Raw genomic sequence first — 68,604 nt, 5'->3', positions numbered from 1 at the left:
ATATCCCCAAACTATCAACGGTCAAATCAAATCATCAGTAAAATGGAAAAATAAACTGTGGCATGTTCTTAGGATGGCTTAGGATCCAGCCACGAAAGTGAGTGAACTACAGACACAGAAAACAACAGGGCTAAAATTTAGAGGTATCTCCTTGGATGAAAAAAAAAAACTGACGTATAGCAATCATGTTCTATAATTCCACTTATACGAAGTCCAAATAATACACACAGCCAAACTAAAATGTGTAGAGATACACGTGTAGGTGATAAAAGTGTAAATAAACACAAGAAAAGTGGTTTCAAATGAAGCCAGTGGAACCTTCCTGGGAGGGAGGGCAGTGATTGCGGAGGTGCCTGCAACGTTGTTCCTTGACTGGGTGGCAAGTATATAGATGCTCATTTATAAGTCATCAAGCTGTTACATTATAGAGTTTTTCTGTGGATCTATTACATTTCACAAGATAAAAGCATTTAAAATAATACATTCTCATGTCTTGCAGAACTCACTGGCTCTGGTTTTGTGAGAGTTTTTTGGATTAATCACCGCCTATGCAATGTTGGCACATAAATGCACACACTACGTCCATAAGTGAAGATCAGCATTGATTGTTCCTGGAAAAAGGGGACTGAGAAATAATAATAAAAGAAAAATTCTATTATTTAGCCAGTTAAAAAGATAAAGAATAAAAATACTGAAAAGCTAAATGACAAACAAATGCGAAAACAAGTAATTAGAATCAGCTAAGTTAACTGAAGTCAGTACTCTAGGAGACTGGATTTCAAATGTTAATAAATACTAAATATTAAAATGAAATTTAAAGCTAAAAGGGAAAATATTCTTCACTTCATACATGATTACCGTTATAATCGGTTTGAGCCTTTATCTCTGGGCTCTGGTTCCCTGTCTTCAGAATCCTAGCAGTGATGTGTCCCGCATGGAGGTGCTACACTGGTCCCTGAGAAAGTATGTGGCACATGGCGGGCTCTGTGATGTTCGAAGTCACTCCTCCTTCCCCAACAACCTGTCTAAAGTCATTGCTCACTGGAGTGTTGCTCCTTTCCAGTGTGGGTCCCCTGAGCAACCTCTGAGCACCCAAATCACCCCACTGTGGCCCACAGCTGCTCATCCCAGGGGGTGCCTCTGGCTGTGCCGCGTGGCTGGGAGGGAAGGGGCTTCACAGGTGACTCTGGCAGGGGTTGGGAGAAAGGATTCCACAGGAAAGCAACAGAGGCAGCTTTCAAAATGTGTGTGGGTCATTTCAGTTCACACCCCGGGTTATGGGTGTCAGAAACCACTTCAGGTGCAGAGAGGCCCTCCCCGTGAGAGAGGGATGGTTATGCGGTCACCCTAAAAGGAAGCTCTGTGTAACAGGGACCACAGAGGCGCCTGGGTGGCCCAGTTGGTTAAGCGTCTGCTTTCGGCTCAGGTCATGGTCCAAGGATCCAGGGGTCCTGGGACGGAGCCCAGCAGGGAGCCTGCTTCTCCCTCTCCCTTTGCCCCTTCCCACTGCTCATGCTCGCTTGCTCTCTCTCTCTCTCCCCCAGACAAATAAAATCTTAAAAAAAAAATAACAGGGACCACAGCCTGCTGCCCTTCCTTCCTGCAGATAGAGACGGAAGACAGGCGACTATGTGCTGAGCGCCAGGCAGCAAACAGGAGAGATTATAATACTTGCAATAACACCACGATGGGGTAGGACCCTTCTACCTGCACCCCAAGTGCTCCCGAACCCCCCACATGCCTTGTCTCCTCAACCCAGTCTTCACGGGGCAGTGTTCCTCCAAAATACACACCACAGTATCCTCCTGCCCTTCTAGGGTCTCCCAACCCTCAGGATGAATTCCAAACTGGCGCAGCTCAGGACCCTTTCTGGCAGGTCACCTGCTCTCTGCCCTCAACATTTTTGGAGGTGTAGACGGTCCAAGCTCCCTTCTGCTGTCTTTGCTTTTCCTCCTGCTGCCTGCCCCCACCTCCCTCCCAGCTCCTCCTGCCCTCCCTCCCTAGCACCCACCTACTCCTTCCCTCCCTCCGTCCCTCCCTCCCAGCTCCTCCCTCCCTGCCTGGCTCCCCCTTCCCGTCCCCCACCTCCCTCTCTCCCACCCTGCTCCCACCTCCCTCCTTCCCTAGTACCCATTCTCTCCCTCCCTCCCTCCCTAGCACCCACCCACCCCCACTCCCTCCCTTCCTCCCTCCCTCCCACCTCCCTCCTAGACAGCCTTCCCTTACCTCAACACCAGGTGGGTGCCTCCTCTGCCTGCTGGCCTGGTGCATTCTTCCAATGAGCAGAACCAGATACTTAGACTCTGTCACAGGACAGAGTGTCCCAGGGTCAGTGCTGGCCACCTATTCATTCATTCACTCACTCATTCCACGCAGCCAGGGCAGGATCACAGGACAGAGTGTCCCAGGGTCAGTGCTGGCCACCTATTCATTCATTCACTCACTCATTCCACGCAGCCAGGGCAGGACTGAATCCTGATGGGGAGGAGCGAGGGATCAGTTGGACCTGGAGCCTGCCTGCCCTGAGCAGCTAATCTGATGGGGAGGACAGACCTTTAGACCACCAGGAGTTCCCACCTGTTAGGGGGGGCCTCTGCGAGGGGCTGGGGGCAGGGAGGAGGGGAAGCAGGGAGGGAGGCTGGTGTCTGGTGAGGGGAGGGAGGTCAAGGGGAAAGGAGGTTGGGCACGGAGCCTGGGTTTGAACCCTGACTCCACAAGTCACTGGCTAATTCATAGAAAGCCTGTGTGAGAATTACAGGGCCACACGACTCAGGGTCTGGTGCAAGGACTACAAAAGAAAACCCATGCAAAGCACTCCACGGTGTCTGCAGGACAGCAGGCAGCCAACGAAAGTTGGTGAGGTGAAGCTAAGATCTGAGGAACAAGAAGGCAGGAGCCAGGTGAGGATGCGGCAAGGGACACCTGCAGCAGGAAGAGGGAACAGCACGTGCAAAGGCCCCGTGGCAGGAAGAGGTACGATCAGTTTAAGGAACAAGGTGGTGCTCAGGGGCATGGAAGTGTCTGGCCAGAGGTTGGTGGGGGCGGGGCACGAAGGAGAGCGGAGGCCAGATCTCAAACCAAAAACCTAAACCTAAACCGCAGCACCCGCCCCCCGGGCCTCCTCCCCAGGATCCGAGGATCCGGGGATCCGGGGATCCGGGCGGAGGAAGAGCCACCGTCGTCAGTTCACTTCCGCCCCCAGGCCTAATCAATCTGGCTGGCGCCCGCAGGGGAATGGAGAGGCTGCTCCCTCCTTCTCCACGGAGGTGGCTGCAAACCTCGTCTCCCTGGAAACCGGAATAATCATTGGAAGTAAGCTCATGGCAACTCCGCTCACGCGCGTGGGTGCCACGTTATTATACAAGCTGATTTACACACTGTCCTTTTAGAGCCTGTGCACCATGCGTGTGAAAGGAGGCTCACTATGCCCACTTTCCGGGCAAGTCATCCGCCGAGGAGCGGGACGGACGAGGAGGTTCGGCTGATGTTCTAAAATCTGCGCTCGGCGCTAAAAATACGGCGAGAGCCGCTGCTTCCCCGCCCGGCGCCCGCGGACGCGGCTCGGGTCGGTCCCACGCACATGTCCAGGGAGCCGCACCGAGGGCCTTCGAGTTGCGTTTACGGGGCCGGGGGTCCGTGGCTGCGGGGGCTCCTGCGCGCGGGCTCGCTGCCCCCCCCGGGGCGCCTCGGGGGCTCGCGTCCGCCTCGCCGGGCGCTCGGGCAGGAAGGGGCGCCGCCCGCGAGCTGGGGGAGCCGGGGTGGGCGGCGGGGCCGGCGGGGGCTGCGCGGCGCCCTGCGCCCCCGATGCGCCCCCCCCGGCCCCCGCGCCCCCCGCGCCCCCCGCGCCCGCCCCCCTGGATGCGGCGCCAGCTTGTTCAGCGCCGCGGCCGGCGGCTCCCGGCTCCCGGCTCCCGGGCTCCAGGCCGCAGCCGCAGCGGGGTGCGGGCGAGCCGCGGCGGCGCAGGCCCAGCCCCCCGGAGCCCCGCGCCGGGTCCACCCAGGGCCGGTCTCGGGCGGAGGCGGAGGGCCCGGGAGGCCGGGGAGGGCGCTGCCGCCCCCTGCCCCGCGCCGCCCCGCCCCGCCCCCAGGGCCTTCCGCGGCAGCCCCTGTCACGCGCCCGAGCCCCGGGAGGCCCGTCCTGACTGAGGTCCGCAGGGGCTCCGTGCGGGGCTGCGCCTGAGGCCGCCGCGGCTCCTCCCCGGCACCCCGCGCGCCCGGACTGCCCTCCCCGGCCCCCGCCCGGCCCGGCCTCCCGCACCGTCGCCCCCCCCCCGCAGGCCCAGCCCTTCCCCGGCTCCCCCCGCCCCCGCCCGCGCCCCACCCGGGCTCTCCCTTCCTGCGTCCTCCGCCTCCGCCTCCGCCGGCACCGGGCTCCCCCTCCTCTCCCGCGCCCGCAGGCTGAGTCCCTCCGGCTTCCAGGCCGCGGGCGGGCGGCGGGCGTGGGCCGCTCGCCGGGGAGGCGCAGGCTTAGGGGCCGGGGGGCGGGAGGGCCCGGGGGGCGCCCTGCGGGGGGGGGCGGGCGGCCGGGGCACGGGGCGCGGGGCGGGGAGACGCGGGGGGCGCTTCTCCCCGGGGGGGCGGCGGGCGGGCGTCCCGGGCCGCGGGGGCTGCGGCGGGGGAGGGCGGCGCCGGGCCGGGCGCGCGGGGCGGCGGGGAGGGGAGGGGCGGGGAGGGGCGGGGAGGGGCGCGGCGGGCTGGGGAGGGGGCGCGCGCCCCGCGGTCCTGCGCCGCAGCGGCTCCCGGCGCGGGAGGCGGAGGATGCGGACTCCGGCGGCGGCGGCGGCGGCGGCGGCGGCGCGGGCCGGGGAGGACGCGGGAGGATGAGGAGGAGGCCGGCGGTCCGGCCGCGCGGCGCCGGGAGGAGGCGCAGGCGGCGGGGGCGGCGGCGGGCGGCGGCGGGCGCGCGGGGCGCGGGCCGGCTCGGGCGCGGAGGATGAAGTGGAGCGTCCGCGGGGCCTGCGCCGCGCTCTCCTCCTGCCTGCTGCTCGCCTGCGCGCTCAGCGCCGCCGCCGTCGGCCTCAAGTGCTTCTCGCTGGGCTCGGAGCTGCGCGGGGAGCCGTTCCGGCTGGGGGCGGCCGCCGGCGCCTTCTACTCGGGGCTGCTGCTGGCCGCCGGCCTCTCGCTGCTCGGCGCCGCCCTGCTCTGCTGCGGGCCCCGGGACGCGCCGCTCGCGGGGCCGGCGCGGGGCCCGGGGCTCGGGGCGGCCGCGGCGCGCGCGGGGGCCGCGGAGGCCGCGCCCGGGGAGCCGGGGAACGGCGCGGGGCCCGCGGGGCCGGCGAAGAGCCACAACCTGCTCCTGCTCGGCGTCCTGGTCTTCATGCTCGGGGTCCTCAGCGCCTTCGCGGGCGCCGTGATCGACGGCGACACCGTGTCGCTCGTGGAACGCAAGTACTCGCACTACTGCCTGCCGCCCCGCGCGCCGCCCGCGCCCCCCGCGCCGCCCGCGCCGCCCGCGCCGCCCGCGCCCCCCGCGCCCCGCGCCCGCAGCGCCCTGGACAGCGCCACGTCCGCCAAGTGCCGCCAGCTCAAGGACTACCAGCGCGGCCTGGTGCTCTCCACCGTCTTCAACTCGCTCGAGTGCCTGCTCGGCCTGCTCAGCCTGCTGCTCGTCAAGAACTACCGCGCGTCGCAGGCTCGGCGCGGCCGGCGCGGCCGGAGGAGGGCGGCCCGGGCCCCGGCGCGGCCCCGCGGCGGCCCCGGGCTCCGCGCGCAGCCTGCGGCCTCCCGGGCGCGGCGGGGCCGGCGGGGGCGGCGGGGGCGGCGGCTGCAGCCGCGGCCGAGCGAGGCGTCCATCCTGGCGCCGGAGGAGTCGGACCTGGCCGCCCCCGGGGACTGCGCGGGCCTCGCGGCGCGCCACGCCGTGTCCTACATCAGCGTGGGCGTCCTGCACGCGCGGGACGAGGCGGGCGCGGAGGTGCGCTGCGGGGGGCACCCGTCGGTGGAGCTGCCGGGCTACGCGCCCTCGGACCCCGACCTCAACGCCTCCTACCCCTACTGCTGCCGGCCGCCGTGCGAGGAGGCGGGGCGCGCGTGGGAGCCGGGCCGGGCCTGCTGAGCGCCGGGCCACGCGGACCGCGGGCCGCGGGCCGCCGACCACGGGCCACGGGCCGCCGACCACGGGCCACCGGCCACCGGCCACCGACCACGGGCCACCGGCCACCGACCACCGACCACCGGCCTCGGCCCCCGCAGCGAGCAGGACCCGCGCGGCGCTGCACTCCCAGGGGCGCCCCGGCCCCGCTCGCGGACGCCCCCGCCGCCCGGCCCGCCCTCCGCTGTCACCATTTCTGTGTCTGGGAGGTTTCCCTTCTTTTCTGTGTCTGTTCGTACCCGGATTCCATTTTAAAGTTTACAATAAATGTCTCGGGGTTGCCTCGCCCCCAGCGCACTTCTCTGTGGCAAGTCCGGTCCAGGGTGAGAGCTCAGAGAGCCAGGGCGGCCTCCCGGGAGGAAGGGCCCAGGCTGCGCGGACGGACGGACGGACGGAGCAGCCGCTGCTTTAGGGACGGCTGACGCGAAACTGCGCCCAACAGCAACACTTTGTACACGGATGTGCCTGCTTTTGTTGATACTTTCTTACTGTAAAGCTCTCCATAAACGGTGAAAATGTTTGGTAAATTTATTGCGATTTAAAATTGGTTAGTTCCTTTATTAAATCAATTGCTATGTTATTGGAGATACTCATCCGGTTGGACTTAGCGGGTGTGTCGACACACAAATCGGTCTCCCGCGATTTGGTCAGACAAATGTTGAACTGGAGCAGTTGCGTGTAGCGCTGGGTGGTTGACTCCAACCAACCTCTTCCTAAAGCTAACTTTCAGACACTTCTTTTTTTGGAAGCTGGCGGTGGGGTTTCTACTGCAAAGCGGAGCTTATTTTTGGTTAATATATATGAACAAGCCAATCCTATTTTGGAAATTCACAGTCATAGTTTTTCTGGCAAAGACTATTTTCCTGTCGATTAATTCATTAATCCGGTGATTTTGCATATTACGGCATTTCATCTGAAACACACCCCTTAAATAGCCTTAATTGATGTGAAGGTCGTACTTTTACATCCTTGGGATATACATGTGTGTGCATACTTACACACACAATATGAAATGCATGCTAGGTGACAGCAAAATATGCTTCCATCCAGTCTGGTGGGCTGGCCGGGAGCCAGGCTGCCTCAGAGCCTTGGGGAGAAGGTAGTTCAACTGCATGTGCTGCAATCGTGGCACCAGACAGCAATGCTGGTAGTTCTTAAGGTGCTTGGAGCAGAGCCCCACCCTGGCTCGGCCTGAATAGTGTGCGCCTCCGGTGAAGGGAGATGAGGACACACCCGGTGCTCTGCCAGGAGTGAACACCACACAAAAACCTTTCAGGTGACAAAAGCTAAATAAGTTATGTGCAGTATCTTTATAGTGCATAGGGGTTCACTTCTAACTGTGGGAGGGTATCCGGATTTAGGGACGGAGGTGGAGTTTCCAGGTCTAGGCTCTGGGATGAGACTTCTTCTCAGCTCCCAGGCGTCTTGCACAAAGCCAGAGTTCCCAATTTCTTGACAGCCAAGGCCCCTATCCCAGCTGGGACCTGGCCAGCGGCCCGGCTGCACTGGGAGGCTACTAGAGAGAGGAGGTCCCACGTCCATGCAGAGGAGTGGAGACCTGTCACCGGTCAGCACTTGACCCACGGAGGTGGGTCAAAGGTGGCAAATCCATCGTGCCGATGCTTGGGCGATTACTGTGGAACATGGGGGATCTGATCAGAGGCAACGGGCCAGTGTTTCCTCCTTGTTATGTTGATGCTACCTGAGCAAAGAGGATGATTCATAGCCGGTTTAGTAGGCGCTCATCCACAGTGCTCTTCAGATATTGGCCCATATCTAGCCTCTGGACTCAGCCAGGCTGAGGGCGTGACCCAACTAGTCCCACCGCTGGTCCTCGCAGCCTGGCCCCTCTCATGCCCCTGCGCCACCAGCCCACTGGCCATCAACCTTATGCAGGAAATGTGATAAGCGGCAGTGAAAGTGGCTTTTTTTAAAAAAAAAATATTTTTTTTTTATTTATTCATGAGAGACAGAGAGAGGCAGAGGGAGAAGCAGACTCCACACAGGGAGCCCGATGTGGGACTTGATCCCGGGTCTCCAGGATCAGGCCCTGGGCTGAAGGCGGCCCTAAACCTCTGAGCCACCTGAGCTGCCCAAAAGTGGCTTTTAAGATGCTTTTCATCATCTACCTAAGTCAAATCAAGAAGGAATTGCCAGGTGTTTTCTGCTTCCTGAGCAGGGACGCTCTGCACTCCCGGAGCAGACATCTCATAGACAGCTGCGAGGCTGGACTCCCCCACCCCCACCCCCCACCGAACCTATACAGCAGAGGTGGCTAGGCCAGTGTACCCTGGGTGGGTGGGCACACGGCGGGAGGGCCACTGGGCAGGGACGACCTCCACAGAGCAAAATGCATGGACACAAGATGTCAGACTGTCCAGAATCCTTCTTGCTTTCTGAAATGTTCCATCTTACGTGATTTGCACAGCTTAAAATTTTATATGCCTTATGAATCTTTTAAATTTGCAATCAAAATCAGTGACCTCTCTAAAGTTTCAGAAATTTCTTGGGATAGAACAGAAGGCAAAAGGAGGAGGTGGTGGTGGGGAGAATGAGGTGGGGGGGTTAGGGTTAGGCTGGCGCAGGAGCCAGCCGGAGCATGGGGCCACCTGTGTGGTCATCCGGTCAGGGCAGCAGGGAGCATCTGGGGTGCGCAGACAGCTGCTTTTCCCCTGGCGAACTTCTATGTGACCAACAGACTAGGTGAGAGTTTTAAAGATGCAAGCATTTCTAAATCCACAAATATTGTTAACTCCACTTTAAAGAGGCTGATATAATAATGTGGGATACCAGGGTTTTATTTTTTAGAGTTTGTTAGAGGAAATAAAATCAAGTCTCCCTAAACTTCCATTGTTCCAAAGATCAGTACTCAGGGAAATGAGTGGGGAATTATGGAAGCTACTGAGCTTCCTTCAGAATAAGGGACCTCTCTTGCCCTGCTTGACGGGCACCTGCTTTGAGGCACTCACTTCTCATGCACTTCCTATAAGTTTTAGTTGTTTAAAGTTGATTCCTTGTGCTCCTTAGAAAATAATGTCAGTCCCTGGGACTTTCTTAAAATGGTCTTACTCTGCTTCTCAGAATAATAATGAACGCCTGGGCCTGGTGGAGGCCAGATGGGAGTTCGTGATTATGACAAAGTACCAGAATTAAACAAAACATGTTTTAGCGTTGTTACATGGCTCAATGCTGAGTTCGTAAGTTATGATTTTAAACATAAAGGTTGTTTATTTTTAAGGGAATATTTTAATTAAGATAACAAATGAGGTTGCCACCAAACCAGGCACGTTTACTTAGATGGATCAACAGGCCCTCCCAGGGTCTCAGATATCTTTCCTTTGTGAGAGGGAGTGGCAAATCTCAACCACACAGTTGAATTTTTGACTGAAATTCAATTAAGTAATCATTTCATTTAAAAAACCAGTCAGATAGCGTTTGTGATGAAGATCACACAGCTGGCGGTTAAACATTTTACTCCTGGCTGGTGTCATGACACAATACAGGCAGAGGCCTTGAACGTGCACACACACACACACACACACACACACACACGCATGAGTATAGGCACACGCACGCACACACAAACACAAATGCGTGTGCACACACCTGTATACGTGCATGCACACTATACATGTGTGCACATGTACGCACATACACGTGTGCACACACATGCACGGGCACACGTGCAAACGGGCAAACGGACACACATTGCCTCATGGGAAGTGTCTGAGGGTCAGGCCAGCAGCCCTGCCCGGGGTGTCCGGGGTTGTCTGAGTTGGAGAGGCCTGATTCTGTAGACCGGCAGGTCCCCTTGCAGTGTGGTAGGATTTGCACGTGGGGAGCATGTCTTGGAGGGCACCTGGCAGGTATGCACACTTTGTCACGTGCAGGGGGAGGAGACTGGGGTGGACCCTTGCCCTATGCGAGCACAGCACCGCAAGCCACGGGAGAACTGTGCTGGCACCGGTGCCTGTGGCGTGGGGCAGGCTGAGCCTTTAGGTGCTTGGGTGGGTCTGTGTGGTACAGATACTGCCACGGCTTGGTGGGTGCTGGCCTGTTTGGTCTCACCTTCGCGTCAACTCCACCGCTGAGCAAGGGCTGCCTGCATATTATTGCTCCAAAGCACTGATTTCTTATCAAGAAAGAAAATTAAATGACAGAGACCTTAAGAAAAGCGAATTCCATAAGAGTATGTATAAACCTCATATAGCTACAGTCCTCGTTCTTACATGAGATAGAGGCAGTAGTCTAATGCCAACTGGTTGACTTTCCAGATGATTCAATATCTGCTTGATTTGCCACTCTTTAACCCAGTGATTGACAGGAACAAAACACCCACAAAATGGGGAAAATTACCTTAGGAAAAGAGCATTCGTGAATTACTGTGTCCCCAGTCTGAATTCTTTAAGAACTTCCTGGGGTGGCAGGAGAAACCCCGGGGGTTCCCAGAGCTGTGTCTATAACAGTTGTCTGTTTAGGGGGAATCTATTTACACATGGAAGGTTCGTCTAGGGAAGGCCTGATGTCTGTTCTGCGTTTTTATCCGCCATTGATCCTCCACAGAATGTCAATAAAATGTCTTGTCACTTCAGGATCAATAAAATTTGTGTTCAAGCACAACACATTCCTTCAGACACACCAACAGCAGTGCTTTACTCCCAGTCTTGTCTTGGCCCTGAAGGCTGTGGCCGAGCAGGGCCAGATCTTGGGGGGATGCGAGAACCGTCCGGGGCCACCGAGACGCTGGCCCGCTCGGCCTCTGTCCCAGCGCTGCTGAGGGCGCCCGAGCCGTGACCAGCTCACCTGCCTTTGTCCCCGGCACACGGTCCCCGGATTCAGCCTTGAAGGCCTGGTGGCCCTTACCCTGACCCTAGCCACCGGCCAGTCCCCTGCGCGCGCTCCCGGGGCGGCCCTTCCCCAGAACACGGATGTCGCCGTCCTGCTCGGAAGCGCACTGCCAGGGCTGGTCTTTTCCCGAAGGGCAGCCAGATCTTGGGGAGGAGCCTTCAGGCCCTCCATGAGCCGCCGGGGCTGGCGACCCCGAGGAGAGGCTGCTAGCTGGGGGGCCTGTGACCAGGTGGTGCGGCAGACGCTGCCGGGTGCGGGCACAGCCCGAGAGCAGAGGGAGCGGCTGAAGCAGGGCGCGGGCTCCACGCTCCGGGCCGTCCCCGCGGCTCGAATTCGGTTCCCGTGGCTCCTGTCACAGAGCGCCGCAGACTGGATGGTTTCAAAGGGACAAATATTTACTCTCTCCCAGTCTGAGGCCAGAAGTCTGAGATCAAAGTGTTGGCAGGGTTGGTTCCTCCTGGAAACTCTGGGGAAGAGTCGAATCCAGACCCTTCCTCCGGCTTCTGGTGGCTGCCCGCGATCCTTGGTGTCCCTTGGCTTGTACACTCGATGTTCCAGTCACTGCTTCTCCTCTGCTCCGTGCGCCCTTCTCCGTGTCTTGCAAGGACGTTCTCATGGGATTTAGGTCCCACTGCAATCCAGCGTCTTCTGCTAATAAGGCCATGATCTGGGGGGACCGAAATTTGGGGGGACCATATTGAACCGGCGCAGAGCTCTGCTGAGGTTTGTGGTTTGCTCATTCTTTCCTGCAGGAAACATTTACGCCTCTCCGTAAGGGGTAGCTGCTGAGGACCTCAGAGGACGGGTACTCCCTCCCTGGGACGTGCTGTGCAAGGACGAAGCTGTTGGAGCCCTCATCAGACCACGGGTACTTACGGACCTAAATAGATCATCCAGATGAATATTCCAAAAAAAGCCGAAACATTAAAATTAATTGCCCAAGGGGAAAAACTTTCTGAAAATAAGTCATATTTGGTTTATTCGCAAATATTTTGAGATAACAGCTACAGCAACTGCATTATTTTGCAAATCCAGACGGGCATATGTCATTCTCCTCTCCGTGCAGGGTTGGGGCGGGAGGAGCCGCAGTGCCTGGGATGGGACGTTGGGGGGTGGGGGCTGCCAGTCCAGCTGGGAGACAAAGGTTTCAGGACTCCAGGAGGTTTTGGAAGTGACCTTATGTGACAGGGATTCCTCTAGGCCTCTGTGCCTCAGGCCACTTGCAGGACCTTGGGGCAGCCTCTGCTTATTCATCTTAGGAGCTTTCTTGCTGCCTACTGTCCCACCTCCCAGCCCTGGTCCACGCAGTTCTTTCTGTTCGTGCCCGTCCTCTGTCCCCTGACCCTGTGTCCCCTTGTTCTGGCTCAGCTAGGGCAGCTCTGCATTCCCACACTCGTCCTAGCAGACAGGTCCATGGGAGTCCCTCTCACCGTTTTGGTGTGACTTGGGTTATTTTTCCCTAAATGCACTTCTTTGGTTCTCCACTGTGGAGCTGCCCCAGCCATGAGCTGTGCTCGCCACTCACTGTGCTCCATCACTTCTCTCCCAACGCCATCCACTCCTGAGGCTGGGGAAGGAAGGCCCTAGCGGCTATCAGAGGCTTCGTCCTCAGTTGCCCAACCAGCAAGGGTTTCTGAAGACCGCAGGCCTGTCCCTGGGACTCCAAGAGGACCCTGGGGTGCACACTATCATCCTCGTCGGGGGCGTGGGCATCGCCTGATCACGGCCAACGCGTCTGGAGCACTGGTATGGGCCAGGCACTTTAGGTTCACTGCCCCGTTTAGTCCTGGAAACAATGACTTTACAGGTGCGGAAGCTGAGACTTCAGGAACTCAGTTCTGCCCAGGATGGAGCCGGTGTGAGAGCTGCCATCTGAACTCAGTCTCTCCTGGTGCCCGAGGCCCCTCCTTACTCCAGCCGCAAGGTTCTGTTTCCAAGCAGCATTTGTGGGAGTTCTTAAGCCCAGGTATGGGGTGGGCAGCATGACAGTCTCCATGTCCTTCCAGACCTCTGGGTGCTTACCACCAACCACGTGCTCACTGCCCCCTTCAGGATCCCTTAGGACCCTAACCTCAGCCTTTCCCCCAAATTCGGCATATTCCCTTCCTGGCTGAGCTGGCCTGCCTCCACCCCTATCACCCACCCCGGAATCCTGTCCACATGCCCTGCACACACCCATCTCTATGCTCTTCACCTCAGCAGCCTGCTAACTCAGCTCTTTGGGTGTTTCATTCAACAACTGTCAGCTGGGCCAGACGCCCGGAATTCCAGAGGGCGCCCCACACTCCCTAACCTGCCACTAGCCTGGATTCAAGTGTGCACGCTCACTCTTGGGAGAGCTAGAGGGTAAAGAGATTTTACATTCCTTCTTTCTTTTTTTTTTTTTTTTTTTTCACACTAAGTCAGGAAACATGGCTATATTTTACACATAGAGCGGATCTTAGTTTGGACCAACTGCATTTCAAATGCTCGATAGTTGCATGTGGAGAGTGGCTGCCTACTGGTCTTGGAATAGCCTCTTCTCGTACATGCTTCTTTTATTTTGATTAAACGTAAAGTATTGCCTAGAAATTACACACGGGAATCCACTATTTAGATTCAGTCTGCAGTTCCAAATTTTAAAAGTTTAAAATTCCCCATATTTGGTCCATATTTCTCTTTTATTATTTTTAAAAAGACTTTATTTATTCATGAGAAACACAGAGAGAAGCAGAGATACAGACAGAGGGAGAAGCAGGCTCCCTGCAGGGACCGGATATGGGACTCGATCCCAGGACCCCGGGGTCACAACCTGAGCCCAAGGCAGAGCTCAGCTGCTGAGCCACCCAGGCACTCTTTTTCTTTTACTTTTAAATATATAAAGTAGGGGCAGCCCCAGTGGCACAGCGGTTTAGCGCCGCCTGCAGCCCGGGGTGTGATCCTGGAGACCCTGGATCGAGTCCCACGTCAGGCTCCCTGCATGGAGCCTGCTTCTCCCTCTGCCTGTGTCTCTGCCTCTCTCTCTCTCTCTCTCTCTCTCTCTCTCTCTCTCCCTCTCTCTGTGTCTCTATGAATAAATTTTAAAAAATCTTAAAAAAATGTTTAAAAAATATATATATATATATATTACAGGAGCGGCCAGAGCTCCCTCCTTGTCCTCCGGGCTGCCCCTCATCTCAAGTTGGTTACGGATCATTCCCAGGGATATTTTTGTGCTTCTACTGCAAAAGTGTATGTCCATGCACCATGTATACAGTATTGCTTTTGCATGTTTTTGGACTTCACACAGTGGTGTTGTACCCTATTTGATCTTCATGCAATAGGCTGTTCTGCACTCGGCATGATGTTTTTGACACTGGTTTGTGCCGCTGCCTCTACCTCTGACGTATTTACCCTGACTGATGTATTCTGTGGTGTGGATAAACCGCAGCTTCTTTTTTTTTTTTAATTTTATTTTTATTTTATGATAGTCACAGAGAGAGAGAGAGAGAGAGGCAGAGACACAGGCAGAGGGAGAAGCAGGCTCCATGTACCGGGAGCCCGATGTGGGATTCGATCCTGGGTCTCCAGGATCGCGCCCTGGGTCAAAGGCAGGCGCCAAACCGCTGCGCCACCCAGGGATCCCTAAACCGCAGCTTCTTTAGCATTCTCCTACTGAGACGCTCCTGGATTACTTCCTTTTTCATTTTCATAATCCACACTGCGACAGAAATCCTCTACCTGTCTGCTTGGTTCTGTAGGTCCCCTACCCAGGTGTGATCATGGGGCATGTGCGTCTCAGCTCTGCCTGGAGCTGCTGGGTACTCCATACCGTGCAGCGTGGAGACGGGGCTTCCTAGAGCGACAGGGCCCCCAGCAGGAAACAGCCTGGCGCCCTGCTCCCAGCACCCCCTTTGTTCCTTGTTTGTTCGGAAATGGTATCTCGCTGTTCTCACCTACATTTCCGCTACTGCTAGGGGGGTGTCTGTGTCTGCTCGTCCAGTGTCGTCTTCATTGCTCTTGGGCCTGTCCACACGCATGTTAGGTAAGACTGCACGCGGCATGCAGAGCCCTGCCAGGACGTAGACTAACCTTGGGTTGGACTTGCGTGTTCGTTTGGGCAGAACGCCATCCTGACAGTCGTGAGCCCGCCCGTCCATCCTGACTAGGTCTATCTATGTCTTCACTTACGTGGGTCTTCCTTTATGTCTGTCAATACAGTTTCATATTTTTCTCTGTAAGGACCTTGTGTGACTTTTGTCAGATTTTCCCTGAGATGCACTTCAAGTTTTGTGGTTATTGTCAGTGCTGTTTGAAAATTACATTTTCTACCTGTTTGGCTTCAAGACGATGGCTGACCTGGTGTGCGGATCTTGTACCCGGCAAACATTTCTTCTCAGTTCTAATAACTCGTCTATTTCCAATATCATCTGTGACTATTGATGGTTTTGGTTCTTGCTCTCCCAGCCCTGTGCATGTTTTCTGGCCCAAGTTTCTTTCTAAGATCTCCCACACAAATCTGAGTAGAGTTGGGGACAACAGGACTGAAGTCACTTAGTATGGGGCTTGCCTGGGATCTTTTAATACATTAAGGATGTTTTCTTCTGTTTGTAGTTTGCTAAGAGGTTTTTGTTTTGTTTTGTTTTTGCATAAACGGGTGCTGAGTTCCGCCAGTGTCTTTGTCTCATCATCATAGTCATTTTTCCCCCTGGATTAATCTATTATTGTGGTAAATTACACTCATATGTATTTCAATTTTCAACCAACCATAATGCATCTCATTGCAGTCAGTTGTATTATTGTTTTGCCCTCCTATTCCATGTCTCCATATTTATAGAAAACAATGATTTATACTGAAATTCTAATTATTTCAACTTTGGGCATAATTACGGATTTCTTACTGTTGAACTTTGGGATTAGTTTCCTTACACACCCAAATTGACACACAAACTTTTCTCCCCACACTGCCAGCAGAGTTTTGGCTTTTTTCTTTCCCCCTTTTATTTGCCAAATTATTATTCTACTTTATTAAGTTCATAGACATTGTCCACAGGTGAACTACACAGTGTTCCATGACTACATTATCTTTCTTGTTTTCCTTGAAATTAACTGACTGATGTTTTCCACAAACCTATGGCCAACTCAGCCCCAACTTTTGATAAAAGTAAAAGCATTATTTCCATGTATTGAAACTAGCCAAGTAATCCATGTTGAAAGAATCCAAGGACTTCTTTTCATATGGGCCTCCCTTCCCAAGTTCCCATCTACCCTGACATGCTCTTGTGGGTTTCTGCACAGTCAACATTGGGGATCTCCCCTTGTTCCTCCTCATATGTGCATATGGTATTTGTCTTCCTCTGTTTAGTGTAATTAGTACACTTAGTACCCTCCAGGTCATAAATAACAGAATTTCATTTTTTTAATGGCTGAGTAATATTCTATTGCGTATATATACCATATATTTTTTAAATCTGTTCATCTATCAATGGACATTTAGGTTTCTTCTGTATCTTGGCTATTGCAGACAATGCTGCAATAAACATATTGCAGACAATGCTGCATATAAATTTTTGGATTTCTTTTTTCCTTTGGGTAAATGCCCAGGAATGGAATTATTGGACTATATGGTATTTCTGTTTTTAATTTTTTTGAGGAAACTCCATATTTTTCATAGTACTTGCATCAATTATCAATTCCAGCAATAGTGCATGAGAGTTCTCTTTTCTCCACATCCTGACCAACACTTGTTATTTCTTGTCTTTCTTATTTTAACCATTTTGACTGGTGTAAGGTGACATCTCATTGTGGTTTTGATTCGCATTTCCCTCTGATTAGCAATGTTGTCATGTGTCTGATGGCCATCTATATTTCAAAATGCATTTTGCTTTGCAAAAATGTCTGTTCAAGTCCACCGCTCATTTTAAAATATTTTTTGGTGGGGAGGTGGGAAGCACCTGGTGGTACAATCAGTTAGGCGCCTGACTCTTGGTTTCAGTTCTGGTTGTGATCTCAGGGTCATGAGATTGAGCCCTGTGTCAGGCCCTATGCTCTGGCCATCCCCCCACCCCCACCCCATGCACTCTCTCTCTTAAATAAACAAATATTTTAGAAAAAAATAAAAAAAATATTTTTTGGTATTGAGTTGTATGAGTTCTTTATATATTTTGGATGTTAATCCCTTAACAGATACATCATTTGCAAATATCTTCTCCCATTCAGTAGCTTGCCTTTTTGTTGGTTTCCTTCACTGGGCAAAAGCTCATTTGGTGCAGTCCCCATAGTTTATTTTTGCCTTTTTCTTTTGCCTGAGAAGACGCATCCTGATATGCTGAGAGCATATCTGAGAAATGCTGCTACAGCTGATAAAGAAATTATTGCCTATGTTCTCCTCTGGGAGTTTTATGGTTTTAGGTCTCATATTTAGGTTCTTAATCCATTTGGGGTTTATTTTTGTGTATGGTTTAAGGAAGTGGTCCTGTTTTTTTCTTTTTCTTTTTTTTGTATGCAGCTGTCTGGTTTTCCCAATACCATCTATTGAAGAGACAATAGATATCTTTTCCCAATTGTATAATCTAGCCTCCTTTGTGATACATCAATTGACCATATAAACTTCAGTTTACTTCTAACCTCTCTATCCTGTTCTGTTGATCTATGTGTCTATGTCTGAGCCAGGACCATACTCTTTTGATTACTATAGCTTTGTAATATATTTGAGAATCTGGGATTGTGGTAATTCCAGCTTTGTTCTTTCTTAAAATTGCTTTGGCTATTTGAGGTCTTTTGTGGTCCTATACAAATCTGAGGATTATTTGGTCTAGTTCTGTGAAAAATACAATTGGTATTTTCTTAGGAATTGCATTAAATCTGTAGAATTGAGGGTGTGTGTGTGTGTGTGGGGTAATATGGACATTTTAACAGTATTGTTTTGATCCATGAGCATGGTATATATTTCCATTTGTTTGTGTTGTTTTTACTTTATCAATGTCTTATAGTTCTTCGAGTACAGGTCTTTCACCTCCCTGGTTAAATTTACTTAAGGGTATTTTATTATTTTTTGGTACATTTGGAAATGGAATTGTTTTTTCTTTCTTTTTCTCTTTCTTTCTTTCTTTCTTTCTTTCTTTCTTTCTTTCTTTCTTTCTTTTTTTTCTTCTTTCTTCTTTTTCTTTCTTTCTTTCTTTCTTTGGAATTGCTTTCATAATTTACCTTTTTGCTACTTCATTATTAGTGTATGGTGTATTTGCTTACAGGAAGCAAAAACTAACAGAATTGAGAAACACATAAATCCACAATTAGAGTTGGAAATTTTAGATATCCTTTTGGTAATTGAAAGAATAAGTAGAAAAAAATTAGTGGGATGTAGGTCTGGTTGATAACAAGTACTTTGACCTAATAGTTTTAGGACATCACATCAAACAATTGCTGAATCTACATTTTTTTCTCCCCTATTGCCACACGGACTGTTCAAGATGAGTCAACTGCTAAGCCATAAAAGTGAAGCAGGAAATATTTCACGCTGAATGATAATAAAGATGCAACATATGAAAATTTGTAAAAATAGTGAAAATAATACAGGGAGATTTATAGCTTTAAATGCTTATATTGGAGAGGAAAGCGGACTTAAAATGATTCTAAGTTTCTGTTTTAAAAAGCTAGGATGAGGGGGATCCCTGGGTGGCTCAGTGGTTTGGTGCCTGCCTTCTGCCCAGGGCGTGATCCTGGAGTCCCGGGATTGAGTCCCACATCAGCTTCCCTGCATGGAGCCTGTTTCTCCCTCTGCCTGTGTCTCTGCCTCTCTCTCTCTATCTCCGTGTGTCTCTCATGAATAAATAAATAAATAAAATCTTAAAAAGAAAAAAAGCTAGGAAAAAAGAAGAGAAACTGTTGCTTCATGACCATATTAACTATTTGGTGGTGAGGAACCAGTTTTAAGCATTTTGCTCCCTAACATGATAGTTTGGCACTTACATGTAGACATTTTGTTATGTGTGGTTACATTGTAGGGAACTGGTTGAGGGCTTGGGTAGGACATGAACTGCATTCCCATAGTTTTCTATTTAAAACAATGGAAAATGGATCCCCAGTTAGTGTTTTAGCATGAAACAATGGATTTTCAGAATGGATTATTATTTTTTATTTTTATTTTTATTTTTTTTAATTTTTATTTTTATTTATGATAGTCACACACACACACACAGAGAGAGAGAGAGAGAGGCAGAGACATAGGCAGAGGGAGAAGCAGGCTCCATGCACCAGGAGCCCGACGTGGGATTCGATCCCGGGTCTCCAGGATCGCGCCCTGGGCCAAAGGCAGGCACTAAATCGCTGCGCCACCCAGGGATCCCCAGAAGGGATTATTAAGTGGGACATGTCCTATAACTAGAAAAAGCAATTTTAGGAAGATAAAAGAAATCTTAAATATTTTTAAATTAAATATTAAATATTGTACATTAGGCAATACTCTCCTATCAAGATGACAAGAAATAACAAAGGTGCTGATGAGGATGTGGAGAAAGGGAACCCTTGTGCAGTTGGTGGGAATTTAAATTGGTGGGGCCACTATGAAAATGATAGGGAGGTTCCTCAAAAAGTTAAAAATAGAACTACTGTATAACACACCAGTTGCACTTCTGGGTATTTATCTGAGGGAAACAAAAGCACTAACTCAGAAAGATATCTGCACCCCCATGTTCATAGCAGCATTATTTACAACACCAAGATATAAAGACAAACTAAGTGTCCAGTGATGGATGGATATGGAAAACGTCACACACACATACACACACACACGCACATACACACACACAGAATATTACTCAGGCACAAAAGAGAAGATAATCTTGCCATTTGTGACAATAGAGATGGATCCTGAGGGCATTATACTAAGTGAAATAAGAGAGAGAAACACAAGTACTGTATGATCTCACTTCTATGTGAAATGTAAACAAAAAACCAAGCTCATTGATCCAGGAAATAGACTGGTGATTGCCAGAGGCAGAGGTGGAGGGTGGGTGAAATGGGTGATGGGGGTCAAAAGGGATAGACTTCCAGTTATAAACTAAGTCCTGGGGATATAATGTGCAGCTCGGGGACTATAGTTTAAGATGCTACATTATATGTTACAAAGTTGCTAACAGAGCATATCCTAAAAGTTATCATCACAGGAAAAAATTGTTAACTGTGTGGTGATGGATGTTAACTAGATTGATAGTGGTGACCATTTTGCAATACATACAATTATCAAATCATTATGTAAGTGAAAAGATGTAAGTTAGAGAGTTTTGGAAAACTTGCATCTGCCACCGAGAGCTTCCAACGTTGAAAGATTTTTCTCAGGAGACTGTTGGCAATGTGACAACTGATTTTTGGTGCTGAATGCTGCATGTTGTCAACATCTGGAAGACTTACATTAACCCGAAGAAGTGTTATTTTCACATACTATAGAATCCTACCTGGGTAACAGGTTAGGATTTTAATAAAGAAGAACACACAAAAGTTCACTGACACAGTTTCAGATTCCACACTGAAACTATTTTTTTCCTTTTTAAAATAGCTTTTATTTTCAAATGGTTTAAATTTCACAAGAAGTTGCAAAAATTGTACAGGAAGATCCACGTACAGTTCACCCAGCTCCCTCCAACAAGATCTTATACAGACACAGAACTCATCAGCCAGGTAATTCTGTTACCTCAGGTGCAGACCTTAACAGGGCTTCACCTATTTTACATGCATTTGCTTTTTCTCCAATTAACTATTAAAGAACCATCATTTGTCGTGTTTTGGTACAGACTCAGAAAGAACATCAACAATGATTAGAAAGAGGATTTAAAAATATTCCTTCCTTCCATCAGAGAGGGAAACAAACCATACGAGACTCTTAATCATAGGAGACAAACTGAGGGTCACTGGAAGGGAGACGGGTGTTGGGGCCTGGAGTAACTGGGTGATTGGGCATTGAGGAGGGAGGGCACATGATGTCACGAGCACTGGGTGTTAATTAACTGAATATAAATAAAAAAATAAAATATTCTTCCCCTTCCCAATTACGTATCTGTGTGACAACTTCACACACATGACAACAGATTGAATGCAGAACCTAACCATCCTCAATCGCAACACTAAAGAGATGTACAAAAATGTAAAATAAAGCCACTCTCCTCCATACTTATTTTTGTTTTAGAAAAGTTATTTTTCTTAAAAATATGCTTTGTTAGGATGAAATGGGTTTGTATCTACTTTCAATGAATAGTTTTTGAAATGCCTTAACGTTGACAGATGTAATACACCCTAACCAAAGCTCCCTGGGACCTCCAGTGGTTTCTAGGGTCATCATGAGGTCTAAGCTCTGCAAGGTAAAACCCTGGCCACAGGCAAGCCTCCTTCCATGGAGTTCCCAGGTTCTCTTAAGTCCACAAACACCACAATAAACCTGAGACCTTTTTATCCATCAATTTAAACACACATATTTGAGTCAAATCGTTAACTTATCCATAGAAAATTAAAAGTTTAAAACCTTATGGAGTGATGGTCAACAGGGTAATGATTCATATTCAAACTAAATGTGTTACTTTATTTTTAAAAAGATTTTATTTACTTATTCATGAGAGACACACACACAGAGAGAGGCAGAGACATAGGCAGAGGGAGAAGAAGCAGGCTCCCTGCAGGGAGCCCAATGCGGGACTCGATCCTGGGACCCTGGGGTCACACTCTGAGCCAAAGACAGAAGCTCAACCACTGAGCCACTGAGGTGTCCCTCAAACTAAGTATTTTAAAGTGACCTTTTAAATCACTATTTAATCTAAATTCAAGTACAGCAGTGAAAGCTATTCTTCAACTTTGTAGAATCCACAATTTTTCTTTAGAATGTTCTTGCATTTAAACAGATTTTTTTTCCCATTACTCAAATGCATGAACTGAATAGTAGACTTAAAAATATATTGTTTTTCCAGTGTCTAAGACTTTGTGTTGGTTTGATCCATGGCTGTGAAGAATACACAGATGGCAGCTGTAATGAGGATGTGCATTCCCTCATAAAGAAGTTTTGGAGAAAACACGCTCCATATAAATAAATGGTAACGCAGGGACGTCACCAAAATGATATATGCAGAGACTGGAAAAGAACAGATCAGTGCATAGCAGAAGCAAGCATGACTCAGTGCAGAGCCGCTGTTAATAAAAAGGGAAATATGTATTAGTATATGCCATTTTTGCATCATATAAGGCACAAACACACACGTAACCACTATTTTTATTTTGAAAATGACCATGGTAACTTTTGTTCCTGAGACACCCCCCTCCCCAACCTGGATCTGATGAGTCTGGCGGGTAGGAGCCTAGCCGAGGGGACGAGAGCTGCAGGCACCTGCCTTGTTACACTCTCCAGTGCTACAACCTGCAAAATATTTTTGAAAACTGCACCCCCAAATTTTACATAGTTATGTTTAAAAATTATGTGCATGTACTACTATATAACACATCACAAATATTATGAAAAGAAAATCACACAGGATGAGATACAGAGTTTGTGCTGTCCATGGATCATCTGCTGGGTCTAGCCTGGGGATACTGGCCCAAGAGTGTTTGCGGCGAAGAAGCGCATTCTCAAACTTGAGCAGGCCCTCAAAGCACATGCTTGTCCTCCCTTTCTTTTCAAACAGTCAACATGATCATTATATAAACCTAACCTATTCTTTAAGGAAGTTTCCTGAGACCGTGCTTATTCCAAAATGACAAGTTCTATTATCTGCCATCTTTTGCTGCTCATTCACCTCACAAATCCTCAGAGGATAGGCTTCCAGGTTCTGGTAAAAGCCAAGTTCCAGTTCTGAGGCCTTCCCTCAAACACTGTGACGATGAGCCCCTTTCTGGGGCCAGTCCATGCCACTGGTCACCGCTGCCCACACTTCCGGAAGCACGACCCCCATCACACGGGCAGCCATGCTCCCTGTGCAGGAGACACATCAGCACAGCCGTGTATGGGGCCCCGGGGGTGGGGAGCAAGCATATCCACCAGAGTGGATGGTCTGTGTGCTCAGGGGAGTCTTGGTGGCGCCACGCTCACACCGGGCAGGGTCTGGACAGGAAGGGTGAGCAATGAGGAGTTCCGTGTAGGGAAGCAAAGACCCTGAGGTGGAGCAGTGAGTGTGCGTGTGGGTGTGCACACATGCTCCACAAAGGAGCTCCTCAGGTCCAGTGACCCAGTGCCACTGCTGGTGCCACTGTAAGACTCCCCTTGGCGTACTCACTGTCCAGCAAAAGGTGGACCTTGAGCAGCCACTCAAGGCCCAAAGGAGGCCTGGCCCCTCATGCTCACAGCTCTTGCCCTCTCTACACCCTCACCCTGCCCTAACTGGCTCCTCATCTTGGGCCCTGGTGCCCATCCTTCCTTTGTGCTGGGTTCTCTGGCTGCCCATCGCCCCCTGGCAGGCAACATATGTTGCTTGCTTCTACTTGCACATCATCCTGTACCCTCGTCCTTTTGCCTGTGCTCCTCTCTGGCTCCCTTGAATGGCTGTGATTACTCCTACCCACAGGCTCTTCTCTGGGAGGCCACCCTGAGTACCTCCAGCAGACTCAGGGGCTCAGCCATTCTGACCTCATCTTTGTGACCTTCTCAGCACATAACTGACTCATGCCTCTGCTACGGCCACCAGTCCTTGAGTTCCTTGGGTCTCTCTCAAGATCCAATCCATCAGGCAGAGGACCTCCAGGGAGCTGGGGTCCTGAGGTATGACTTTATTAATTTCCTCAAGGGTCGCTGCTCCAATACTTGGTGAGGGAAACTCCTGGGAAAAGCTTCATGGATGAATACTTGTGGCTTATGGCTGTGCTACCCCTTTCCTGGGAGTGTCATGGAGTCTGTGCTCAGCCAAGAGCCTGCTGACCTTGCTCCCTTCTTGACCAGCGAGGGAGGTAGAGCTCCCATGACCCTGCCCCTCCTTGTACTTCAATTTCACACATAGTGAATATCACCTATTTAGAAGACTCTGGCTTCTTCCTTCTATAACAGCACCCAGTAGGGTCACCACTCCCACAACCTCAGCAAAGAACAGCGTGCACTGTAGGGGAATGGATGAAGGCCATGCGGTCTGGCTCAGCATGGCTATCCATACCACCAGCTCCAGATCCAAAGCCAGTTCCTGAAGCCAAGGGTCATGGACCACTCAGGGCCCAATATTTGAGCCATTAAAATATTTTTTTTTCTACCATTTTAGTCTGGCTCTAGTTTTCTCTCTTGATTTCAAAAAGCACCCCAAAAGCAAGTAAAACTTGATGTCTTAAACTTTAAAAAAAGAAAAAGAAAACCCCTTTCTAAAGTAAAAAAAGAAGCATTCCTTAATTAGGGAAAACATCATATAATACTCCACAGCCAGTTAAAATGCTTTTAGCTTACTTAAAAAAAATGCTTTGTCTTTTTTTCTCCCCAACATAAACAGATGAAAACTGCCAGGAAAGTCAGGGAAGCTGCTCTTCACAGAAGCCCAGGCTCTCTCTCACGGTCTGGCCCTCATGCTCCCCGGCCCATTCATGCAGCTCACCTCAGGCCGCAGACAGGGTGTGCTCAGCAGAGTCAAGTGCACTGCGGCAGATAAGCTCCCCGAGGAAGAAGGGAGTGCGCCTTGCCAGTTCGTGGCCCCCTGAGTCCCCAGTACAGGATGGCACTGATGAGGACAGAGGCCTCCCAACCCGACCCCACCTCAGTCACAGAGACATCAAGGGGCTTGCTAGTGACAGAACCAACGGCTCAGTGCTGGTCTTGCAGCCCACACGGGTTCACAGGTGGAATGAGAGCCTGAACATCCCTCTGCTGACCCCCAGACCAACAGTGACTCTAAGAGGAATCTACCTACAGGTGGTCCCAAAGCGTGCAGCCGAGGAAGGCACAGTGACTTACAGGCATCTCCCTCATCCTCAGGAAAAGCAGCACGAGAGAAGGGACCCCCACATTTGAGAAGCTGGCAACCATGGCAATGTGGAGGGGAGCCCAGAAAGTCTCTAGAGCAGGAAGCCTGGGTCTGCACAGCTGAAGCCTTTACTCACTTTCTTGCTCTAAACTTTGACTTGAGAGTGTCACCCCACTCACACCTACACTCCCTTTTGCCCCTTATGTAACTGCGGAATGGGAGAAGATGGTGGCCTGTGGCCATGAGCTTGGGGCAGGAGTCCAGGGTCACTGAAGCTTGGGTCTCAGGAGCTGGACTGGGGGGAGGACGAGAAGAATCCACAAAGAACAGGAGGACCCCCAAGTGCTCTCCTGAGAGGTGGGGGCTGAACATGTCCCGGGAGTTTCTAACATGGGGCCAACAGGCACCACAGCAAGGGCTGCATTTTTAATAGGGAATCAGTGGGGTAACAGGGACAGGGAGCCTCGACCTCCCTTAGGCGGCACCCCCTGGAGGACTTGGGACACAGTGGGACATTCAGCAGGAACAGCGTCCTCCTAGGGCTGAGCAAGGTGCTGGCGTCCAGAAGGGAGGCTACGCCTGTGGGCACCCTGACAGACTGCACGGTTGCTCACCCCACCTCCAGCACCTGTCGGGCTCCTGATGTGGGCCGCACAACCTAGGAGGCACCACCCTCACTCCATTTCACAGAAGGGAAATCCGAGGCCTATTTGGAAAGTGCAGCATCAGACAGCCCCACACAGCACTCAGGCCACGCTCAGCCAGGCTGGACCCGGGCACCGGGGTTATCAACACTGCGAGGCTTCTGCTTGTGAAGCTCCCTCTCCAGGAGGACCCGGGCATACATAAGAAAGCACTGAGGAAGGAGCACGATGGGCAGGAGGGTGGGGTGGGCTGCCCCAGTGGTCAGGGGCATCTTCCTGAGGTGGGAGAGGAGGTTGTGGGCTGGCCAGAGGGGTGAGGGACCACGTGGGGCCTGAGGGGGCCTCTCAGCAGCAGGAATGCTGGAGGTGAGGGCCAGCATGTCTTGTCTTCATGTCCCAAGCGGAAGACACCTCCCTGCCCCCCAACCGGGCCACCAGCAAGCAGAGAAACCAAGAAGGGCTGTTCCTCCCTAAGCCCCTGGAAACCACGTCCTGGCACGAGCTGGAAGATCGCACCAGAAGCTGGCTACCCTCCACAGCCTCCCCAGCCGTCCCCACACAGGTTGGCCACAGACCCACACTTGAACTCGCCTTTGAACCACATGCTGTGGATGGTTCACTCTTATTTAAGGAAAAGAAAATTGTTCAAAACCTCAGGCCCTTGGGGTTTGGAACCCTGCATCTGCAATGAGATGCTCTCTTCAAATTGCCAACCTGCCGTCAGATTTTATGCTGAAAGACAAAGGAGGAGCTTCACCTGCTGGTTTCCGAGCTCAGGAAGCTCACTAAGTGGCTGGCCCACAGCACGGGCCCTGCAAACGTGGCAAACGCTGTCAGGAACACAGCCGGGGCTTCTATGTAGGTGTCCAGGCCCACGAAGCCCGCCGAGATGTCCACCGTGGCTATATTGTTGGAGTTTCCCTGGAACACAGGGGGAAGCAGCACTGGCACGGCCACCGGCAACCGCAAAGGGCTGCGTGTGGTCATGGTGACACGGACACACGGGACCCCAATACCCGCCCACTCCTCTCCCACCTCGCTCTCGGGTGTGGAGGATCAAGTGAAATGTCTTCTACCTTCAAGAAACTCAACAAATATAAGCCTGGGGACGAAGGCAGGTGGCCACAGGGTCCTGCTGGCAGACCTTCGACTATCTCGATGACACACCCCCTCTCACAGCGGGCCTCCTCTGACAGCAGCCTCCACGGTGCAGCTTCCCCTTCATCCACCTGGCCTGTTGCGACCTGGGCTCTCTCCTGATAACTATTTCTAGGTAGAAGCCCCTCGATAGAGACGTGACCCCAGAGCTGCTGAGAGGAGGGTCAGAACAAGAGTCCCAAGTGCTGCAGCACGGGAAGGCACGATGAGCACTAACGGTTCTGACATGGGAAGTCGCCGGAAATCCCCCAGCGGAAGCTGTCTGGGTCACGTACAGAGAGGACTGTGCAATACTGTTAGGGCAGCGAAGGCACAGGCTGCCTGCTCTGGGGCTTTACTTGCATCAACTCATTTAATCCTCAACAGTCCTGATGTGGTGCCACTATGACTCTCAGTGAACTGGTGGAAAACCGAGGCAGAGAGATCCAGAGGAGGCCAGCTGGGCCCCACACTCCTGACCCCTGTACTATCAGGAGTCCCTGAGCAGCGGGCAGGAGGAGGAGCAGCAAGCCTGTGGGTCAACTCCCAGGAAACCTGACCATGAAGGAAGGGCTGCGGGAAGGTTGAGACAAGGGGGGCCGCACTGCTACTGGTCACTGTCTGACCTGCTGCAGAGCCTGATGCACGAGGGTCTGTGCTGATTTTGGGTGCTGACGGATCACCAGGACATACCACGGTGCTGCTGCAGGAGCACCAGAGGCTATGGGACACGTGTGTTCCACCTGCCCGAGGACAGCGCTCGACAACTGCCAGCACCACGTGCTATCACGGATGCCCTGTCACTTCCCTGTGGAATGTGCCACAGAGGGGCACACTGAACGTGAGGCTGTCTTCTTGCTCGGGGCATGACCATGGCCCCGTCAGTCTTCCTGACACCAAGGCCTCAGCGCAGGCCAGGGTGCCTAACTAGCAGCCACTTTCTCCGTTTTGGCTAAAAGGGAGCCCGCAGGAGTCTCCTCTCACGCCAGCAGGGTCTATCATGCGACCAGTCCACATGCACCAGGACATATCTGCACATATGCCAGGGTCACTCCCACGTGGAGCCCTGGCTGACCATGTATCCCTGGGGCAGGAGTGTCTGCGCTCATTACACATGCTCCCTGTCTAGCACAGTGCCCAGGAGCCTGGAAAAGGGAGAGAGGCGTGGCAATGTTCCACGGTGATGGCCAAGGAGCTGATGGTCAGGTCATATCATCCAGGACTTATAGAATTCTAGAACTCCCCCCCCCCCACCCCCAACCTCTTTCTGGGCTTCTGGGAACAGACAGGGAACAGGGCGGTTGCTCTTTGGGTGAGGTCAGGAGTGCCAAGAAACCAGGAGAGAAGTAGGGAGGGCAGGGAAGAAGCCCTAGGCCCACCTGTTGGAACACACAGACCACCCAAGTCCCCCGGGTCTGAATGAGGAGGGAGGACCTGGTGCACGCAGAGACAGTGCAGATCTTCACTGTAAAGATGGGAAGACACAACTGAGATGCTCAGGGGCTCGTGCACAGTTCCTCTGCCAGAGGGTAGGGAGCTGTCAGGGGAGTGTGGGGAGCTGTGCCTACCCTTGGGGGTACTACAGGCAGCCACTAGATTGAGGATGGGGCCCCCTGAACCAGAGCAGAGATGCAGGAAGGCTGGGACGGAAGTGAGTCCCTCTGAGACCAGTCCAAGCACACAGGCAAATATTGAGATCCATGCCAGAGGTGGCCTGGACTTGCCTCTGGTGGGCCCTTTAACAGTGGAGAGAAGATGTGATGGCCACGGGGCCCCAAGGGACTATTGGCCGAGTGAGGACACCCAACAGCACCAGGCATTGATGGCCAGGGGAAAGGGCAGAGAGAGTTCAGTCATCACCTCATCAGGTAAAGCAATGGAACTGTGAAGTGCGTCCCTAACAGGTCATGGTAAACAGGTCCAGAACACAACCATATGCTGTATGCGTCTGTTCCGAGGGTGTCCGTCTTAAATAACTAACTGCATTATCCTATCAAATATACATGAGATTTAAGCATCATTCCCCACACCACACTGAAAGTTCCTTCACTGAACAACCTTTTTAACTTCTCAACTTATGGTAAACTTTTTCCAAACAAAAAAAGATAAATGACATATAAAAAGTTAATAGACTTCTATCCACATTAATAATGAAAACCTACCTGGAAATAGAAGAAAGCTTGACCGAACCAATAATGCATTATAGTGATCTCAGCTGCATCATGCCTCAGGGGCTTCCAGATGAATTTAGTCATTATAGTTTGAATCAAGAGGCTAGACACTAAGACTGGCAGATTATGTGGTCTAAAAAGCAAAGCGGCCAGAAGAACTAGTCCACTATATATCTCCCATAAACCCACAGTCTTGATTGTGACGTCTGTAGCAACGACTTGAGATTTAAGCAAGTCTTTGGTACCCGTGAATAGAATGCCAAGGACAAAGACATGAACAAAACGAGCTTCAATAACACCCCTAAAAAAAAAAACAAAACAAGTTTGATTCATTAGCACCAGCTTGAAAAACTCAAACATATTCTTCCCATGAAAACCACAGGTCTACTAAGCTGACTAAACAAGCCACAGCGCTTGCCCATCTGGGTAACTCCGTGGAAGTGGGGGTGTCTGCTTCTGCGTATCAGCCACCTTGGAAATCCCTCCCTCCCTTGCCTAGAGGCTGGCAGGCCTGTCCTCTCTGTATGCACTTCTCTGAAGGAATTGGCTTAAGGGAAATCTCGCTCATTTGGCCCAAGGATGGCCTGGCGCAAGACTGGAGCCAAAAACTTGTAGGGTGCCAGAAAAACTGTCCACCTGCTTCACAGTTAATTTGAAAGATCACTGCAACAGGATAAGGGCAAGTTCTGTCAGAAATGTCCATAAGTTCATGATGTTAAGATACACTTGGACATGTTCACAACCAAGCAGATTTAAGTAAGTCCTTGTGTATGTACACACACTCACACATATACAACAGTGCAGTGCACACTCTGCGGCCTGGGGACGGCAGGGCCAGGTGAGTCTGGGCTCTGCCGCTGACTGCGTCATTCCTGAAATGAAGAGAAAGGGTACCTACACTTCATAAGCTGTCCTGGGAATTAAACAAGAGAACATAGGTAAAGCGTGTGCCACACAATAAATATTAAGAATTATTAAGAAGTATTTTAGTGGCACCTAGGTGGTTCAACGGGTGAAGTGTCTGTGCTTGGCTTGGGTCATGATCTCGGAGTCCTGGGATCAGGCCCCAGGTCAGGCTCCCCGCTCAGTGGGGAGCCTGCTTCTCCCTCTGCCTCTGCCCCTCCGCCTGCTTGTGCACATGCGTGTGCTTGCTCTCTCTCTCTCTCTAATAAATAAATAAATAAAATCTTAAAAAGAAGGGATTATTTTAGAACATCATTTACAATTATCTGTAAGGGATATAATTTGTGACGCTCTACCAAAAAATTTCATTTTATGAAACACATATGGCCCTACAACGTATTTTAAATAAATTTCATAAATCAAATATCTTACATATACAATAAAAGCTGACCATTTAAAGTAATGCTAAGTAAATTAAAAATTTAAATGATATCATTACCATAATAATGTATCTGTTTTGAAAAACTGAATTTTCCTATCTCAGATTTTCTTTTTTTTTTTTAATTTTTATTTATTTATGATAGTCACACAGATAGAGAGAGAAGCAGCGACACAGGCAGAGGGAGAAGCAGGCTCCATGCACCGGGAGCCCGACGTGGGATTCGATCCCGGGTCTCCAGGATCACGCCCTGGGCCAAAGGCAGGCGCCAAACCGCTGCACCACCCAGGGATCCCTATCTCAGATTTTCTTAGGAAGGTTTATACACTTTAAAAAATTCATTTTTTAAAAGCATAGTTTAATTCGATCAGTCAGAGACCCCTATCTGATGTGTCTCCAGTGAGTAGACATTTGCCCCGGGGCCATGCACTGGGCAAGGAGATAGGGTCAGGTGGAACCCCATTGCCAATGTGTGTGCTAAGCGAGACCTGATGACCAACCCACAAAGGTTAAAGGAGGAGAAATCATCCAAGGCCTGAGTCGTGAGATGGGGAGACACACCAGCGGATGCCTTCGAGGGGTCTGTGTCCTTGCCCCTAAACCATTCAGTGCCATTCCTGCATGTCTAGGACCATGGCAATCTGGCCTCTACTCTAGTCAAGCCTGGGCATCAGAGTAGAGAAGAAAAACCAGAAGTTAAGTGAAAAGGAAGCTAGAGAGCCACAGCCTAAACAGTGAGGAGCAGCTGTTAGGGAAATCTAGAACCTGGATGGCTCTAGGATTGGGGCAGATCTACAAGTGAGAGGGAACTAGAACCAGGGTGGATGGGGCTGGGGAATGGAAGCATTTTACGGGAAGGATGTGAAACAAGCAGTGTGGGTTAATGAAAGGGTGCATTGGCCTATGTTCTACACCAACAAGGTATATGCTGTGGCATCCATGAACGGTACGTGGTCCAAGTCCTGAGATGAGGGATGATGAGAAGAGGTGCATGGATCTGATAGGAAATGAGGCATTTATTCCTGTTCAACACTTTGAGACATAAACAAACACCCCTGCGAATATACCCTTTGCCCAGAGTCTTAGACTCCAAAGTGAACAGCCTCTGAGAGGTCTTCCCACCATTCTCCCCCTACCTGACCTCCCTGCCTGCTACCCTGCTGTCACCTCAGCTAGGCTCTTGGCATCACCTCAACTGTTCATATCACTGGCAGGTCCTGCTTCCAGGTGTGCCCCCATGCCTCCTGGCCACCTACGCAGCCTGGCCACAGCCCTCAGCTTACACCTTGAGCTTTTCTGAGAGGATGACATATGCTTTCCTTTCTCTGATTAGAAAAGCAATAAAAAAAAAAAATGCATGAAAAGGAAGATCACAAGCCACCTGTGATTCTGTGCCCTAAATATAACCGCGACTAATTACATATTTTAGTCTTTCACACAAACATAAAAAAGTGTGTACCTACTTTATAAGCTGGGCTCATACAATAGTTTTATAGCCTAGCAATCCACATCTTCACATCTTCTATGAAAACACAATAGTCAGCACAAAGCTGTAACATCCCCCAGAGGCTCATCCCACTACTGTTGGCCAATTACCTTGCTTTGTACTATGCATACCTGTGAATAAGTTCTCAGAGAGCTTGCCTGTCTCCTGGTTTCAGACCTCACGTCTGGCTGCATTCCTGAGATAGATTCCTTAAGAGAGCACCCAGGTCAGAGGGCTGGACGCACTCAAGGTTCTTAACATGTTTTACAAACAGTCTCCAGGATGGCCTCTGCTCAACCATCCCACATCACCATTAGAGAAAGGAAGCCTGCCAGTTTGTGACAAAAAGTGGCCTTCATGGTCACTTCATGACCTTCATCAGTACAAGGGGTCCCTCCTCACCCGCAGAGTTCACTGTAAAGTGTGGGAAAGCTGATTTTTCTGCTGTGCTTTCTTTCCCAACTGCTAGGAAGCATCCACTCTTTGTGACTCCTGTTACTATTTCTTGACTGAGCAAAACTGAATCCTTTAAATTCCTTATTTTTAGAGAATCCTTTATTTAAAAAAAGAAACCTCAGTGACCTTACTGCGTTATTTGTCTCTCTCCTAAAAGAATCAGTTCACTGAGGCATTCCTCCTTGGGCCCTAGTAACTGCTGAGATCACAATTTGCAGGAACCGACTCCAGAGTTTTCAAGACAGCATAGCCTGCTTTCGTACATAAAACATGAAATTGATTTGCCAGTACACTTACTTTGAAATGTCTTTGCTGTCTCGTTGCCATGGGAACAGGACATTCCCAATGGCCGCCCGGTAGCAATAGACACCCAGCAGGCCAAGCGCCAGGGCTACTTTTGACGTCAGGGAGCACTTCCTCTGAACCAGTGCAAAAATCACGATGAGCGAAAGGGCGGTCAGAACAGAGAGTTCAGCTTTGTGATCTGAGCTGAAACGAAATGGAAAAATCCCCCAAATTACTAACAAGTATAACTGGCGATCTCAAGGATCTACATCAAGTGGCTTTCTAAGAACTGTATTAAAAATAGCTGACTTTTCTGAAAAGCAAAAAAGAGAAGAAAATCATTGGTGATTTAAAGGTTCTTAAAATGCTTAACAACAAAGGACTGTTAACCTGAACTCTGGTTTCTCACTCCCAAACGGTCCCTGCCACCAGGTCTTCACTGGCCCGTGCAGTGACCTGTATAAAACGCTACCCATTGGCTCCCCTGGCAGCCCCACTTCCCCAACCAGAAGTGAAGATATTCTGGGCACACTGTATTTACCAGTGTACACTCTGCTCAAGGGAGACAAGCACGGCCTGGAGCGGTCCTCCCAGTCATTAGCACAGATTGACTCACTTGAGCGTGTCTGCCTGTTCCCAGGTAGGGAGACTCTGCAGAGGGGTTGAGCATCACCTGGAGCACGAAGCTGTCACGGCAGAGCCGGGCCCCCCTCTCTGCCTGGCCCTTGCCCACCATCCTGCTACCTCGGTGAGTGTTGCACTAGAAGGCAGGGTTCTTTTCCGTGTCATTCACCGCAGCTCCAATCACAAAGCCCAGACACCCTTAGTTGTTAAGTGGATGAGTGACTATCCTGCCAAGGGGAACACACATCAATGGAAAAACTACTTGGAAGAGACTCAGAGGAAGGATGCGGCTAGTGTCAAGACGTGGACCCAAGGATGGCAGGTGGTAGCAGGGGTCATTCTGGGGCCTGGCCCTGCCCTGGTCCTCGCTCTGGGAGGCGGTCACTGGGGCGTCCATGCACTGTTGCCCTTTAAACTGTGTTTTATGCACTCTTCCTGGATTGATAATTGTAATAACTAAAAAACAGTAATAAGGAAGGGGAGTTTACATGCCTCTCAAGAAGCTCTGCTACAAAGGAGAAATGGGGCCACATCGCAGCCTCTTCACCAACTGATAGGAATAACTCAGGAGCATAGGGAAGACCAGTGATGTGGGAGGGGGGCACCGTCTGATGGGAAGAGGCAGCACCCAGTGCGCTCGTGGAGGGTCCAGGCTGAGGAGTGGGCACGACTGCTCCTGGAGGGTGGGGGGTGGAAAGGCATCTGGGGTGGGAATCCCGCAGTCTCCTACGGCGCTTCACCTCGCTAGAAAAATAGAAGTGAGGCCACCGGGCTATCCCAGGGCTCTCCCAACCTCACATGCTTGGGCAGGTGCCTCAAGTCCCTTGTGCTCCCTCTCCTAAGCCAGAACAGGCCAGCAACCTCTCTGCAGGCTTGCTGTGAAAATGAAAGAGCAGGCACATGGCAGGCACCCAACAAAGCTGCCTGTGGTTGCCAAGGCTTTGTTAACAGAGTTAACACCTAGGAGAAATTTCCATCATCCATCGAAAGATGAATGGATAAAGAAGCTGTGGTTTATTTATGTATACAATGGAATATTCCTCAGCCATTAGAAACAACAAATACCCACCATTTGCTTCAACGTGGATGGAACTGGAGGGTATTATGCTGAGTGAAGTAAGTCAATCGGAGAAGGACAGTGTATGTTCTCATTCATTTGGGGAATATGAATAATAGTGAAAGGGAATAGAAGGGAAGGGAGAAGAAATGGGTAGGAAATATCAGAAAGGGAGACAGAACATAGAGACTCCTAACTCTGGGAAACGAACTAGGGGTGGTGGAAGGGGAGGAGGGCGGGGGGTGGGGGTGAGTGGGTGACGGGCACTGAGGGGGGGCACTTGACGGGATGAGCACTGGGTGTTATTCTGTATGTTGGTAAATTGAACACCAATAAAAAATTAATTTATTAAAAAAAAAAAAGTATTTGACCAGGGCTTCTGCCCTCGGCTCAGGGCGTGACTCCGGGGTCCTGGGATCGAGTCCCACATGGGGCCCCCTCAGGGAGCCTGCTTTTCCCTCTGCCTGGGTCTCTGCCTCTCTCTAGGTCTCTCATGAATAAATAAATAACAAGAAAAGAAAGAAAGGAAAGAAAGAAAAGAAAAGAAAGAAAGAAAGATTTGACCAGAGGAATGATTTTTATAGCGTTTGATGGATATTTCCAGGTATTTTCCCAAAGGGTCATGGCAGTGTGTGGTCAGGGGTCCTCTGCTGCTCACCAGGACTGGGTTCTATCACTTCCTTTTGCATGTCTATGTGAGCATGAGGGAACTCACACCTTGTTGTTGGACTCTAAGCTCCCTGATCACCAGGAGGGCGAGCATGTCCCTTCTCTTTCTGTTGGTACTCCCCCCCCGTGGTGAGGGACAGGTCTCTCACTGTCCTGAGCCCCTTTCCTGTTGGTCTGTTGGTGATTTTCTTTTCTTTTTTTTTTTAATTTTTTTAATTTTTATTTATTTATGATAGTCACAGAGAGATAGAGAGAGGCAGAGACAGAGGCAGAGGGAGAAGCAGGCTCCATGCACCGGGAGCCCGACGTGGGACTCGATCCCGGGTCTCCAGGATCGCGCCCCGGGCCAAAGGCAAGCGCCAAACCGCTGCGCCACCCAGGGATCCCTGTTGGTGATTTTCATACAAGTCCTTCACAGCCAAAGGAAACAAATGCCCATTCTGCTCTTTTCCCTCTACTTTAGTTTTCTAAGTCTTCACTGACAAAAATTAAAATGTGTACTACAGTCAAATGATTATTATTATTATTATTATTATTTTTTTTTAGAGAGAGAGGGAGACCACACAGAGGGCAGGGGCAGAGGTAGAGAGAGAGAATCTCCAGCAGACTCCACACTGAGCATGGAGCCGGACATTGGGGTTGATCTCCCGATCCTCAGACCATGACCTGAGGCAAAATCGAGTCAAAAACTTCATCAGTTGTGCCACCCAGGCGTCTTGATAATACTTTCAACTAGGTTGTTTAGCCACTGGCTTCAGGGTGGGGAAAGAGGGAATGTGGTCCTACCCCACCCCTGCCTTGTCAGGGAGGAGGCAGCGAGTGACAAAACTATATCCTGGCTGCAGTAGTCATTTTAAAACTCAAAGGTTTTCAAATATAAACAATGACAGTGATTCAGCCATAAAAACACCAAAAAACATTAATTCATGGCTTATGGTCTATTTTGCCATTTTTTCAGGTCTCAAATACCACTTCTGTCCTGAATATGAAAAATAGACCTATTTTGAAAAAGACTATGTGTGGCCAGTCAACCGTGCAAGGTCGGGCCTAAGGCCACGGCTCATGGTCTCACCTGGTGAGCCAGTGCCCCAGGTCAGGCCGGTGGGCCCACTGCACACCCGTCTGGTTTAGTGACCGCAGCAGCCGACAGCAGGTAAGTATCACCCACGGACTTGCCAACACCATCCACTTCTCGTAGCCTCTGAGAGTGTCAAGGGAAGTGAGGCTCCTAGACACTCCGTAGGGCTCTAACGTGTCACAGCCAGTGCTCCTGTCCTGTAATGCTGCTGCGGTGCGGATGAATTCCTCCTCCACGTGTGGGCACTGCTGGGGTTCACTGTCATCCCTCAGAAGGCAGTTTCTGTAGATTTCGTGACACAGAGCCAGACACAGGGTGTTAATGAGGAAATACCAGGTCTGGTGCTCCTCCTCGATGAAACTGCTTGCACCCAGACTCAGCACGTGGCCCATGGTCCCCAACAAGATAAGAACATCTAACTCCGACCATCGTGGCTTTGGATGAGCTGAATTCTATAAAAGGAAAATGCATTTTGTGAGGGGAAAAATATAAAAATTACACAAATCCCACCATATGCACTTAAAGTTCTTGCTGACCTGCTGTGACAGGCACTTGCTGCTCCTCCTGCCCCACATCCCCACCGCCCCCTGCCTATCCTCCTGGGGCATGGCCAGGGAGCATAGAAGCAGCACGGGCTGTTGTCATCCTGGACTGCAAGTCCTAAGCCGAGTGACAAAGAGAATAAAGATACTTAGCCTCACGCCATCTGCAGAGAGCTCACCTCCCAGGTCCTGAGCCCAGCCCTCCTCGAACCCTCACCCTTTCTCTGGGAGCCTGAGGTCTTCAAGGGGGTCCACAGTCAGTTCCTGCTTCTTGAAACCAAAGAACCCCCAGGATATATTCCACCAGAAAGTTTTCATTAAAATGGCCAATTCTATTGAAACAACAAAGTTGGCATCAGAGTACTAACCCTTAAATATACTAACTGAAAACATTTAAAATTAAAGATGAGATTTTAATGACTGTCATTTGATGACTACTTAATATTTACTCTATTTATCATGTGCAGTTTGTGTAAGGTACAGAGATACTGTGGACCTATTTAGGCCCCGAGGAATCAAATGGCTCTAGGGAAACCTGTGAGCTAATGGGGAACAGAGATGTGCTACAAAAGACAGCCCGTGAGGTCCTCAGACTGAGGTGAGGCAGCTGCACCGAAGGGCCAGGCATCACCTCCCCGGGTCCCTTGGGCCCCGGGCACCACGGACCAGCTGTGGCTGTCCCCCTCTGCCCCACTTCTCTGCCACCACACCACGAATAAAGGTGTCAGAGGCCAAAGATTCTAAGAAACCTAAAGGTTTGAAAAGAAAAGACGGGATGAGGACAGGGTCCTGGCCTCCTGCTGAACTTCCTAGAAGGTCTACTGAGTTGATTCTTTTCTCTCTGGAATGTTCCTCCCTTGGCTGCAGCTCAAATACTCTTGGAGAGGTGTCTGATTCACATGCTGCCCCACCAGCACTGTACGATCCCACACTGCCCCAGTCACAGGGACTCTGTCTTTCCAACAAAGAAACGAGGCACACGTGACCTGGCAACACAGATCTGAGTGTCTGAAGCTGGGATGCTCAGATGTCGGCCCCTCTGAAATGTGGGCTCCCCAACTTGGCTCCCGCCTGACACACACCTGGGGGTTAGCAGTGTCTGATGCTGGAAGATCAGCTGGAGTAAGAGAAAATGGCCTAGCCAGAGAGCCAGTGTCCCACGTATAGGAACCAGCCTTACCCTGCTCAGGAACTTTCCATCACCAAAGGTCTTGGCAAGAGCAGACACCACCGCACAGAGCAGTGCAGAGACCAACACCATCACTCCGCCTGCTGTCAGCCACGAGAGGCCACAGAAGTAGCAGGAACTCTCGGCCGAGGTGCACACAATGACGTGAAGAGCGGAGAGAACCAGCAACGTCAAGTAAAACAGCAGAGAAAACACAGGCGACCACAGAGGAACCTCCAGTTCGGCCTTGTTGCTCAGTGCTTCCGGGATGCTGAGTAGGAGCAGGGAGAGAACCTGGGAGGGGAAAACAGCGGCAGTGTGCACTTGGAGAGAACCATTCAGAAAAAGCCTGTCTCCTGACCTTGTGCCAGCTGTTCAAGGGTTGGAAACAAAAGAAGAAAGCCCGATAAACACGATTTCTGATGACCCGCCAAGAATGCATGCATGCAGCGGCACGGAACACAGCCAGCCACCTGATTCCTGACGATACTTGGGGCACGAGGACACACAAGAGTTCAACAAACAAGGAAATGGATATTTTTCCATTTTTAGAAAAAAACAGTATTTTATGTGCTTTACACTACAGTATTCTGGCTAAGTTATCGAATCAACAGCTGAGCCATGACACAGGCACCCGTACCTCCAAAACCACGACAGTCCCCACCATCATGGAGTAGATGTCGTACTGGGCCACTTGTCTGCTCAGGGACAGGCTCAGGGTCCTCAGGGCATCCAAGTACTGCCTGCGAACCTTGGCTCCCAGGTTGAAAAGGACTTCTGAGTTATTTTCCTCCAAGTACAGTCTGATCCAGTTCCCATGCAACCTCTCTGACATTTTAAACTGCTCAAATCCAGGCTCTAGCAAGAAGAGGACAAGGTTACACACACAAATCGCCGACACATGTATCGTTTCAAAGTATTCAGTTATTCACAGCACATGGTGTGTGCGTGAGGTCTGTGCCTAATGAAGACGAACGATTCCTTGGGGGATGGCCAGCAGCGCCCTGAGTAAAAACCACAGCTGATGATGCTCACGAATCCTCGGACATCCTCCTGCCAGCCCGCTACGGCCCGAGTCACAGAACAGCACACGACACGGACAGAAGTGTCTGCCCACTGCTCTGCCCTTTCTCTAGCGCCCATGCCTGGTCTGGCCTCCTCCTCCCGTCTCTCTCAGGCTCTCTACAAGCTTTCCTTCTCTAACGTGCGATAGAACAACCACCCGGGAGGGCATCACATGAAGGGCCCCTGGTGTTACAAATCTTTGCAACCCGCACCCACCGTGAGGACTGGGCAGGCAGTGGCCTGATGCCGCTTTCACCACATCCACTTGCCACCTTTTACTGACAGCACCCATCTCTGACCTGCTCTCCTACTTCACAAGTCCTCTCTGGGAAGGGCCGGCAGTCCGACCCCTTCTGTTGTGATGCCAAGATAAATGATCCATCGGGAGGCAAAGCCAGGGCTGCCAGAACGGCTCCTGGATGAAGCCCAGCCCCAGCTGCTGCCGGCTCCCTCTGTGGGATGGCAGCGGCGGGCAGCTCAGCATCAGGAAGCTGCCTCGCTTCCTTCTGGAGTAGGGCCCGACTTACTGGTGACTCAACTAGCCCTGCACAGCAAGAACTTCCTTCCTGAGACAGCCTGGTATGTAACGTATTCTTCCAGCAGAGCCATTCCGAGGGGGTCTGGGACATGCCTGCTAGGGTTAGGGTTGCTGGGTAACCCTGAGCACAGCCCAAATGCCTGAAGCCCTGCCACTGCTGCGGATGCCAGGTGACCAAGTGCTGGTGGCCGGCATGACTCTAAACCCCTCATGCCCATTCTCTCCTCATGACCTGAGATGGGGATGACGACCATTGCCACTCCAGAGGGGCGGCACCCAGACACCAGCTCACGGGCTGGCAGGAGACAGCTGGGATCTAATTAGCCTGTATCTAGGATGGAAGCATTGTTTTACCCCACCACCCAGAGTCACAGAGACGGGGGGGCAGCAGTGTCTATACCGCACCTCCTAGAATATGGAGACGTGGGTACCTGTGTATGTATCCAAGTAAGTATTTACCGAGCACCAACTACATGCTACGTGCAAACACGTATAGTTCCTGCCTGCTTGGGCCTGTGATCTAGCTTGGTTCTCACATGTGCATGTGAGTACAAATTGTGAAAAGTGCTATGAAGGAAATGGGGGAATATGTGAAACTGAAATCTGGGGTTGAGCATGGGGAACCTAAGGTCTGATATTGAAGCTGAAGTGGAAAGTGGCTCAGAAATCCACCAGGTGATTTATGGGGAAGAGCATCCAGTCTGTGGGAATAGCACATGTAAAGGTCCGGAGGTGAGAAAAGTCTGTTCCACTGGGATGAAAGTCAGGGGGGCGATGGGAGAGTTGTCTCAGATCGGGCTGGATATCAGGGGAGGCCTGAAAATCGATTTCAGCATCAGACATGTACCCAGTTCTGTCTCAGGAAACAGGATCACTGAGGGTACAGACCAAGGGCGTCCTAGGAATGTAAGTCCCCGTGAACGCTTCTCCTGCCAGGGACTGGCTTATGCTCATCTCATGGACTTCTTTCCAGCCACGCTCACTGCAGTCCTTAATTCTCCCTACTTGCTCCTCCTGATATAAGCCAACAACCCTCACTATGGTTTTGTTTAGTGTTTTATTGGTTGTTAGTACAGGAAAAAGTACACACATTACCAAGAACAGATTTGCAAAAGCTACTAAACTCACAAGTTACTTTTGAAAACAAATAAAGTAAAGCTTGTTTCTAGTCTGAACTGAAATGTGCACCAGGGCAGGCCTCACTTTTCACACGGTTGCCCACTACGGATGGACAAGGGGCTGGGCCCCAAGCTCTCCCACCGGTCAGGACACCTGGTGCTCCACTAGTCCTTGCTGGTCTTCCACAAGCAAGTCAAGGCCAGTCTACACCTCAGTGCGAACCCACAGGCATTCACTCTACTTCCTAGTACTCCACCATCTCAAGTAGGAAAAGTTGCCAACGTCACATTAATTGCTGCCTCACACTAGGAGTGCACCTCCTCTAAGATTCCCAAATCAGCCCTAGCACCAAACACACTGTTCTTGATGTCCCCTGATGGTCAGATAAATTGTATAAGAAGATGGTCCCGGGCAGATGTGTTCTCTTGTTCTGGATCATTCCTACCAGCATAGCATATAAATACCCCTTAGTTTCTCCCAGCTTAAAAATAAAAACAACATACTCCGTGTTGGCCTCCGCCCACCTTACACAACAGCCATTGCCACAGCCCAGTCCCTTCCCTGCCTGACTCCAGCCCAGCTTTCTCCCTGCACTCCACGTGCACCGCTCCTGACCAAGTCGCCGAGAACCTCACTTGCCAGATGAACTGTCAAGCCTCAGCTGCTTGTTTTATCTTAGCTTGAGCGGCATTCAACTTAGCTGCCCACTCCTCCCTTCCTAAAATTCTTTCTTTACTAGGCTTCCTTGGCATCAATCGTCTCACTCTGCAAGTACCCCGTTTCACAAGCTTGCTCCTCCTGCACCCTCCCCCACTTCAGGAACAGTCACCCTGTTCTTCCACTGCTCTGCTGAAAATCCTGTTTTACCCCGCCTGTCTGACTCCCCCACACCCTATATCTAGTGCATCAGGGGAGGCCTGCTTGCACTGCCACAGCCTGGGCCCGCACCCCACCTCACCCCGGAGCCCCGCAACAGCCTTCATCACACAACACAGGGCGGAACCCTCCACGAGGGCACCTGAGAGAGCCTTTGAAAATGCAGCGCGAAGCTTTCAGACTCTGTGTGGAAGGCTGCATGAGCTCCCACCTGGCTCATGACGGAAGTAAGAGCCCCTCCAAGGTCTAAATGGCCTACCTCCAACCTCGTCTCCTTCTGCCTTGCTCCAGTTCACCTGGCTCCGATCACTCTGTCCCTTGGCCATCCCCAGAGCAGGATCCTATATCTGCCACATGCTCCTTCTGACTCTCAAAGGCCAGGCCTGCCCTGACAGCCCTTTCCCACCTTCCTCAGTACATCCTTTTTTGGATACACTCATCACCATCTGATAGCTACTGCTACTTCTCCACCTCTAGAAGGTAAGCTCCATGAGGGCAGAGGCCTTGTGTTTCAGATGCTTTTAACAGTCTCCAGCCAAAGAGGAACTTAGTGAATAAATTCCATATTTGTTGAACGAATACATTTATGAAAGAGCTTGATACAGATAACTGTATCTGTGGGTGCTGCTAATGGTGACCATCAGGGTTCTAAGAAAACAGAAGTACAAAGACTGATGACCTGCACACTGCAAACACAGGAAAACACCAGGTGCGGTAGAAACATAGTCTGTTAACTGAGTTACCTTTTTCGTATGATGGCACATTCTCTTGCAACAATTTGCTGAGCTGCACTGCATTTAAATGTAAAAACCTCAGCTGTTCTCTCACCGGTCTCCCCTCCACGGTGGGGAACAGGAGGCTGCCGACACTGTTCCCTGGAATCGGCAGGCCAAGCCCTATTGCTAGGGTTGCAGCCAAGTCAGTCTGCTGAACGTGCTTTGGACGTCTGATGTCACCTAGAGAAAAGACAACGGTTTAAGTGACAGGCTCTCGAACATTGGTCATTCCCTCGACCTGCGATGACCATCTCTTCAGAGCATTCCATGTACATATATAGAGAAATAATCTCACTGGTGTTTACGTCAACAAATTTACTAACACTCATTCCATGGGGTCACAGGGCCTTCCCCAAAGTAGCATATGATATGTGGGAGAGATAGTAGCACAAGAAACTCGATACTGAGTGTCAGAGCCTGGGGTGGGCACAGAGAGAGCAGACAGCTCTGCAGATGCTGAGGGATGGTTGCCTTGGTGAGGACAACAGTCAACCATTCAGAGAGGTCCACAGAGCGCTGAGAAAGAGACACAGACATGCGCATCAGAAGGCACCTCTACCTGGAGAGAGTAGAATGAGGCTAGATTCAGCTGGACCGAGTTCTCTAACCAACTCCAACAGACAAGACATCTGCCTACCGATGGCCTGATTGAAGGGCTGGTCTTCTCACCAACCCTTACAAAGAGAATAGGTGCCACATCAGGACACTGATGCTTCCAAAAATACATCTGAAAACGCTCCTATCTTCATGAAAGAAGGTGTTGGTTGAAAGATGGGTTCTATACAGCATGATTTTTTTCCAGAAGGTCTTGACATCACTTCTGGAATGCCTTGTCTTTTCTCCACTCATGTGAAATGCCATCTTTTGTTACCCAATGCCCAGATCTACTGGGGTCTATTTTTGGCCTCTTGATTTTGCTCTACTGATTAGTGTGATTAGTTCTTGCCAGCAATATTTCGAGACCTGTACTTCTGTAATACTAATACAAGGCAGGCCACATTACATAGTGGGTTTTATGCTGTAGAAGAAGAGCATTTCATCAGAAGACCATTCTCTCCATGTAGCACCCAGGCCTTTTTCCATGGGCCCCAGCAATGTGCTCTGTACAGCTAAGCCACCTTCCACACATTCGATCAACAAATACTGACAAGACGGCCACTATGTGCCACTATTCTGGGCTTAAGGGATAGAATATAACAGAACACGTCAAGTCTCTCCCTTCATGGAGCTTACATCCTGTTGGCAGGAGGAAGTCAATAACATATACCTGCTCTGCCCTATGTGGAGGTCAAGCAGGGGAAGGATCTCCTTTCAGGACCCTCTGATGCTGGACTGGCCAGTTTCTCTTACCAGGAGGTCAGAACTCTGGGGGTGGAAAGTAGCAGGCTGGGGGGTATGTGAAATCACATGATACACAATTCAAAACTCCTTATTTTTCAGAATAATAAACACCTTAAGATGTACTTTTATTAAAATAACAAAAATTTACATGAATCTGTAGATAAAAATAAGCCTTTAAAGACCTATCAGGAAGGGTGGCATGAAGAGCTCTATGGGTCTGCTTGCCAGGAAAACAAGCATAACCGGTAAAAAAGATAAAAACCAACATCACCACAATGATTTATGGCTTCTGGAAACCATCTAGGGGCATACAGCAAATGAAGACATTTTCCCTAAATCTTACCTAATCTTTCCTAAGCTCGGTAAGAACAGGACAGTGTGAGACTCTTGAGGAACCATGATTCCCTCCTGCCCACTGGGCAGTTCAGTGGGACAGCCTCCACTCTGAGAGGATACAGCAAAGAACACGGGGCTCCCTGACTCACCCCTGGGTCCCTGTGAGGGCTCTGAGCTCTCCTGGGGAGGGACAGACTGACAGCATTGCCCATCCTCCTCAGCTATGTGGCATACAGGCTCAATCCCAGGTGAGTGGCTGAGGGCTCCCTTTTTCTGCCCAGCCCCATAGAGAATTTCTACCCCAGGCACAAAAGGCCAAAAATATTGGGGCCCACTCATCCTTACCCCAGTCTGCTTGTAGGGTGGAGGCTGCCCCCAGAAGAGGCTAGTGGAAAAGACCAGAAGCTACTACACAGACCCCTCTGAGAGAAAGGGACCACTGTCACCACCCATAAGTAGAAACCGTGGCTAAGAGACTTTGCTCCAGGCAGGCCATAGAACAGAGCAAAGCTCACCACAAAAGAACTGATTTTGTCTGAAACAGAAGGTGGTGAATTCAAGCCTAGGAATGCTCCTGAAAGCAGTGGAGATTTTGGAGGTGGGCAGCTGGAGGAAGCTGGTACCTTCACGACAGCCACAAGCTAAACCAGAGGCCAGCTGGGCACTCACAGAGAGGGCCAGGGAAGAAGACGACAGAAGAGTCAGAATCACCTCAGAGAATGGCCTCGAAAATGACCCTTCAAAGGAGCTCAAATACAAGATTAGATTGTGGGGCACATTTATTATAAGTTGTCAAAATCAGCTGGCAATGAGTAGAGCCTGACAGTGGGGTATGACAGCAACAGGGGCAATAGCCTAGCAAGCCATCACAGAGAGAGACAGGCACAGAGCATCACTGAGATGGCTGTCACCCTAGGAGGGCTGTGCCAGCATGGGAGAGACGGCCGACTTCATGCTGCGGGAGAGACTCCACCATAATGGTCTATGATGACAGCCCTGGGGGCAGGGTGGTGGGGGTGGGGGTCAGCATCCAGAGTTGTTACAGTATATTATCGGAGATGGTCAGTTTTCACTAAAAACTATGAGCAATTATGCAAATTAATAGGACAGTACAATTCAGACACAAGAAAAGGCAACAGAACTTCCAGGAAAGGGCCCAGATGCCAGAGTTTTGTAAAAGACCATCTTTCAAGCAGCCGCCGCAGACACATTCAAAGACCTACAGCAAACTATGCATAGACCATAAAGGTCTGATGACAGTGTCATCGAAAAGAGAGAAATTATAAAGAAAAGAACAAACGGAAACCATGAAAATGAAAACTAATAATTGAAATGAAAAATTCACTTAGTTGCAAAATAGGAGATTCTGAACTGGTAGAAGAATCACCAAATTTGAAGGCAGATTGATAAAAATGGTAAAATCTGAGAAACAGATAGAAACTTTCCCAAACTTGATGAAAACCATTAATCTACACATTCAAGAGGCTCGATGAATGCCAAGTTGGATAAACACAAAGCACACAGCCATGTTATAATGAAAGTGCTGCAGACAAGAAGGGAAGCCCAGTCACGCTGGGGAGGTCTCATCAGAAACCTGCAGCCAGAAGGCAGCAGGACCCAAAGGACTGAAAGAGGGAATAATGGTCAGCAAAACTCTTTTAAAAATGAAGCCAGAGGATCCCTGGGTGGCTCAGCGGTTTGGCGCCTGCCTTCGGCCCAGGGCGTGATCCTGGAGTCCCGGGATCGAGTCCCACGTCAGGCTCCCTGCATGGAGCCTGCTCCTCCTCTGCCTGTGCCTCTGCCTCTCTCTCTCTATGTCTCTCATAAATAAATAAAATATTTTAAAAAAAATGAAGCCAAAATAAAGACATATCAGATTAAAAGAACAAAAAAGAAACTACTCATTGCCAGCAAACTTGACTTATAAGAAATACTTAAATACTTGAAAACAAGTGACTCTAGATGTTAACCTTGATCCATAAAACAAGCAAAGAGCATCAGTAAAGTTAACTATAAAATTCTAAAACAGCATGAGAACACATTTAAAAAGCCACTATAGAAAACATATATATAGTTCTGTCCCTGGTTTGTTACACATAGAAATAAATGTACTGTATTTGGGGCGCCTGGGTGGCTCAGCCAGTGAAGCGTCTGCCTTTGGCTCAGGTCATGATCATGGAGTCCTGGGATTGAGCCCAGCAGGGAGCCTGCTTCTCCCTCTCCCTCTGCCCCACCCTGCTGCTCATGCTCTCTCTCTCAAATAAAATCTTAAAATAAAAAAAGGTAGTATATTTGACAGTAACAGTACAGACAAGGTAGGTGGAGCAAAGAAAACACCACCACATTCCAGGGGCACCTGGTGGCTCAGTCTGTTAAGTGTCTGACTCTTGATTTGGCTCAGGTCATGATCTCAAGGGTCCTGGGATGGAGCCCCAGGTTGGGCTCTCTGCTCGCTGGGGAGTCTGCTTGTCCCTCTCCCTCTGCCCCTCCCTCTGCTTGCATGCACTCTCACTTGTTCTCTAAATAAATAAATAAATCTTAAAAAAAAAACAACAACAAAAAACATCTGTCCACACAAAAACCTCCCAGACGGTCACAACAACATCATTCATAACAGCTGAAAAGTAGAAACAACACATGTCTATCAACTGATGAATGGATACATGACGTGGGCTATCCATTATGTGGCACAATAATTCAGCCTAAGAAAGGACGAAGTCCTGACATCCACTACAGCCTGGATGAACCCTGAAAACATTAGGCCAAATGAAACCAGCCAGTCACACAAGGCCATGTACTACAGGGTCCAATTACAGGAAATGTCCTGAAGAGGCAAATCTATAGAGATGGAAAAAAGATCTGCAGTTGCTGGCAGTGGGTGAGGGGGTGGGGGTGGGGGAGGTCAGTGGGGGTGCACTTTCCTAGAATGAATACTAACTCTGAGTGAACTACTTGCAGTGCAGTCCTGGCTCCTAAGATAAGCATAATGAGACTACTGAACACAACCATGCTTGACACAAGGAAACACATGACAAAACACTGGGAAGCTACTGTTGGCACTGAGGTCAGTCACCTGAACAACCCTCTCAGGTGTCCTGCACATGCAGCTGCTCTGGCTGTTTCTGGCAATGAACCCTGTCAAGCTTCCCAAGGAGAACATTTTAAACACCCATCTTGGAGATGAAACATCAGCACTTTAGCTCAATGACAACTGTCACACAGTCGTCTCTTTTGCTCCCCAGACTATAAGCTCCCCGAGGGCAAAGTTTGCCCACAGTGCCTGGCTCAGTGCCTGGCCCACCACAGGTACTCAGTACACCTCTGCTGGATCGAGTAGGAAGGGTGGTTCTGGCATAGGGCTCTCGCTCAGGCAGGGGAGCCACGAGAGACCCTACTTTGGGTACACAGTGAGGGAGAGCCAGGTGTACAAGGCTGGTGCTCTGGTGGGTAGTGTGTGCACTCACTGGAAGGCAGGCTTCGGTAAGACAGCTAGAACAGGAAGGCTCAGTTCCCAAGAGCCAATGACATATCTTAGGAGATCAGAGGTCCAAGAGGAGGAAGTGTTGCAAAAAGATGGAAGGAAATCAGTGGAGTTTCTTCCCCATTCAATTCTCACTCAAGTGGAAGATTCATTCATTCAACAAACCTTTTTGGTGCCCATCACATACCAGTTGATGTTCAGGCCCAAGGCAGGCCTGTACCAATGAACAAAACAGATTTGGTCCTGCCCAACCGTGGCATGAGGTGCACAGGGGAGGCGGCTGTTACACGCATCACACAAATAAGTCTATAATTACTATCTAAGCAAAGAACGAGGGCAGCAGGCATAGACTACTGTGAATGATGAACAGAGGGAAGGCAATGTAGTTTCATGGATGAGTGAGATGAGCTGAAACCAAGGATGAGTGGACAAGTAGGCCAAGAGGCTGATGATGCTGGCGTTGGGCACATGGGGAAGAGCTTGTCACTTGGAGAGCCCATGGAAAGGGCAGAGGCCGGGACACAGAGAGTAATGGTGAATATGGTTCAGGATGAAGCTGTGAGGCAGCAAAGGAGCCTCATGCAGGATTGTTACTTGATCCAAAGTTCAGCTACTGAAAGGTTTTATGTACGGGAGCTCGGGATGGTCTGAAATGTGGGGAGCAAGGGAGAAAGAGGGTGAAGGGGGATGCCCACGTTTCCACCTGGAAGAGTCACACCGAAGGGCCATTTGTTGGCAGGGGAATACAAGAGGGCAGATTAGACGTGAAGCTGTCACAGTTGCTCTCTACCTGTGGGAGACCCAAGTGGAGGCGTCAGACAGGCAGCTGAGTAGACAGTCTGGAGACTGGAAGAGAGGAGACAGCTGGAGGGATAAATCTGACAAGCGTGAGCCAATCATGGCATTTACAACCACGGGAGTGGACGAGATCATCTCAGGAGTGAATGTGGAATGAAACCAGGAGGCAGTCCAGGAAGTATGCCAGGCCAGGGAGCTAAGCCAGCAAAGACGACTAGATAGCAAAGTGAGAGGTGGGAGGACAACCAGACAAATGGGAGCTACCAGAACCCAGGGTCAGAAGCACCCAGTGGTACTAAAGGATCATGTGAGAGGAAGGCAGAGAGTGTCCAACTCAGAAATAACTGGTGAGCAAAGGCGAGCATGTTGTAAAGTGAGGAGGCGGAGGCCAGAGCTGCTCGTGTGTGTTTGGGGTGGAGAGCTGCAGGGTCTCAAGGCTGACAGGGCTCAGCTAGTTCTGCTCTGACTGATCCCATGACTCTTCGTTCAGAGTTTCAAAAGGTGGATCGTCTGTAAAAATTTCAATTCATGTTTCTTTTTTTTAGTGCACATGTGTTCAGATGTCTTGAAGCTACTGGTAATTTTTATTAACGGTTCAGATATCCAGGCAGTGACGTTCATACAATAAAATTCCTACAAAGAATATTTGTATTTTAAGAATTGGGGCAAGAAATGTAAACTCCACATCCTGGCTGCCCCTTGCCCATTAATTTTCATCTGTACACTGCTCAGGACATCTCAAACTTACACAACTTCTAAGAAAACAATTTTAAAAATTAGAATCAGTCTACAGAAAACAGATACATAAAATACAGTTTTAAAATAGTAAACATTCCTAAATCCTCACCAGGTTTTCTTTCAAATGCAGAACTGATTAAGATCAGGGCGGTGTTAAGCTCCTCCATGGAAGAGGCCCCATGACCGCCTGTTTCAGACATGCCGTGATCACCACAGAGAACCAGCAAATTGGGTACAAGAGTTTCTCTCTCCTACAAGGCAAAGGAAAAATTCCAATTGCATTTGGCCTGAGGAGAACACATGACCTTGGTAAGGAAACGACTTTAGATTTTGCCTTTACTTCATAAATAGTAACTCTTTGTAAATGAGTTAGATGTTTTTGTTTTGTTCTTTTACAGGTAGATCAAAGGGCTAAAGACAAATAATATCATAAAACTAACAGAATCATACGGAGGTCACGGAGCACAGGCAGGTACATTTAGGGCCTCTGAGGGCCGAGGATTGGGGCTTGGTTTCTGTCTCTGCCACTGCCGAGCTGGGATAGCCCAGGTGCACTCCTTGTCACGCCCATCTCCTCGGGCGTCACGGGGGTCACATGGGCCCGCCCCTCAGCCTGGGACACCAGCCAAGGGCCTCTGCTGCTCCTGGACGTGCAGCATGGTCTGCCTCGCCCCTGCTGTTCCTCACCCGGACACGCCGTCACAGGCGGCGTATTCTCCTCACCTCCCTTCAAGGCTCTGCTCTCATCTCACACAACCTGAAGGACAGCTGGCCTCACCATTCTACTGAGAATCACGATTTCTCTCTCAGAAGCTGTTCCCTCTTCCTGCCCTGTTTCCTGAGGCACCAGTCACTTTTCAGTGTACTTCTTATGGACTCGTCGATTATCCTCGTTTGTCCTTCCTAGCTACCGTATGAGCTCCGCGGATGCCTGGACAGATCAGTGATACAGAAGCCCTCACAAGCTAGTAGTTGGATGAAAAGGTGAATGGTGGACATGGTCAGAGCTGTAGGAGGCTGAGCCTGTGCTCTGTGCTTACAGGTGACCTGAGTGATGGTGGGTGTGGCGTTCACATAGGTCTCAAGTCCATTTCAGGAACTTGGTGTCTCCTAGGAGACGCTGGCACGGTGACACCCTAGTGCCGTGTGAGCCTCACCTCGGACAGCAGTGAGGTGTGGATCTTCATCAGGATGCTGTCCATCTCCCGGAGTTTATGCCCAATCAGAGGACTGCTAGGCCCAGAAACGTGGCCGATGTGGTCCAGCCCGAGGTAGTGGAGGATTAACACGTCCCAATCCCCTCTTTTTAATACTTTATCCAAATGCCTTGTAACATTATCATCCACCTGTAAAGGAGAAAAAGTATGTACGAAGAGCTTCCCTTATTTCCCTTGATCTGCACTCTCCAAGGAAAAGTGATCCAGTCCTTTTAAAATCTAGGCGTTCGTTAGGAAACAGGACTTAGAATCTGAAAAGACCAAAAAACCCTTCAACACAAACAGAGAAACCCATCATAAAAAAAGTTAAACAAATATTAGCATTAGATTGAGATTTCACTAGTACTGTTCTCACGTTTCTAGAGTACACATAGAACATACTACACAGGCAATTTAAATAAGTGTTGTTCTGTCGAAACCACTCTGAGGGATTCCTACTGGGAATTAACTAACACTAAGCAGGTGACCAGGTCACACAGGTGCCAGACTTCAGGTGACCTGTGGGGTGAAGCCGAGGGCATCTAAGTGCGTCCTGTGCGAAGGATGTTCTGGGAGGAGAGAGATATAGCTCTCAGCAACTAGTGGTCGAGCAGCCCCCGACAGAGCCATGAGCCTGGTCAGGCCTGACCACTCAGCCGGCCCACCTCCCTCTCACTGAAAAGTGTCTACGAAGGGAAGGGTCTCTGAGTGATGAGAGAGAGGACGGGGAAACTCACTGCTGCACGGTAACTGCTGCCTGCACAGAGGTTAACTTTACCAAAGGGTATTAACATGAGCAAGACTGTGAACGCCCTACCAGGCCCGGCAAACTGAGCTGGTGCGGGTTTGTCTCTGCTCCATGGGGCCTCCCTCTGCTCCCAGGTCAACTTTCTAACTACAGGTCTAATCATGCCCTTTGCCTTGTTGGAGACCAAACTCCCAGCACAGGGCAGTGCCCCTCAGGACCAGGCAACCCCCAGCTCACCATCTGTCCTCCCACTTCCCCACTGGGGACACTGATTGCCACAATAACAGAAGAACCTATAGCCTCAAGGATCCCAGGGAGGCCATGAAGTCCTCAGGCTCTGCCTCGCACAAATGCTGCCACCCCCATTTTGTCCACTTGGGAAGTCCCCACTCACTTCTGCAAACAGCTGAAATGGCTCCTTGCTGGGAAGCCCTTCGTGACTCCCCGTACCCCATCAACAGGTGCTCAGCTGCTCTAGGAGAGCTGTGCTCACACCTGTATCACATTAATGTCCCCGGGTTATAAGTGATTATGTGAATGCACAATTTCTACTATCTCTCCAAACTCCTCCCAGTATACTAATAAAGGCCACATACAAAACAACATTGCCTCTCACTAACAAGACTCTATCTAGTATGACAAAGTTTTCTTATTTTAAAAACTGACCTCTGTATAATCGGACACAAAGAATGAGGTTGTTCCATCATATTCCACAAAATGCTTTGGGAATAATTTTACCCATGTTTCATCTCCATAAAAGATAATTCTTTTTCCAGCTGCTTTTGCCTGTGTGATCACGTTGTCTTCTAGCAGTTCAGGGGAATTGAGGTTCCTGACAACATCGATGAAGCCGGGGAGGCTCCCTGTCATCAACGCCTGCAGGAGGAAACATTCAAGGAATTAGACTATAGAATCCAAACCATAGCACGGGAAGGGGTGTCAAAGATCATTTCATGGATGAAAGAGGAGAGCATAAAACTAGGATATTCCCAAAACTGAAGGCTGGGTCAGTGCTAGGACAGAGGGGAAAGCTGCACATAAATTCTGGCAAAACTAGCAAACTCGATCACAAAAGACTTGACTTTATTTCAGCCAATGAGAGGATGGAGGCGGCGGCTATGGGCAGCTGGACGATAGTGGTGGACTGAAAAGCTGTGGGTTACAGCAACTGAAGAAAATGGCAGTGGGGTATGCATTGAAAACGTGAACCTGTATATTCAACTTCCCATGAGGTGCTCACCTAAGCTTCACATCTGCTCGTGTGATGAGCAACTCCATGGGTTGATCCTACAACCTAGCAAATCTAATGTCCACTCTGTGTGAACAAGCATCCTCTCATGCACCCTGAGAGGAAAGCAGTCTCTAAGCAGGAACCCTCAGAAATTCTCATAGTAAACAGGCCCAGGGCTGCTGGTGGGACACCTCTGTTCTGAACACACGCACAAAGCACTGTAATTTCCGGGAGGTAAGGGTGGGTGTGACAGATCCTCATACCTTTCTGACTCAGAATTATGTCAACAACCTCCCTTGCTTTAGCACAGAGTCTAAGAGACCACAGTAATGGGCTACGCATCTCCTGTTAATCTGGAGTTATCCACAACAACCCATGACACTGGCACCCAGGGACTTATCTGTAATAAATAGAAATCTAGATAATACTAATTAATAGGCATAATAGTTTTGCCAAGACTTCTTTAACAGAAATGAAAAGAAAAAGCAGATATGAATTAACTTGACTTCTGGAATGCCAGAGGAGCTTGGCAAATCCTTTCCCCTAAGAGCAATGATAAAATAGGACAGAATTGCCCAAAAACGACCATTTCAAGACTTTGAAAACTCATCAAGGATATACAACAAATTGCAAAGTTTTTATCTAAGACAAACTACTGAAGCTCAGTAAGAGCTGTGAGTACCTGTGATGTTTTAACATAGGCCGCTCCCCTTCCCCTATCCCTGTGATGTAGCAGGAAATGGGGACCTGGAAGGGTCCACCCGAGTGGGGCTGCATGGAGAAGTCCCACGCCAGGGATGTGTTGAAAACAAGGAAGGCCAACATCACAGCTGCCTAAGGCATCAATGCTGTTTGTGGAAGAGACAAGCCCAACATTTAAAAACGGGATCTCAGTTAGGAGTGCCTAGTGGGCTCAGTCAGTTAAGCGTCCGAACCTTGATCTCAGCTCAGGTCTTGATCTCAGGGCCGTGAGTTCAAGCCCCATGGTGAAGCCTACTTAAAATAAAAAAAAAAAAAAATTAAAATTAGAAAATAAGTAAAAATGGAGTCTGGGGAATGACACAGGTATAGCAAATTTCTATAAACTCCCACATATTCCCGGCATCTGGAAAGCTGCATGTACACATGAGGCTGTGTGCTCAGGAGAGATCAGACAGTGCCTAGTTACCCATTCCTTCCAGCTGAGCAGGAGGCCCTACTCATGCAGAAAGTGACAGGGGAGGCTTACTGGTGCCTGGACAGTGAGTACTAACCTCACACAGGCCCCTGGAAAGGGTGGAAGGCCCACTGCATAATGCATTTAAGCACAGCCTCTGACCAGTCATTGGCTAACCACTAACTATGCTGTCCCAGGGGTGACCTTCTGAAAGATCAGTTTAAAAATAAAAACAAGAACTTAAAACAAAAATAAGCAGATACCAGTTACTGTGCACTCCAGCGGAGACAGACTCTACAGAATGAGTTTTGGCAAGTAATTACAGCGGCAAACCAACAAAACGGTGGCAACAACCACTACTCCTGGGGTGGGGTGAAGGATCAAAATCCAGAGCTGAGGTGGGGGTTGCACGGATATACCACATTTGTGAAATCTCAACAAACCGTACATATAAAAATGTCTGGACTACTTTGTATGAAGATTCTATCTCAGTGAAATTATTTTTTTAAAAGGACAGCCTTCCTTTCACCCCAAAATTCTACCACTTACAGGTAACCAGTTACGTTGGGTGAGTACCCTTTCATACCTTTTCCTGTATGTGTATGATCACAAATATACAAAGATACACATTTTTTAAATAAAAATGTTAAGAAACTATAGAAAACAATTCTGCAGCTTGCTTTTGTTTTCCAATTAATAGCATATCCTGAACCTTTCACCCCAGAAAACACAGAGCTACTTCATTTTCTTTTCAGGCAGCTACAGAGTATGCCAGTATTTGGACCAAGACCATTTTAATGGGCATGGACATGTATTTTAAAAAGCTTGCAGGGATCCCTGGGTGGCGCAGCGGTTTAGCGCCTGCCTTTGGCCCAGGGCGCGATCCTGGAGACTCGGGATCGAATCCCACGTCGGGCTCCCGGTGCGTGGAGCCTGCTTCTCCCTCTGCCTATGTCTCTGCCTCTCTTTCTCTCTCTCTCTATGTGACTATCATAAATTAAAAAAAAATAAAAATAAAAAATAAAAAGCTTGCAACAAAAGTGCCATTTGAGCTGAGACCTGAAGGCTCATGTGTTGACTAGGCGAGGGGGAGGTGCGCTGGGGCTTTCCAGGGGGAACACAGCAAACTGTGAAAGCCCCACATCCAAAAGAGGGCAATACACTTGGGGTAGGTGTGATCTATGTGGATGAATGGCCCAGGAAGAGGGAGAGCAACTCAGATGAGGGCAGAGAGGTAAGCAGGGACAGGACCGTGCAGCCTCGAGGCCTGGGTTAGTAGGTCGATATAAACTAGTGCAGGGTTTGAAAAGGAGACAACTTGGTGTGTTTGGACAGGACCTGGGCACAAGGAGGTGCTGGGAGATTTTACAGTCCTGGCTGGAGACCACAGCAGATTGGACTGGGGGAGCCAGCAGTGCAGGGTCTGGCTCAGTGTTGAGAGTACCTGTCCACCTCATTTTTTTTTTAATATTTTTTTCTTTATTTATTTATGATAGTCACAGAGAGAGAGAGAGAGAGAGAGAGAGAGAGAGAGAGAGAGAGAGAGGCAGAGACACAGGCAGAGGGAGAAGCAGGCTCCATCCACCGGGAGCCTGACGTGGGATTCGATCCCGGGTCTCCAGGATCGCGCCCTGGGCCAAAGGCAGGCGCCAAACCGCTGCGCCACCCAGGGATCCCCTGTCCACCTCATTTTGTATGAAGAAGAGGTCATCATCAATCTTTACATTTTTACGTGATAGACAAAAGCTGGGGTTGCAGATTGCTTGAGTTCGCCTTGCCCTGATTACTAGTACAGAATCTCCTCATATGTTGACTTGCCATTTCAATGTCTTCCTTTGTGGATTTCTTTATATCCTTTGCCATTGGATTGTTGTCCTTGGCCAGATTCTCTTTACACATCATGGGCCTAACCTCTTGTTTGTGATGTCAACTGTAAATAATTTCCCCAGTCTATCATTTGTCAGTTGACTTAGTTTATAGTGTTTTCTGGGGCACCTGGGTGGCTCAGTGGTTGAGCATCTGCTTTTGGCTCAGGGCGTGATCCCCGGTCCTAGGATCGAGTCTCTGATCCCCAGATCACAGGGAGCCTGCCTCTCCCTCTGCCTACGTCTCTGCCTCTCTCTCTCTCTCTCTCATGAATAATAAATAAAATCTAAAAAAAAAAAGTGTTTTCCATCACATAACAGTTTTCTGTTTCCATGTGGTCTAATCTGTCCATCCTTTTCCCAGGGGCTTTTATGAGGTACTTGCCTCCTTCTCACACTAGGCTGTGTTCCCATTGACATTTTCGAGGAGGGCAGGGACTGCTTGGTACCCTTTACCCCAGGAAGCATGCAGGCAGCTGGGAGCCCTAGGAAGTCTACGTGAGAGCCCAAGTCTGCCATCACCTTGGGGGTCTTCCTGTGGTTGTTGTGGCCTTGGGAACAGTTGTTTCTTGCCCTCTGAGAATGACGGAGGGCTCTGCAGAGACTACTGGAAGAGGACGTGGCCTGGTCACCATATTCGGCAGTAATGCCACATAACATGCTATGACCAATGGAGGCTCTGGAACCAGACATACAGAGGCCTAGGCTCAGTTTCTAAGGCCACTGTGTGGTTTCACCACTTCAAGCCTGTTTCCTCATCTGGAAAATGGAAAAGATGGCAGTGCCTGCCTCACACAGCCTAGGTCACGGGGCTGTTGTGACAGCACGTGAGATAATGCCTGTGCTCTGTGCTCACCACACTCAGTTGGTCAGTACCTGGCTCCTTATTGTGGGGACTATAAATTCCCTGAAGAAAGGAAAAGCATTCACAAATTAGTTTGTGAGAAAGTGCAATGAGAGGCATTAGCCTTGAGTTGTTAAGATCAGTGTGTCGTGACAACCGCATCAACACCTCAAGATTAATGAACTCCTTTCCCTAATGGGAGACAAGGTACGGAACACACTCCTTAGTCAACACTACTAAATCCTACCAAATTCTAGAGCTGTGTAATCCTAACTCCAGTATGTAGTTCCTGTTCCAGCTCCCCCTCAATGGGGAATGAGGAGCCAGAACCTGCAAAGGACTGAAAACAAAATAAACAAAATGAAGCAAAACACTGGTTTTGTGTCATGCAATGACACAAATGGGCTGGAGGTGGGAGGCCCTAAGAACCACAGTAGCCAACACGCAGGTCTGAACACAGCCTGGAGCCTGCACGCCCACTTACACACTTTCTTACTAACCTGCGCGGATTCCTAGTAACACATTCTTACCTGAATGAAGGAGGAACCAGTTCCTTCCACACTTCTGATGACAGATGAAGAAATCAGCACTCCTGACGGCGAGGAGCCTGGATGCCTTTCTTCTAGCTTTCACAAGACTGGTCTCAGTAGCATGAGCACTCTTGAGAGGCCATCCCTGAGCTTCTTGATTAAAGGTGCCCCACTCCTCATCACTCTGTCATATTCTCCTCCCTGATTCCTCCCACAGCACTTACCACTTTCTGACACTATCTTATTTGTATATGTACATATTTTCTGTCCCCTCAATCAGAAATTAAGCTCCATGAGGTTAGGACATCTGCTAACTTGCTCTTCACTGAATGAATCCCTCTTATCTAAAACATGTGATACTCAGAAGTATCATGTGATACATAGAAGATGCTCAATAAATCCCTGCTGAGTGAAGGACACACTACAACCAAAAGTTACAAAGAGTGGAAAACTCAAGAAAGAAGTCAATGAAAGATGCAGTATTAATCCTTTCATTCCCAGACTGTTTTATTCATCTAGTAAACATTTACTGGGTACCTACTAAATACTGCCCCCAAGCTTTCAATCAAGAAGTGGTTCCTTCTCACCAAATAATGTGTCACATAAGGCTCAACCACACATTTTTTTTTTTTTAACCATACTAGCAACATGTCCCTTTCTGACTCCTCCCCTTTACTCATCCTTCCAGTTTAAACTTGAATGTAATTTCCTCAGGCAGGCTTTTCTGACCCTCAATCGAAATTGAGCCCCCCTTCCACCCCACCCAGTAATGAGCATCACACCCTGTTCTTTCTCATCATACATCAAACCACACTTTAAAACTACAAATTGGGATCCCTGGGTGGCGCAGCGGTTTGGCACCTGCCTTTGGCCCAGGGCGCGATCCTGGAGACCCCGGATCGAATCCCACATTGGGCTCCCGGTGCATGGAGCCTGCTTCTCCCTCTGCCTGTGTCTCTGCCTCTCTCTCTCTCTCTCTCTCTCTGTGACTATCATAAGTAAATTAATTTTAAAAAAATTATAAAAAAAATAAAACTGCAAATTGATTTACTCATCTTTTAATGGATATGTTTCTCGTGACTAAAAGCTCCATAAAGGCAGATATTATTTTCTCCCAACTGCACACCTGTTACAGTACTGCCACACAGTAAGTAGTTGCTTAATAAATAGTTCTTGAGCCAATCAACACGGCTTTACTCTCTTTTTTTTTAAAACCATAGTTTGTGGGTAAAGCACTATGCACTTTCAAGCCACACTCACTAGGCTGAACACCTCAAAGTGACTTATTAGTAGAAACAGTCATACCTGTTGAGGCCGGATCACACAGGTGTGCTTTTTATTTATACCACAGTTGTGAACAAGTCATTTAACTTATCTGACTTTGCTTTCTTATCCATACAGTCAAGAGACTGAACTAGATTAATCCTAAAGTCTTCTTTCTGGAATGTATGTGGTGCACTGATGATTAAAAAAGAGACCAGGCTAGCAAGGAGGGCACCATCGTTTGGTTTAGGCTGCCCCGAATGATCTGGCTCTGATTAAGCTCTACGCTTTCCATGACGTGTGAACGTTGGACTACTTGACAAGCAACACAAATCAAGGGTCTCAGTTCTATCCTATCTTGTGAGCTTTGTCAGCATTTTACTGCCCCAGCCAGGTGTATAGCACTCGACTAATTTCTTCCTAGTTACGACTGGGACTCCAAGTAAAGGAGGAGAGAGAGCCGAGCCACCACTGACAACACATTTAGTCAAGCTGTTTACCTTGATTCGAGGCATCGTAACTGTAGGCAGCTTTGCTTCGGCCACAAAACTGTGAGATGCTCCTTTTTCCACAAGGTAAGTTGTGTAGGGCATAAATTTCACACCCTTGGAGCCGAACACAAAATCATCTCTCAAGCCATCTATTAGCATAATAACAACTTTTTTGAAGAGAGGTGGTGGGAGCTTGGTCCAGTTGGAACTGGCTCCTAAAAATGTTTGAAAGGATAAAGAAAATGGAGTTTTAAGTTGTATTTAGCACCCGAGCACCTTATCATCTGTTTCTGGGCTACTTCTCCAGCACATATGTTGCGCCATGTACCCAACCCGACCCAGGGACAAGGACCTGTTCCTGGCAGACAGCGGGGGGGGGGGGGGGGGGCAAGCTGAAGGAGCCCCAGCCTTAAGCAGTATTAAGAATTAAGCCTTTCGCTCGGGCAGTCCCGGGAAAGGGAAGGCCCTTCCGAAGGTGCGGGAGGTTGGACATTCAGGGAGCTCGATTCTAGACAGCGCGGCAGCCGGCGGAGGGCCCCGGCCACACGGTCCGCGGCTGCTACTGCGTCCTGGTCAAGCACGGGAGCGGCCCTGGAGGGGTGTCCTCGAAGGAAGCGCGGAGGGGCAGCAGGATCCTGCCCCCGCTGCGACTTGCTGGGCAAGGAGGCGCCTCGGAGAGGCAGTGGCCCGAGGGCCCGTCCCGGGAGGGGGGCAGCAGGCGGACCACGGCAGGCCCGGCGGGGCCTCTCTGGGCGGCGAGCGGGAGGAGGGCGCCAGTGTGGCCGGCCCTGGCCGGGGGCTGCGCGGCGGCAGGGGCCCGGCAGAGGGCCCTCGGGAGCCCGAGAAGCCCGGGGCCGCGGCCCCCAGGGAGCGTCCTCCGGCGGAGGCGGGGTCCGGGAGCAGAGCCGGCGGCGAGGGGTTCGTACCGGCCGAGGGTTCAGGCGCCGCGGGCTCTGCCCGCTGCTCCGCCCCGGAAGAGGAGCGAACCGGGGCCGGGAAGAAGCCCCGGAGGAAGAGCGCGACGCCGAGCACCTCGATCGCCACGCAGCAGGCGGCGAAGGCCCCGGAGCCCAGCCGCATCGCGCCCGCGCAGGGGAAGGACCCCGGGACGAGCCCGCCGCCACCAGCCGCCGCGGAGCCGCCCCTCCAGCCGCGCGAGCCTCCCGCAGAGCACACGCCCGCTGGGGCGTCGGCACGTCGGCACGTCCGCCGTCGCGCCGGAAACACGCCACGGGGCGCGCAGCCCCGGCGAGCACTTCCGGCCCGGCGCTCGCGGAGTCCCTCGGGCCGCGCGGCCCCCCGGCTCCGTTCCGGCCGCGGCCGGCGGGTGGGCCCGGGAAGGCCGGCGACGCGCGGGGCCGCCTGCGAGGGGCTGTCCTGCGTCGGCTCGGCGCGGCCCGCGGGACTGACCCCGGCCCAGGTGGCGCCCGGAGCCGACCCCCGGGGTCGCTCCGTGTGGGCGCCCGGCCGGGCTGCGGCCCCGCGGCTTCGGGGCTGGCTCGGCGGAGGAGCTGGGCCCGGCTGGGGCTCCGCGCCGCTCCGTCCCACGTGGGCGCCCCGAGCCTCCGGCCGCCGTCTCGGGTGCGCGCCCGCCGCGGGCCGAGCAGCCCCGAGCAGGGCCGCCGTCGGCCCCGGGGCAGACCCCGGCAACCCGCGTGGCTCTTCGGCGCCCCAGGGCGTGGGGGCTCCCGGGGCTCAGCTCGGGGCACCCCGGGTCGCCGCGGGGCTCAGCTCGGGGCGCCTCTTCAGTGCCCCAGGGGGGCACCGGGGCTCAGCTCAGGGCACCCGCCGAGAGGAGAGCTCTCAGCCGGGCTCAGCCTGCCCTTGAACAAACCCCTCCCGCAGGAGAGCCCTTGTCTTCCGCGGCAGCGTGTCCCTGCAGGACCTCGTGGTGACTCGCGGTACCTAACAGTGTACTTGAAGAAGGGCTTTAAAAGGTGGGAGTCAGAAGAAGGTACTAACCTAAAAAATGAAACCGCCAGTTATTTTAGCAGCCAAGTAGGTGTATTCTGAAATCGCGGAGAATTGCCATGCAGGACAAGCAAGCTACAGCAAAACCATGAAGAGGCTCTTACATTTCTTTTTTTTTTTAATTTTTTTTTTAATTTAGTTACGATAGTCACAGAGAGAGAGAGAGAGAGAGGCAGAGGGAGAAGCAGGCTCCATGCACCGGGAGCCCGACGCGGGATTCGATCCCGGGTCTCCAGGATCGCGCGCGCCCTGGGCCAAAGGCAGGCGCCAAACCGCTGCGCCACCCGGGGATCCCTACATTTCTTTCTTTTTTTTTTTTTTTCAAATTTTTATTTATTTATGATAGTCACAGAGAGAGAGAGAGAGAGAGAGAGAGAGAGAGAGAGAGAGGCAGAGACATAGGCAGAGGGAGAAGCAGGCTCCATGCACCGGGAGCCCGACGTGGGATTTGATCCCGGGTCTCCAGGATCGCGCGCGCCCTGGGCCAAAGGCAGGCGCCAAACCGCTGCGCCACCCAGGGATCCCGATCCCTACATTTCTTATTTCACTTTTAAAGTAGGCTCCACCAGCGCGAAACCCGCCAGGGCTTGAACTCACAGATACTCTTTCTCCTCTACGCCTATGAGCCGCTAGGACTCGCAGGACTCGCCTGTGGCCACACGTGCACTAGACGTTGAGCTAGAGTGTTGCTTTCTTGCTTCTCACGTTGGGCTCTAAAAGACAGTTAGGGACCCCCTGGTGGCCCAGCGATGAGCATCTGCCTTGGCCCAGGGCGTGACCCCGGGGTCCCCAATGGAGTCCCACGTCGGGCTCCCTGCAGGGGGCCTGCTTCTCCCTCCGCCTGTGTCTGCCTCTCTCTCTCTGTCTCTCTGTCTCTCATGAATAAGTAAAATCTTTTTTTAAAAAAATCAAATAAAATAAAAAAATAAAAGATGAGTGAAATATCTACCTGGTCACTGATTATTTCAATTCCAACTCAACCACAGTCAAGGATTTTGGAAGGTCACAGATCATGCAGAGTCCTTCCACTCTCCTACCTGGGAAGGGTGCCACCGGCCCCACTCTGCCTGTGAAGCCTCAGGTTCTAGCACAGCCCTGACCCACAAGGGTCATTAGATGCGTGGATTGATACAGGTCTGGTTTCAGGGGCCTACCTGCTCCCCTGTGTAGCCTCCTTGGGGGCTGGTGGGCCCTCCTGGCACTGGTTGGATTTCATCCCATCTGAGTGATCAGTAGTAGATAGTCAGGTCTCAGAAGGACAGTCTTGGTCTCTAACCCTCCAGGCAGGATCTGTGATCCTCCAGCTCAGACCAGCCTGGGTCTTGACAATCCCCATGGCCAGTTACTAAGCGGACTGCTCCTGGCACTGTAACAGGTCCATGGTTAGTGTAGACAGCCCCCTGGGAAATTTCCATTCCCAACAATGGCATAGTTGCTTCTTCAGCAAGTGGAAGAGCATCTTGCCATCATGACAGGACAGGAAGAGCGTTGGATGGGTGGCTGCAACCCATGATCCTAAGTGAACCCCTTCCTTCCCTGGGTTTTATTTTTCCCCGCTCTGCCGTTGGCCATCAGTAATGTGTAATCCGCTGCTTTCCCAGCCCAGAATCTGTTCTCACATCCACATCCAGGATCTCAGCTCTCCTTTGGAAACCACATCTCACCTGCCTCCCATCCAAACAGTTCCAGGGGGGCAGACCCCACATTCCATCCGCCTTGAAGATGGGCATATGATCTAAGTCTAGCCAACCCCTTGCTCCATCCTTTGGGTGCTTTGGTGACTTCAAGGATGAGAATGTGACTGAAGCCAGGTCAAAGACACTTAAAACCGTGACTTTTCATGGAACCCAAGAGAAAGAGAAACCCTTCCCTGTAGAGTGGACACTGAGTGGGTGTCAGCCTGGAGTTGTTGGAGGCCCCAGATGCAGTGAGAGAGACTGTGTCTGTGAATGGGGCCACCCCAGAGCACTCAGCAGGTTGGAAGGTTGGAGATGGCTCAGGTCATATTGTGAGAGCGTGAGCCCCTGGGCCTGCCAGGTCCAAACCCACTCTTAACTTGCCTCTTGAAAGCATTCTTTTCCACCACTTAAAAATATTTATTTTACTTCGGTAAGTGTGTCCAGTTCCTTTCAACCCCAAAATTCCCAGCTGACATATCAGGAGCAGCAATCCCTGAGACTCCCTGTGCCCAGTGTCCTCATGGGGCGAGGCCATGGTCCGGAAGAGGGAGACGGTGAGTGGAGTCAGGTCTCGGGGGGGGGGGGGGCTGCAGAACAGCCCTGCCCCTGTCCCTTCCCTGTCTTGGGAGAGGAATACCCCCGAGGAGGAAAACCCCCAAGCATCAAGCAGCAAGAGGAGAACCAGCAGGAGGAAGAGGCCACTGGATGGCTAATTGGTCAGCTTGGTTTTTCCTTTTTTTAGGGTCCAGTCTGTCAGTGTGTATTTTTACTAGGAAGTCACCCGCGGTTTCCTGTTCGTTATGATAGGTTTTTCTTCCATTTGACGTTTAATTTCTTTCTAGTTTTCTATAGAATTGTCACAATGAACGGACATTGATATGTTATTTTTAACTAAAGTCCATATTTTATTCAGGTTCCCTCTGTTCTACCTTCTGTTCCAGTGCCCCTTTCCTGCTCATGTCTCTTTGGACTCTTCTTGGCTCTAACAGTCTCTCAGATGTGCTTTGTTTCGATGACCTTGGCAGTGCTGAGGAGGCCTGGGGAGGCATTTTGTAGAAAGTCTTGCATTGGAATTTATTTTCCTCATGATTAGACCGGGATTATGGGTTTTGAGGAAGCAGATCGGGGAGGTAAAGCGCTCCGTCATCACTTTATAACAAGGGAGCGCTTGTTGCTGTCCGTGTTAACAGTGGTCCCCTGGCCGGGGCAGTGTTGGTCAGGCTTCCCCAGAGAGGAGTTACTCTTTCCCCCGTACGCGTACAGTGTGTCTTCTGGAGCAGGGAGACGCTGCACGGAGCCCACACTTTGGGAGAGGGGAGATAGCCCTACCTCCTCGATGACTGTCTACATCTATTATTTGGAATTCTTATAGGAAAGGTCTATTCAGTCCTATTTTGTAAAAAAAAAAAAAAAATTAAAAAAACTATGTAAAAAGTGCAGCTGAATAATTTAAAAGATTTCAATGGCTTCATTGAGCAGTTCATTAGTTGGGCAACACCCCATCTAGCAAATAGAAAGGAGCTCCTTTGAGCTGCAGGGAAGGGAAAGTTTTTAAAGGAAGGGAGGGGATTGAAAAAAGGAAATTGTTAGAAAAGGATGCATTATTTTAGTCAAGGTCCTCCTCCTAAGGGGAACAGAAGGGGACATTCAGTACATTTTCCAAATTGACTTGTTAAAAGTTTACATGGAGATGGGTGTGTGTGAAATTGCAATTAGGTTAGGTATTATGCCCTGATTTGCTAACAGGGGTCTCTTAACATAAGTGACTCCATCTGGGGCCTGTGGTTTTCTTTTTAAGAAATCATTTATTTTGGGGGTGCCTGGGGGGCAGAGTTGGCTAAGCGTCTGACTTTTGGTTTCTCTCTCCATCTCCCTCTGCCCCTTCCCCTGCTCTATCTCAATTTCTCTCTATCTCTCTCAAATTAAGAAATCTTAAAAAATGAAATAATTTATTTTTTTACCCCTGTGGACACCAGCATAGTCATTTTAGGCTGTCGGTTACACTCCAGCACTCCAGCATTTGATCGCTGGTTCATTCCTGTGTTGGTTGTTCAGAGTGTTTCCCATTGGCTCCTGTTTTCCATTGACACCATTTCATCTTTGTGGGGTTTTTCTTGGTACTTCCTTGCTTTCTGATACTTTAAGATTATCTTGACTCCTATATTTACTGTCTCAATCCTAGTTTCAGTAATTTCTTCCAGGAGCCTTGGCTCCTTTTTTTAGAGAATGGAATTAAAAACTTACGGGATCCCTGGGTGGCGCGAGCTAAATGTGCTCAGTGGACGATGCACGGAATCTATGCGTATATTCTAACCTAATTATGTTGAACTGTCTGTATCCATATTAAGCTAAAGATGAGTTTATGCTGATTTCCTCAACCCGATCCACCACCACATGGATATTGTGATCTTTTCCCTTTGCTGATTTGTAACTTTCTACTCCAACAGCGAGAAGCCCGATTCTCACCACCTGCCATTTATTTAATTCATTACTCTGTTCCAGATTACAGATATGCTGCTTTCAGAACTGTTAGCTACCACCCTGAGGAGAGAGAGCTTTATGGAACAGAGACGACTGTTGATGTACAGTACATTTTTCCTTTAGTCTCCAGATGCCATTCATTTCCAAAGTTACTTAGGTCAGCATCTTTTCCCATACAACCTACAGTGAGTTTTTTCCATACATTTCTAATACAGTTAGATTGTTTGTGACATTCTGTATTCCACTGAAGGGGAGGAAGACATTTCTCTCTGTTCAAGTTTCTTCTAGCTGGACTAGGAAATGAATTGACCTGAAACAGATTAATGGGAAGAAAACAACAGCAACAACAACTACAAAATGTAATCATGTGCATATGGAGACCCAATAATAAAATTGAGACCTAAGGAAATGACCAAGGCAGTTCTTATACTTTTTGGATAAAGAGAAAATAAACCTGTGAGGAATTCACAGGACAAAGAAAACCTTGGGAGCTTCAATTAAGGAGTTCTAAACAAAATTTGGGCTGGGGTAGTAAATTAGTAAAAAGTAACACTGGTTGTTTATATAGCCTCTTCAGCTCTAAATTTCCCATCTCTGGTGATAAGGAAGTCTCTTGACCTCCTGGTACAAAGAGATCTTCAAATGGGAGGTTGGTTTCCCGCTTGCAGGGGGACAGAGGAGGGTCTAAGTGTCCCTGTTACATAGGTTGTCTCCTAAGTAACTTTAATTTAAAACAATATGTTAATGCATCACATTTGGGCACATTCTGCCCTTGGCCCCCTATCATCCTGCGACACTCCCACATCATAAATAATTTTAGTAGATTATGATTTACTCTTTGGGATGCGAAAATGGGTTTTGACACAGTGGTAGGTATGCATCAGTAAAGTATTGTGTGGAATACTTCAACCCTCCACCCCACGATCTTTTTATCATCTCTAGTTTTGCCTTTTCCAGAATGTCCAATAAATGGGGTCATACAGTGTGTAGCCTTTTCAGACTAGATTCTATCACTTGGCAAAATATATGTCTTTGTATGGTATAATTGCTCATTCCTTTGTATTGCCTAATAGATCAATTGAAGAAAAACAAACAGAACAGCCATACATCATGTATACATGAGAGATAACTAGGAAAACAGAGTGACTCTCCAAAGTGGCCCCAACCATCATTCCGTATACCACCTTAGCTGAAGACCAAAAGATTTGGGGTGGTGGAAAAGCTAGTTAAGGGACATCATCAGACCAAGCACAGTAAAAGAGAGTATGCCTGTTATGCAGATTTAAGCGTGTGCCTTCTTTTTTTGATGAGCGTTTTGAGATTTAGTCATTTTTCTGTTCTTGGTACAGGGAGGGAGGTACCCTTACAAATGGATCTTTCTTTACACAAAAGTGTAAATTTTGCTCACCAAATGACAACTTCTATCTGGTTTTCAGAGATTCTTCTGTGTCTACCATTTCCTGAAATTAAGCAGCCCAATTCATCCTTGTGCCAAAGAGATGCGTTTTGGCGTGATGTGTTCTGATTCCCTCATATGCATGCTCCCATTTGTTTACGGATTCATCTGTTAAAGGACATCCTGATTTCCATAAGTGTTTAATCATTACATATAGAGCAGCTGTGCATAACTGCATGCTAGTTTTTTTGGAAATATTTGTATTCAAAGCAGTTGCCTAAATGCTGTAAGTGCAATTGTTGGATCCTAAGGTAAGATTTATTTGGCTTTGGAAAAAACAGCCAAACCGACTTCCAAAATGGCTGTATGTGAATTCCCCCAGCCATGAAGGACAGTTGCTGTCATTCTTCATCCTCCAGCAATTGGTTTATTTTTTTGGAGTTTAGCATTTATAATACGTGTGCAGTGCTACCTTATCGTTGTTTTAATTTGTAATTTCTTTTTTTAATTTGTAATTTCTTAATAATGATGTCGAGCATAGTTTTTGTATGCTTAGTTATTATCTGTGCATCTTCTTTGTCTAGGTGTCTACTCAGATCATTGCCCATTACTAAGTAGGTTATTTTCTTATCGTTGGGTTCTGATAATTTTTTGTATATTTTGAATATGAATCTCATACCAGGTATATGTTCGGCAAACATTTTCTCCCAGTTTGTGGCTTGTCTTTTGGTTATCTGAGCAAGGTCTTTCACAGAGTACAAGTTTTAATTTTATAAACCTCATGGTATCATTTCATTGTAGATTGGTTTTTGCTGTTGTGCATTAACAGACACATGAAAAAATGCTCAATATCACTTGGCAGCAGATAAATACAAATCAAAACCACACGGGATACAGCCTCACACTGGTCAGAATGGCTAAAATTAACCACTCAGGAAATGACAGATATTGGTGAGGATTTGGAGAAAGGAGTACCCGCTCACACTGTTAGCGGGAATGCAAGCTGGTGCAGTCACTCTGGAAAACAGTATCCTCAAAGAGTTAAAAATAGAGGGATCCCTGGGTGGCGCAGCGGTTTGGCGCCTGCCTTTGGCTCAGGGCGCCATCCTGGAGACCCGGGATCGAATCCCATATCGGGCTCCCGGTGCATGGAGCCTGCTTCTCCCTCTGCCAATGTCTCTGCCTCTCTCTCTCTCTCTCTCTGTGTGACTATCATAAATAAATAAATTTTAAAAAGAGTTAAAAATAGAGCTACACTACGACACAGAAATTGCATTACTAGGGATTTACCCTAAAGATATAAATGTAGTGATCTGAGGGGGCACCTGCACTCCAATGTTTATACCAGTAATGTCCACAATAGCCAAACTGTGGAAAAAGCCCAAATGTCCATTGACAGATGCCTGGGTAAAGATGTGGTATATAGATATACAATGGTGTACTACTGAGCCATCAAAAAACAATGAAATCTTGCCATTTGCAATGATGTGGATGGAACCAGAGGGTATTATGCCAAGTGAAATAAGTCAGTCAGAGAAAGACAATTATCATATGAATTTACTCATATGTGGAATTTAAGAAACACAACAGGATCATAGGGGAAGAGAGGAAAAAATAAAACAACAAGATGAAATCGGAGAGAGAAATAAAGCACGAGAGACTCTTAACTCCAGGAAACAAACTGAGGATTACTGAAGGGGAAGAGGGTGGGGGGATGTAGCTGGGCGATGTAATGAGCGCTGGGTGTTTTATAGAGGTCATGAATCATTGACCTCTACCTCTGAAACCAATAATACATTATATTTTAATTAATTGAATTTAAATAAAATAAAAAACTCATCACCAAGCCCAAGGTCATGTAGATTTTCTTTTATTATTTTTATTTTCTTTTTTTATTTTCTTTTATCATTTTATAGTCTTGCATTTCAAATCCATCTACAAATTGAGTGGTTTTGGTTTAAGTCGTAAAATAGTGTCTGAATTTCATGTCCTTCCAAACTGTTTCCAAGTAGTCGTTCTTTAAGTGTTTCTGGAGAGATCAGGGGAGAGTGGGCTCCGTTTTGGTTAGAAATTTCCCCCAATTTCATGAATTCAGCTGGACACAGGGAGCGGTCCTGTCTCCACAGAACGGAGCGCACCCCATCCCGCACCCCATCCCGCACCGCCCGCACCGCCCGCACCGCCCGCACCGCCCGCACCGCCCGCACCGCCAGCAGGGGGCGCGCCTGCTCCCGGACACGTCGGGGCGGCTCGCCCGAGTCCTCCGCCTGAGGGGGCAGGGGCCCCGCCGCCTCGGGGCCCGCCGCGGGCGGAGCAGGTGAGGCGGCGCTGGCCCAGTGGCGGCCGCTGAGCCGTCCCGGAGGAAGGGCCGCGCGCAGACCCGGGGTTCCCGTGGCTCGGTGTGAGGTGACCTGGGGCCGCCGTGTGGGGCCGCGCAGCCGTGTCTATGCGGCACACGGGGCCGGTTCCCGCGGCTCCTCAGGCGCCGCCTCGGGGCTGTGGGTTCCGGGCGCGGGACGAGGCCGCGGGGTCGGCAGGGCTGCGGGACAGGCTCGGGGCGGGTCTCGGGGCGCCGAGCTCGGGTGCCCGTGGCCGCGGGCCGCCCTGGACTGCGCGGGGCGCGGGCGGCCTGTGCCCTCCTCGCGCGCGGTTCCGCCGCGAGGTTCGCTCCTGCGGACGCACCGCAGCTGGGGCGGGTCTCCGAGGCCCTGTTCTGAGGCGCCTCCTCCGGGGCCCGCGCGGTCGCTTGGTTCTCAGTGTTGGAATTCACTTACCCGGCACAGCGGCGCGGCCCGGTTGCCGCGTCCCGGTCCGCAGTGCGACGCCGCAGCCCCCCGACCCGGGGCAGCTCCGAAGAGTCACGTTGTATCCTGCAAGTTCCCCGCACGTGTTAGCTCTGGTGACCCCGAAAGCGAGGTGCGCGGGTGCGGGGGATCGCGGAGGCCTGCAGGGCGCAAGCGCGGCCGAGCCTCGATTCCGCGGGCAGCGGGCAGCTGCGCCCCTGCGTTCGGGGGGCGTCCCGGAGGGCGGCAGGCTCCTCAGGCCGGGCTGCGGGTGACGTCACGGTCCCCGGCGGGACCCCGACTTCCGCTGCCGGGGCCTGTGGCCCTGCCTCTCCCGCGGGGGTCCTCGTGCTGCGGCCTGTCCTGGACGCGGGGACGGGCTCCGCTCCAGCCTCCGCACCACCCCCCTCCAACCTCCCCAGGGCCCCCTGCAGGGGCC

At 50.2% G+C, this 68,604-nt stretch overlaps 2 protein-coding genes and 1 long non-coding RNA gene across 6 annotated transcripts; 1 reads left to right on the top strand and 2 right to left on the bottom strand.

Moving 5' to 3' along the window:
• Positions 1–14: 14 nt before the first annotated feature.
• Positions 15–3,640, bottom strand: LOC129510275 (uncharacterized). Of its 2 annotated transcripts, none has more exons than XR_008664557.1 (3): positions 2,227–3,640; positions 859–1,025; positions 15–625 (listed from the first exon to the last, which is right to left on the bottom strand). It is a non-coding gene; the product is annotated as an uncharacterized LOC129510275 (long non-coding RNA). The 2 variants fall into 2 exon arrangements; XR_008664558.1 differs by having other exon boundaries at positions 859–1,021.
• Positions 3,641–4,892: 1,252 nt separating this feature from the next.
• TMEM271 (transmembrane protein 271) lies at positions 4,893–6,676 on the top strand. Its single transcript, XM_055326581.1, has one exon. It carries the CDS (start codon positions 4,934–4,936, stop codon positions 6,053–6,055), a length of 1,122 nt encoding a protein of 373 aa, XP_055182556.1. The 5' UTR covers positions 4,893–4,933; the 3' UTR covers positions 6,056–6,676.
• Positions 6,677–21,461: 14,785 nt separating this feature from the next.
• Positions 21,462–59,064, bottom strand: PIGG (phosphatidylinositol glycan anchor biosynthesis class G). 3 transcript variants are annotated; one of them, XM_055326150.1, is made up of 13 exons: positions 58,782–59,062; positions 57,865–58,070; positions 51,142–51,351; positions 49,689–49,877; positions 48,641–48,782; positions 41,805–42,017; positions 38,104–38,321; positions 37,476–37,757; positions 35,748–36,205; positions 32,338–32,529; positions 28,748–29,057; positions 26,206–26,369; positions 21,462–22,066 (listed from the first exon to the last, which is right to left on the bottom strand). In XM_055326150.1, the coding sequence occupies exons 1-13, from the start codon at positions 58,933–58,935 to the stop codon at positions 21,853–21,855; spliced, it is 2,952 nt and encodes a 983-aa protein (XP_055182125.1). In that variant the 5' UTR covers positions 58,936–59,062; the 3' UTR covers positions 21,462–21,852. The 3 variants fall into 3 exon arrangements, with proteins under 3 accessions (XP_055182125.1, XP_055182127.1, XP_055182126.1); XM_055326151.1 differs by lacking the exons at positions 21,462–22,066; positions 26,206–26,369; positions 28,748–29,057; positions 32,338–32,529 and having other exon boundaries at positions 35,877–36,035; positions 58,782–59,064; XM_055326152.1 differs by lacking the exons at positions 37,476–37,757; positions 38,104–38,321; positions 41,805–42,017; ... (3 more) ...; positions 57,865–58,070; positions 58,782–59,062 and adding an exon at positions 36,290–37,469.
• Positions 59,065–68,604: the final 9,540 nt, after the last annotated feature.

Source organism: Nyctereutes procyonoides, unplaced genomic scaffold (assembly GCF_905146905.1).
Source record: "Nyctereutes procyonoides isolate TBG_1078 unplaced genomic scaffold, NYPRO_anot_genome, whole genome shotgun sequence".
In the NCBI taxonomy this organism is placed as follows: Eukaryota; Metazoa; Chordata; class Mammalia; order Carnivora; family Canidae; genus Nyctereutes; species Nyctereutes procyonoides.
Note: the sequence above shows the minus strand (reverse complement) of the source record. Positions and strands in the feature narration are given on the sequence as shown.

Bases quoted from the DNA above. Each gene is read 5' to 3' on its own strand.
- TMEM271 (XM_055326581.1), top strand. From the start codon at position 4,934: ATGAAGTGGAGCGTCCGCGGGGCCTGCGCCGCGCTCTCCTCCTGCCTG.
- PIGG (XM_055326150.1), bottom strand. From the start codon at position 58,935: ATGCGGCTGGGCTCCGGGGCCTTCGCCGCCTGCTGCGTGGCGATCGAG. The intron at 48,783-49,688 runs GTGAGGCTCACA...TTTGCCTTGTAG, and splicing joins ACACCTCACTGCTGTCCGAG to GAGAGAGAAACTCTTGTACC. The intron at 37,758-38,103 runs GTACGGGTGCCT...TTCCCCTCCCAG, and splicing joins GGACTGTCGTGGTTTTGGAG to GTTCTCTCCCTGCTCCTACT.